Genomic DNA, 72,089 nt, shown 5'->3' with positions numbered 1-72,089 from the left:
CCTAACGTGCTGGGTTGCAATTTCTCGTTTGCTCAAAATAATCGAATGTCCCTTTGGAATTTCATTCATGTTTTCTAAAAACTCTTTAAAACGAAGGTAATACTCGATGTTTGGCAATTCGGGGAATCGTGCCCTATCATGCTGGGTTGCGATTTCCTGTTGGTTTAAAATAATCGAATATCCCCTTTAGAATTTCACTCATGTTTCTTAAAAATTCTAAAAATAAGGCAATGCTCACTATTTAGAAATTCGAGAAATCGTGCCCTACTGTGCTGGGTTTCGGTTTTACGTTGTACTAAATAATCGGGCATCCTTTTGTAATTTCCAACTTATAAACTTTTGGAAGTCAAAATTTATCGTGTTTCCGAGGGTATAAAGGATCGTGTCCTATCATGCTGGATATGATGCTATATTCCTCCGAAACGAGAAGACTTTGACGACCAACTCGGGTTATTCAAGTGTTATTAAAAAGAACCACATTTCAAAGATATTTTTAATTTTAGACATAAGGACAGTATTTAATCGATTTGGTACCAATTTTGGGCGTAGTGAGGGTGCTAATCCTTCCTCATGCGTAACCGACTCCCGAACCCGTTTTCTCAAAAGTTTGTAGACCAAAATCGTTGTTTTAGTAAACCAAAAATGTTTTATTAAAATAATCAAATTCTTAGGTGATCTGATCACACCAAAACAAAAAGATCGGTGGCGACTCCATGCTTTATTTTCAAAAAGTCGATTCCCCTTTTTTTCATTAAATTTAAAATTTTAAAAAGACGGTTTCGACAAAACTCAAATACATTATTTCCATACTAATCATATTCGGCTAACTCTACTATATTTCTATGAAATACAAATCAGCATATTAAACTAATTTACATTCAAAATTTATGATGTTTAATTGCTTAAAGACTTACCTCGGATATCGACAAACAATGTAAATCGACTATTTGACTATTTGTGCTTTTCCCCAATCCAAGTCCGATTTCTTTTGTTCTTGATCTATACAATTTCAAATTAATCTCATTCAAACACAATTTCATTCAATTTAATCCAACAACACATAAATGGGCAAATTATCATTTTACCCCTGATATTTCATACTTTTACAAATTAGTCCTAACTGCATAAAACACAAAATACACAAAATCTCACAGTAACATAGTTAGGCCGAATCTTCCTTATATTCATACTAGTCCATATATTTTATTTATTTCACATTTTAGTCCCTCAATTTATTATTTTTACAATTTAGTCCTAATTACTCAAAATCATCAAAAACTCCAATACAAAACATGTTAATCTAAAACATATCTTTCATATTTCATCATCAAACAACAAAAATCTCAAAACCTCATCAATGGCATAACTCAAAATATTCATCAAAATCAGAAATTCAAGCATGAGTCGGATAGTATTCGAAGCAACGATCTCAAAAACGTAAAAATTATCAAAAACCGAAACCAAACTAACCTTGAATCAAGCTTGAGAATGGCCGAATATTACAAAGCTTTTGTTTCTTTTTCTTTTGTTTAGTTTCAGCGATGAGAGAATGAAATGAAAAATAAATTTATTTTTATGTTTTATTATAATATATGTTAACTTTTAACTTAATTACTTATTTATCCTTTATATTAAAATAGAAAACAATTATAAATATGGGCACAACCGTCCATCACAATTGTTTATGGTTTATTTTCAACATAAATACTCCAATTTAAAAAGCCACTAACAATTCAGCCCTTATGTTTTAAACTATCAAATTTTTAATTTACGTGATTAAGTCCTTTTATTAAATTAAGCACACAAACAATCAATTTTTCATACGAAACTTACACACATGCAAATTCACATATAATAAACACGGAAAATAATATTTAAATATTTTTTTGACTCGGATTCGTGGTCTCAAAACCACCGTTCTGACTAGGGTCTAAATCGGGCTGTTACAATTTGGACATTTTTGGCTTTTGCACTTTAATTTTGTTTTTCATAAAATACTACTTAAATGTTTTATCGACAAAATTTATTTTTCTGCGAAAGTAACAGAATTCAAACAATAGAATATTTTTTTTAAATCAATATTATAAAGATTCCACTGCAAAATTGCAAGTTTTATTTAGAAACTGTAAACAAACAACGTTTTTAATTAAATAGTTAAGAGAAATACGTTTTTGATAAACAAGTTTTTGGAGTAATAAGAGTTTATGACGTTTTCTTTCTAAACATCCAAATTCTAGATTTTTAGACGATCTATGGTAACACCTCCAAATTTGGCTATAACATTTAGGCCAGGTTTGGGGTGTTACAGCCTTGATTTTGGTAGCATCAATGAAGCGAGACAAGAGATGTTGCTATTGTAAAAAGTTAGTTCATGTCAAGGCAGATTGTTACAAACTGTAAAAAAAAAGGCTGCTAAAAGCAACGAGGAAGATTTAGCTATTGCTAATTTGGCCAATGACAAGGGTGATGATTTCTTATTCGTTTCAACAAATGAAAGCTCCGAGCTTACATCTGAGTGGATTCTAGATTTAGGGTGTTCTTTCCACATGTGTCCTAATAGGGACTGGTTCTCCACATACAGTTCAGTTAAAGGTGGAGTTATGCGTATGGTGGATGGTTTACCCAGTAAGGTAACTAGTATTGGAATTGTTCAAATCAGGATGCACGACGGGACAATTAAGACACTGTCAGATGTCAAGCATGTGCCTGACTTAAAGAAAAATCTCATCTCCTTAGGAATTTTGGACTTGAATGGTTGTAGAATTAACATCGAGTCAAATGACATTAAGGTATAGCTCTCATTTTGATAAAAGGTAAAAAGGTTGACAGTTTTTATGTACTGGAAGGATCAACAGTGACTGGTGAAACAAGACGTCCCTCGTCTGTTAAAGAGTCGAAGTCAACTCGATTGAAGTGAAAACAACCTCATTATAAGAGGGAAATAAGTATGATTGTTTCAGATAAGAAAGGTTCTCTTTTGGATGTAGGTTTTGAAAAGCTAAGGCATTGTGTTCGTGGAATTAGACCCAGGCCAATTTTGATTTGGCAATGCACAAGTCGAAGACTAGAGGACTTTCAACTTCTAAACACAACTTCGACTCAGTAAATATCCTGCATAGTTCGAGATAAACCTGTGGTAGGCCTTAACAAAGAAGGCAGTGTGAAAATACAAGTCAAAGTGGAGATTTGTAGAGTTATGCCTCGTATTTTTTGGGTTTTCTTCTCTTAGTTAAACTTTGTTTTTAATTTCCCACTTAAGCTCTGATTAGTGTAGATTATTTTAATATTAGTTTCCCACTTAAACTCTGATTAGTGTAGGTTACTTTAATATTATTTGACCTACAAATTTAGCCTATAAATAAGTCCTTTTTTCAACAAAGAAAAATAACCCATTACACATTTAGGTATTAGCTTTTACAAGCTTTCAGAGAATTTTGTGTTTATGTTTTTCGGGTTTTAAGGTTTAGTTTTATCCCCATCTTTTGTACTCTTCATTTTTACATTTTAGTGAAATTATATTTATTCGTGATTTTTTATTCTCTTCGACAGGTTTTTCCACGTAAAATATTTGTGTTCGACTTTTTCAATTTCTTCGTTATTTTACTTGTTCGTTGTTTAAATTGGGTTTCTGCCCAAAAGCCTTGAATTTTGTACTTAATTTTTTTATTTGTTTTTATGAGGGAAATGTGGTCTTTCTACATTGACTCGTGATTTTTCCCTAGAAAACATTGTATAAAATCTTCCTTTAGTTCTTAGAGAGGGAGGTAATCTTAGTTTTAGTTTAGTTCTCCTTCATTCGTTTTTCTTTTCATAGTTTGTAGGAAGAAACTATTAAACTCTCAATTTGTTTGTGGATTGCAATAACTCGATTTAGTGTTACTTAATATTAAGTTACACTTAGTTTTATTTATTTCTCTCTTGTTATGCATTATTTCTAAGAGTGTAAATCGGATCAAATCGACTAGTCGGACTGCGAATCCACCAGGGCACCAGTTTGAAGAGAGGAGTTAGACTGTTTAACCTGCGAATCACTTGAAATCTGTTGGATCAGACTAAAAAACCTATTGAACCAAGAGTTAATTCTATTTTTGATCATTTTTATTTTTTAAAATTTTTAGTGATTTTTAATAATTTATTTAATAAAACTGAATTAACTATTCAAACCGAAAACCGACAATCTAACTAGTTTGATCACCAATTTGATTCTATAAATCTTACTTATATACCTTCCTTTATATAATATCTATATTATTTTAATAAAAAATTAGGGTAACTTGCACCCAAGATCACTAAACTATTAGTAAGTTTACATTTTAGTCACTAAAGTTAGAAAAGTTATAAAAGGCTGACCAAACTATTCAAAAAATTTATTTAAGTCACTAGGTTGTTAGTTTTTTTTTTAAAAAGAATCCCACTAGTGAGCTCCAAGCGACAATCTGATAATCAGTACAGTGGATCATACCTTAAATCCAAGTTGATTGAATGATCAATGTTGGAGATTGGAGAAGAAATATACTTGGATTTTTGTTCGTAGATTCGTGATGTTCAAAGATGTTTCATGAAAAAAACTAAATTGTAGAAGAGAATGGGAAGGAGAGCTTTTAGTTGGTGCAAATGGTGTGAACAGAGAAAGCTATGCAAGACCGATTTTAACAGCTCGGTGACTTAAAAGAAAACTTTCGAATAGTTCAGTGACCATTTTGTAATCTATTGAAGTTTTTTTGCTATAAAGAAAAAAAAGGTTAAGGCCATGAAAAGCAGTAAAAGTTTTCAAAGCACATATTGCTAATTGTTTAGCTTCCCCGGATAACTGGCTATTGTCCATTTTGTACGACGACAAATTGGAGAAGCTGTCTAATATCATTAAATGTTGGTTGTAGTTTCCGTCCTACCTTAGAGTGTCCAAGTATGATGTTCTTCTTCTTTTTTTCATTCACAAGAAGGTTACAAGAAGCAATATTTTGAGTTTTCAAAGTCAAAATATTAGACCGAAGATTGAAAAGTCTAGCCTAGAATTTGCTTGCAAATTTGAAGTTTCGAATGGACAAAAATTAAAAGCCTTTGGGTTCTTGAGTAATTGTAGCTCCGCCAGCCATATCATTTCAGCCATTATGGACAATGCAAAGTGAAAGAGTTCACCAGGAGAGTTTTCATTGAAGAATCGTAGGTGCTTGGATTCTTAGTTGATGAGTGATACAAGTCTCAATGCTCAATTTTAGGCCCATGGATGTGATGGGTTTACACTACCTTAAGGCCCAACAACAAGGTCAAAGGTCAAGTAAATCAAATCAAATCAAATCAAGTCAAGATTCAACCAAATCCAGTATGTAAGGATGAATCTTTTCGAGGAAACCAGGAAATATACATGCATAGAATTGATGAAATGTATTAAAGTCAATTCAACTAAGCTGTCAATTTTCAAGCCGAAAAGATTAGTCAACTTGCGACAAATTTTTGGATGATCCAGGTATTTTTGGATTAAAATGTCTTCATAACGTTCGAATATCTATCTCTTATCTTCGAAACGCGCTTTGATTCACACGATTTCGAGTTCGGGAACTCAAGTTATGACCATTTTTAGTGAAGACTTCGTGAGCAGAATTTTTGGAAGGGATTATTACGAAAATTACGAGTTTCAAGTTTTAATTTGAGTTTAAATCATATTGGGTTCGGGTTTTAGGCTTAATTTTTAATATATATATAAGCCCAATATTGTATTTATCAGCTCTTATTATTTTATTTTTTTATTCTGAATTTTAGATAATTATTAAGTATTTTAAGTTATTGAGGAGTTTTATATCGATAAGAAAGATTAGTTTAAAACTACTTGTTGTTTAGATTAATTAAAGTTCTAGTATATTTAAGAGTTTTATTTAAATTTATTTAGTTAGCTTATATAAAAGCCTTTGCATTGTACAACAATCAATTGATTATTACTAAACAACTTCTTTTTTAATTTAATAAATTCCCTTTTAGTTTTTCTTTTCAATAATTTTTCTTGAGTTTTCTTTGAAGATTTTTAATGATATATTCAGATTTTCGGGATCATCTTCAATTTTTTTTGCCAAATTTTCTTTCTTGGAGGAAAGATTAGAATCGTTTGAAGGGGGTTGTGGATTCTTCTTGTTTCTAAAGCTCTTTAGAACTTCTACACGCCACATTCCATCTTTTTCATCTATCTTCTTTATAATCTTTTTTATTGTCTAATCTTTGATTTATTGTTCTATTTTATTTATCTTAATTATTTATTTTAATTACTTCCTTTAAATTTTTTTATCTGACTTGGATTTGTTTGCGTTTCAAATTGTGTCAAAATCCAAGTTTCTTTCTAAAAGTCTAGAACCTTATGTCAAATCTGTGACTTGGACAAACTTATGATCCTCTTCCACACTCATTCGTATCAATCGATATATGTTATCAAATGCATATCTAAACATACAATGATATATGAATTACTATTTCTTGAAAGAAATGATGGTATTTAACATTTATATGACCTTATTTAGGCAAGCATGAAATTGGTTAGAAAATGACTTTGAATACATGATTTTATTATTGTTTATGATGGTGCCCTATGGTATATTGGTTAGAATTAGATAAATGACATGTTTTGGTATGTTTTTGGTGTGATTTGAATAGGGTGAATGATTGACAAATGGTATACTTGTGATCTAGGTAAGCATGAAATGATTTAACTTGTTTTTGAAGGTACATTTCATGTCACTCGGGCTGATACACGGCCTAACACGCGGCCATGTGCCATACACGGGTTTTTGACATGGTCGTGTGGTCTGTGTAATTTAGTTTTCATTTTGTACACATGACCACAGTGAGTACATAGTCTAGAGACACGACCGTATGCCTCCTTCCACACAGTTTTAGTTTTCACACATGGTTGAACAACATGACCATGTCCCTTAATACACTGTAACGCCCCGAATTTTGGGCCCAGAAGTTTTGGGTTTTGAGTGCAGAAATGGTGGGGAGGCTGCACACATAAGCTAAGTTGCGTAGTTTAGTGACAAGAATGGGCTTGCTGGTCTAGTGGTTAAGGTGTGTGTCAGTGTGTTGGAGGTATGGAGTTTGAGTTACTGTGTGGGCGTTTTAGAAAATGTTTTAGTTATTTCTATTTTAAGTTTAAGTTTAAGTAATTGTTTTATTAATTGTGATTAGGGATATTATCATTTATTTTGGGTTATTATTCTATTTTATATTATTTTATTCTCTTTGATTATCTTGTACTTTGTACGTTAGTTTCTATTCTTTTCTTTTTGGTATTGGCTTTTGTTTTCTTCTCTATGTTTTTGGATCAGTAGTGTTGTGGGGTTAAAGGGCTTCGATTTTTCTGCTCCTCTGTCGTGTCTTATTCATCGTCAAACCGGTGTGGGATTCGAACTATGACTACTTTCCCATTTATTTTATGTAGTTGTTTCGGCTTTTCTTGTCGGTATGTTAAACCATTGTTTTGGATGTTAGTCGATAGAAGTAGTGAGAAAATGCCACTTTCTGAGGTAATGTTCATAGGGAAAGGCTTAGGGATCATTTTGGTAGCTTAAGTGGTGGTTTCGGGGCTATTTTGGGGTGGTTCTGTGACTGCCCCGACGGCCACATAGACGTGTGGCCGATTTGGGGATTTTTGTCGAAAACCAAACGAGCATGTCCCCTAGTGCACACGAGCGTATAAGTTTGGGAATTAGGGATTTGAGATTTGGGGTCACACGGCCTGGCCGTATGGCCGTGTGAGTGATTTGGGAATTTTTAGGGTTCTTACACGGGAGTGTGTTTCGAGAAACACGGCCGTGTAGCCAATTTGGGGCCTAAGGATTCCACATGGGCGTGTGTTGTGGGACACACGGCCATGTCTGATTGCCACACGAGCGTGTGACACCATCACACAGCCGTGTCTACTCTGCACTCGAATTTAGCTAAATTGGAAAGTGTCTTACACGGCCTGATCACACGATCATACCTCTGTACCACATGGGCGTGTGCCTTTGCCACACGTCCGTGTGTTACTCCTTACACGGGCATATGGCTCCCCACACGGCCCGAATTGCTCCACACGGCCGGAGCACACAGGCATGTGGCCTTATCTCGCCAAGTTTGATTTTAGGTTGATTTAAGTGTATTCGTGATCTCTGTATGTTCCAACTTTTCGACTAGGATTTCTGAGGGTGATTATGACTATGTTCTCACCTCGATTTATGTGTTGTTTTTTATTAAAGTGTGTCAGGTTAGGTATCGAATCTGAGTGCACAAGTGTGCATGTTTCTGTAATTGATTGACTGATTGCAAGTGAATGTTTCTGAATGTCTGTCTAAGATTGTGTTGTAAATTGATGCATCATCATTCATACTATCGCATACACTCATCTGCATAAACTTTTTTTTAGGTGGGATGTTGAAGAGAAGGGAGATTTACGATCTGGTAGTTGATCTACATTCTGAATGCCTTGATAATACCCAGAGGGTCATAGGCAGTCCCAATACCTTGAGGGTCGTGGACATTTCCATTAACGGTATAACAGTTTACTACCTTACACTGTACTGCATGTACATTAGCTACGCTACGTACTAGTATCTGATCTGGCAGATTATATTGCACATCTGTACTGTGGTTCACCGTATAGCACAATACAGTATACGCTAGCTTTGCTGCATAATGTATTTGATCTGGCAGTTATACTAAATATGTCTATACCGCGGTCTTCCGCATGGCACTGTACAGCTTTCTGATAGTCCCAATTCCCTGAGGGTCTTGGACAATGTATAGGGGATATAAGGTTGGATGGGATTTTTGAGGTCCTATTTAGAGTAATTGGTTGGATGAGCTTACAGCTCTATTGAGGTTTGATGGGGGACGAAGATGGTGTGTTGGTTGGATGGGTGGGTAGGTTATTTTATAACTCATTCTCAGTCATATGCATTTGTTTGATTTTGTGACTGCTATATCTGTTTGACTGAAACATTTATGTATGATTGTCTGGGAAATCTGACTGCAATATTTGACTGGAAGGCACTCGTGCCTAAAGGAACTTTGTGTAATGGGCTAAGGCCCAATCGATTCGAATTCTGAAAAAGAGCTTAGGCCCAATTTGTGACTTCTGATAATTTTAGGTATTGTATTTAACAGAGCCGTATGACTGTAAAGTTACATATGGTCTGTTTTGTTATAGTCGCTCTGTAACTATGTTCCGCTGCTGAACTATTTTCAGGTTTATTGTATTTATTTCCGTTTTGGTAGCTAGTTAGTTTGATCCCACACTAAGCTCGTATAGCTTACCTCCTCTTTTCTTTCCTCTTTCAGGTACATTTTGGGATTTTGGATGCTAGACTCAGTATGCAGAGGACTCAGACAGTTTGAGACTAGTAAATTATTAGTTATGGTTTCTGGTTTCTATTTGTTATTCAGTTTTGAAAGTGATTGGAATAAAGAATAATAAGGGAAAATGATTGGAACAGCAAGAACGCAACAAATAGAGAGAACGAAAAGTAAAAGAGAAACAAAAAAATAGAGAAACAAAAGGAAAAGAAAAAGAAAAAAAACGGATAACTGAACATGCAACAAAAAGTGGGAAACAGATTTTTATTGGAGTTATTTTTTTAAAATAATAATAATAAAAGAATAGGATAAAAATAAAATCCCTTTCAAATCTCATCTAACCACTTGATAACCAACCATCTTCTAAGATTTTAAAACCCACACCGACACCACCAATTTGACAGCTAACCTAAGACAAACAAAATAAAATCACCTACACCCTTATAAAGATTTGAACCAAAGACCTCCACCAACACTGAAGTAAGTACCAACCAATGGCTAAATTCATCAAAACAAAAATTCAATATTCTGGGGCATTTCAACTCTCTCCCTAAAATAAATTTCATCCTCGAAATTTACCTGATTCAAATAAATGCGGATACTATTGTCGAATCAAGTCCTTAGGTTCTCACGTGGCTTTCTCATTGCCATGATTCTGCCACAAAACCTTTACCAAATGAATGGACTTCCTTCTCAAGACCTTAACATATTGATCCTCATCAAATGTAAGATCCGATCTAATCTCAATCTCTTCAACAGAAATAATATGAGATGGGTCAGATTGATATCGTCTCAACATAGAAATATGGAATACATCATGAATACGATCCATCTTCGGAGGTAACTCTAACTGATAAGAACCCGGTCCCATACGTTTCAGAATCTGATAGGACCCAATAAACCTAGGGCTCAACTTGCCATTACGTTTAAGCCGCAAGATTTTCTTCTACGGAGACAGCTTAAGAAATACATAATCACCCACCGAATACTCAATGTCCCTTCTTTTCAGATCTAAGTAAGACTTCTATTTGTCAGAAGCTTACTTAAGATGATTTTGAATCAGTCTAACTTTATCCTCAGTCTTGAAAATCAACTCATGACCCAAAACTCGTCATTCATCCAACTCAGTCTAACACAACGGAGTACGACACTTATGATCATACAGATCCTCGTAAGGTGTCATCTGAATACTAGACTAGAAATTGTTATTGTAGGCGAACTCGGCTAACGACAAAAACTCATTCCAACTACCTCAGAAATCAATCACACAACTCTAAAGCATGCCTTCCAGTATCTGAATCACCCTCTCAGATTGACCATCTATCTGAGGATGAAACACAATACTATAGTCTAACATTGAACCTAGAGTCTCGTGAAGCTTCATCGAAATTAAAAAAGTGAAACGATGATCCCTATCATAAATAATCGAGACTTGAACTCCATTCAGTTTCACGATCTCAGAAACATATAACTTGGCCAACTTTTGAAAACAGTAATATGTCCTAATAGGAATAAAATAAGCAGACTTGGTCAATCGATCCACGATGACCCACACAAAATCCTTCTTAGTAGGTGTTAAGGGCAATCCACTAACAAAGTCCATAGTCATATGCTCTCATTTTCATAAGGGAATCTTAACGGATTGAAGCAATCCTGAAGGCAACTAGTCCTCAGCCTTAACCTGCTAACACGTCATACAACGAGAGAAGAAATTCGTCGTTTCCCATTTTAAACTAGGTACATCTTATTTCTGTCATGATACATAACATAGGGGCTACTACGCGTTTCCCTTAAAATAGATTGCCTCAAATCAGATTCATTAGTCATACAGACCCTTCCTCGAAAATATAGAACCCTATCACTGTTTAGCCCAAACTCAGTAGTACTTCCTTCCTCAACCTGATGAATATGCAGAACCAAAGAATCATCCCGCAACTGTTTAACTCAAATCTGCTCAATCTAAGTTGGCTTAACTTACAACTCAACTGACAGACCCCCATAATCAAACAAACTTAGGGGAGCAAACATCGTCCTCAAATTAGACATTACTCTACGACTAAGAGCACCGGCAACCACATTGGCCTTACCAATATGATACTCAATAGTACAGCTGTAATCCTTAAACAATTCAAGCTATCTACATTGCCTAAGGTTTAACTCCTTCTGAGTAAGGAGATACCTGAGGCTTTTGTAATCAGTGTAAATGATACACCTCTCACCATACAGATAGTGCCTCTAGATTTTTAAGGCAAAGAAAATCGTAGCCAACTCAAGGCCATGCGTAGGATAGTTGCCTTCATGTGACTTAAGCTGTTGGGATGCATAAGCCACTACTTTACCATATTGCACCAAAATACAACCCAAACCAACGTATGACGCATTACTGTAAATCACAAATTTCTTATTAGATTCAACCCATATCGAAACAGAAGCCTGAGTCAAAATAGATTTGAGCTTCTGTAATGCCCCAAAATTTAAATATCTATTTACGTATGTTGTGTTACACACAATTGTATGTCTGCCTCAGTGGTTATGTGTCTTGGAAAGTGTTGTTAGTCTTTAGTTGGTAGATTTTTAAATAAATGTGAGTAAAGAATGACATAAAATGCCTGCTAGACTAGGGGATGAGGTGTGTGAAGTGTTCCATTGGGTCTGAGGTTCGAGACCTGCCACGTTCCAAGTGCGTTTATTTTACTTGTTGTCGTGTGAATGGAGTGTGTTTGATGGAAGTAGGAGTGTGTAGTCGAAATTCTCAGAGGAAATTTGGGATGAGAATAGAGGAGTAATCGGTTGAGAGATTTGTGGAGGGTTTTGGAGAGGTGATCATAGGGAGTTGAGGAGAGAAAGAGTGTTGTGCCGAATGGGAATTCTAGGCACTCATGGAATTCAATTTTGGTAAGTTTGGCATTTGGTTTAGTTGCTTTTTTTTTGTGGAAACCGATTGGGGCCTAGGGAGTTTTGTGGTGTCTTTCATTTGTGCTTTCAGGGTTTGCATTTTGGGTCTTTTTCCCTTCACTCCTTGGCCAATTTCTCTCTTCTCCCCTCTTAAGGTTGTTCGACTTTTTGCTCCTAGGTCTATCCGATTCTCTTCTACTTCCCTAAGCCTTGGCCGAATATTGTAGGAGTTATTGTGTGTTGCACTTTTCTTCAAATGTTGCTCTTCTCCCTATCCCTTTTTGGTCTATTGTTTAACCGAGTATTGTTCTCTCTCTTTCTCACTCAAATCGTTTCTCTTACCCTCTCTTTTTATTTGGTACCCAAGTTGAATACTTCATCCCTTACTCTCTTCATATTTGTTTGGTTTGATAGCTATTCTCTAACAAATCAGTGAGTTCACAATTGACTCTTGTTTCTCTCTTCTCTTTCAACATTTATCAAGCCTCCCCTCTATCACACTGTTGGAGCTTAATATTCTTCTATTATTTTTGAATCTCACGTTCTCTCTCTTATGGTGGTGGTTCTTTTGGTTTCTAGAGTTTCTTGAGGAGTGAAGGAGTTTACAAGCAATAACTGAAGCGTTCAAAACCTTTCGCTTATCATTCGGTCGGAGGTAACTCTGTTTGTAGTTACTGTGTTTAATTAAGGTATGTTGGCTTGCATTCCTGGGTGTTGGCCGAATGCTTATTTCCCTATTTTTAGGTTTTGTGGTGTCTTTAAGGTAGTACATGATGTTTCAAACCATGTGTTTATGTAACGCCCCAATTTTCGAGATTTTCGGAAATTCTGTGAATTTTGGCAAAATTTAGAATTTCTGTGTTTTGACTGCTTAGCATAGGTCTAATTATGTTAGTGGGTCTCTAGAAGGCCCAAGTTTAAGTTAAAATCTGGTAATTTTAATTAATTTTAATTCCACAAGAAAAAGGGGTTCTAGTAAACTAGGCTTTTAATTATTTATTGGGTAAAATAAATCACAAGGAAGCATGTGGCAAAGTGGCATGTGACGCCACTAGGAAGGTTATAAAAGTGGCGTGTGGATGGCTGAGGAGAACTGAGGTTCAAGTCACAATGAGAGCATATTAAGGGAATTATTTTTATGACTAGGAATGGTAAGTAATGGAACTCAAGTAAAAGTCTTTCAGGAGAAGTTTGAATTGTTCAGGAGATTGAATAAAGAGGGGATAAGGGAGAGGATTTAGGAGCTGATTAGGGAGAGCAGTATTGGCCGAATGGTGGACTCTTGAGGAGCAAGAGTTAGCCGGCCAAGGGTTTCTTTAGGGGGCAAATTTTGGCTAGGTCAAATGCCAAGTATAAATTCGGCATTTGGGGTAAGTTATGTCATTTTCTGACTATCATTCCTCCTCTTCTCTTCTTTTCTTTTTCTCTCCATCTATTTTCCCCTCTTCTTTTCCTTCATAGCCGAATCCTTCTACCATTCTACTTTACGCCACTTTCTTACCATTCTTTTTTAAGCCTTATAGCCAAATATCACAAACGCTGAAATCTCGAAAGCCTATATTTCTTCTGTGCCGATTTCTCCTAGCCAAACCCTCTTATTTTTCTCCATCTTTTTGACCAATTCTCTAATCCTCTGAACCCCAAGTTATGTCGACAAGACTACAGCAAAACTACCATATTCCATCTTCCTCTACACAGTACAAGAAGCCGAAAACTCCAAGGTTGGTGTATGCAGCTCGTCATTGAGAGGAGGGTGATGCACCTGACGTCATAACTGGTACGTTTTTTATTTATAGCATGTCATACACTACTTTGATAGATATTGGGTCTACTCATTCGTATATTGCATGTGCCATATCTGGGTCGTTGGGTGTGCACTCTGAGGAGACTGTGAGTGGGGTATTGGTACTAAGTCCTTTGGGTCACTCGGTTAGGGTAGACAAACTGTATAGAGACGTGCCTTTAGAAACTCAAGGGAAGGATTTCTCTGGAGACTTGATGGAGTTACCGTTCAGAGAATTCAACCTCATTCTGGGAATGGACTGGCTAGTTAAGCATGAGGCGACTCTGGATTGTGCTGCTAAGCGAATGGTGTTAAGGACTGCGGAAGGTGAGAAGGTTATTGTGATAAGTGAAAGAAGGGATTATTTGTCCAATATGGTGTCGGTATTGAGAGCCGAAAAGTGGATTCGTAAGGGTTGTGAGGCTTATTTGGCATTTGTAAGTCAGTCGGAGGCTGAGGGACTGGCGGTGGATAAAGTTAGAACTGTTAAGGAATTCCAAGATGTTTTTCCAGAAGAGATTCTGGGATTGCCTCTGAACCGAGAAGTCGAGTTTGGAATCGACTTGCTTCCTGGAACAGCACCAGTGTCCGTCGCACCATATAGGATGGCACCGAAGGAGTTGATGGAGCTAAAAGCTCAGATTCAAGAGTTGTTGGATAGATGCTTTATTAAGCCAAGTGTGTCTCTATGGGGAGCACCAGTGCTATTCGTGAAAAAGAAGGATGGGACGATGCGCATGTGTATTGATTATCGCCAGTTGAACAAACTGACGATTAAGAATAAGTACCCTCTGCCAAGAATTGACGATCTGTTTGACCAACTTAGAGGAGCTTCTGTATTTTCCAAGATCGATCTTCGATCTAGATATCATCAGTTGAGGGTCAAGGAGGCGGATATTCACAAGACGGTATTCAGGACTCGGTATGGTCATTACGAGTTCCTGGTTATGCCATTTGGGCTGACAAACGCTCCTGCAACTTTCATGGATCTGATGAATCGTGTATTCCAACCCTTTTTGGATCGATTCGTAGTCGTCTTTATTGACGATATTCGGGTATATTCTGAAACTGAAGCGAGACATGATTAGCATCTCCGCATTGTGCTGCAGGTGTTGAAGGAGAATGAGCTTTACGCGAAATTCAGCAAGTGTGAATTCTGGTTGAGAGAGGTAACCTTCTTAGGACATGTTGTCTCTGCCGAGGGGATTAAGGTGGACCTTCAAAAGATTGAAGCAATTTTGGAATGGAAACCACCTGGGTCAGTCTCGAAAATTCAGAGTTTCCTAGGGTTGGCAGGATACTACAGAAGGTTTGTGGAAGGTTTTTCTATGATGGCAGCACCTTTGACAAAACTCATAAGGAAAGGAGTACCATTTGTTTGGACCAAGAAGCAGCAGGAAGCTTTTGAGAAGTTGAAGAAAATTCTGACTGAAGCACATGTATTAATTCAGCCAGACTCTGGAAAGGATTTTACGGTGTACAGTGATGCATCACACGTAGGTTTGGATTGTGTGTTGATGCAAGAAGGTAAGGTGGTTGCTTACGCATCACGAAAGCTTAAGCCTCATGAAGTAAACTATCCTACGCACGATTTGGATTTGGCAGCAGTGATCATTGCACTTAAGATTTGGAGACATTACTTGTACGGAGGAAGGTGTATTATATACACAGACCATAAGAGTCTTAAATATTTGCCGACTCAGAAGGAGTTGAACCTTAGGCAAAGGAAATGGATTAAGTTGCTTAAGGATTAAGACTGTTTGATCGAGTATCACCTAGGCAAGGCTAATGTGGTAGCCGATGCTCTAAGTCGTAGAGCTGTATCTGATCTGAGAGCAATGTTTCCTCGTCTGAGTCTGTATGATGATGGAAGTCTGTTGGCTGAGTTGCAAGTAAGGCCAACCTGGGTGGATCAGATTAAGGAAAAATAGTTAAGAGATGAGTCTTTGGTTACTCGTTTCCAACAAGTTAAGGAAGGGGAAACTTCTGAGTTTGGGTTGAATAGTGAAGGAGTTCTGTGTTTCCGAGGAAGAATTTGTGTGCCGAAGGACTCTGACTTGAGGCAGTCAAATTGAAGGAAGCTCATGGGGGACTTTGTGCTATGCATCCTGGAGGGAATAAGTTGTATCACGATTTGCGAGAACTGTATTGGTGGCCTAGGTTGAAACGAGAAGTGACGGACTTTGTGGGGAAATGTTTGACATGCCAGCAAGTGAAAGCTGAGCATCAACTACCTTCTGGACTTTTGCAGCCAGTAAAGATACCACTTTGGAAGTGGAAGAAGGTAACCATAGACTTCGTGAGTGGGTTACCTTTGACACCAACAAAGAAAGACTCGGTTTGGGTGATTATCGATAGACTGACCAAATCGGCTCATTTCATACCTATTCGCATTGACTATTCACTTTAAAAGTTGGCCAAGTTGTATGTGTCGGAGATTGTGCGACTCCATGGTATCCCAGTTTCAATTATTTCTAACCAGATCCTAGATTCACATCTCAATTTTGGCAGAAGTTGAATGAGGCGTTGGGGACGCGGTTGAACTTTAGTACGGCTTTTCATCCCCAGACGGATGGTCAGTCAGAAAGGGTTATTCAGATTCTGGAGGACATGTTAAGGGGATGCGTTATTGATTTTCGAGGAAGTTGGGAGGATTACTTGCCATTGACAGAGTTTGCGTATAACAACAGCTATCAGGCGAGTATTCGAATGGCACCGTATGAAGCGTTGTATGGATGTAGGTGTCGTACTCCTAGTTGTTAGACCGAATTAGGAGAATGGCAGGTTCTTGGACCAGAGTTGGTAGCTGATACTGAAGATAAGGTTAAAGTAATTAGAGATCGGCTGAAGGAAGCATCTGATAGGCAAAAGTCATATGCGGATTTGAAGTGTAAGGAGATTGAGTACTCAGTAGGTGATATGGTCTTCTTAAAGGTTTCTCCTTGGAAGAAGATTTTAAGGTTTGGTAAGAAGGGCAAGTTGAGTCCGCGGTTCATTGGGCCTTATCGGGTTTTGAAGCCAGTAGGCCCAGTGGCTTATCAATTGGAATTGCCTCCAGAGTTAGACAGAATCCATGATGTTTTCCACGTCTCTATGTTAAGGCATTATCGTTCTGACCCTACTCATGTCGTGCCGGTTGCAGAGATTGAGGTGCAGCCTGATTTGACTTTCGAGGACGAGCCTGTACAGATATTGGATCGAGATGTTAAGGTTCTAAGAAAAAAATCTGTCCCATTAGTGAAGGTGCTTTGGCGTAATCATGGTATAGAGGAAGCTACTTGAGAGTCAGAAAAGGCGATGCGTCAACAATACCCTCATCTGTTCAGACCAGGTAAAATTTCGAGGACGAAATTTCTTTAAGGAGGGTAGAGTTGTAACGCCCCAATTTTCGGGATTTTCAGAAATTCTGTGAATTTTGGAAAAATTTAGAATTTTTTAGAATTTCTGTGTTTTGACTGCTTGGCATAGGTCTAATTATGTTAGTGGGTCTCTAGAAGGCCCAAGTTTAAGTTAAAATCTGGTAATTTTAATTAATTTTAATTCTACAAGAAAAAGGGGTTCTAGTAAACTGGGCTTTTAATTATTTATTGGGTAAAATAAATCACAAGGAAGCATGTGGCAAAGTGGCATGTGACGCCACTGTGAATGTTATAAAAGTGGCGTGTGGATGGCTAGGGAGAACTGAGGTTCAAGTCACAATGAGAGCATATTAAGGGAATTATTTTTATGATTAGGAATGGTAAGTAATGGAACTCAAGTAAAAGTCTGTTAGGAGAAGTTTGAGTTGTTCAGGAGATTGAGTAAGGAGGGGATAAGGGAGAGGATTTAGGAGCTGATTAGGAAGAGTAGTATTGGCCGAATGGTGGACTCTTGAGGAGCAAGAGTTGGCCGGCCAAGGGTTTCTTTAGGGGGAAAATTTCGGCTAGGTCAAATGCCAAGTATAAATTTGGCATTTGGGGTAAGTTGTGCCGTTTTCTGACCATCCTTCCTCCTCTTCTCTTCTTTTCTTTTTCTCTCCATCTATTTTCCCATCTTCTTTTCCTTCATAGCTGAATCCTTCTACCATTCTACTCTACACCACTTTCTTACCATTCATTTTTAAGCCTTATAGCCGAATATCACAAAAGCCGAAATCCCGAAAGCCTATATTTCTTCTGTGCCGATTTCTCCTAGCCAAACCCTCTTACTTTTCTCTATCTTTTTAACCGATTCTCTAATCCTCTAAACGCCAAGTTTCTGTCGACAAGACCATAGCAAAACTCTCATATTCCATCTTCCTCTACACAGTACAAAAAGCCAAAAACTCCATACTTTTAGGGACATAGCCGAATCTGTAGACCATAAAGGTTTGATTTCTACTAAGGTTTTGGGATTAGATCTACATCAGAATCGAATAGGAACTAAGGTGGAATCGTCGACTGAAGGAACCGGTGGTAATTTTTCGAACCTATTTCCTTATTTCGGAAATTAAGAAAAGCCGAAACCCCTAAGAGTGGCTAGCGTTTTGGGCTAAGGGTTTAGTGCCTCTTTTTTTTTGGTTGTGTAAGAGTTAGCATAGACAAGAAGACAAGAGGGCATACAGCAAAAAGGTCTTGAAGACTGTTTCGGTTGAATCTTTGGATCTAACCCATATTTCGGCAAAAAGGTAAAGAACTCTGGGATCTAAGGCTGTGTTGGCCGAATATAGTAAGGGGTTAAATACGTAGTTTGATTTTGATATTTAGATTAACGTGTTAGTAATCCAATTGTAGGCAGTTCGTGTGTGGATCTCGCCAACGTACCGTCATAAATCAGGTGTGTAACTGACACCCTCTTATAGACTAGATCGGCAAAAGTCGAAATGCCGAAAAGCCGGTATTTTGTGAACTTGTGAGTGTACGAGTGCTCGTAAGATAGATGGATTAGCATATTCGGTAATCTAAAGTGATAAAACTGCAGCACGCACGATTTCGTGCGTTTCGATATTTTTGGGCTTAATGGGCCAAAATTGAGATAATGGGCCAACGGGGCCAATTCGGTAAGAACACTCGGTAAGTGTTTCTGTTAGTTCATAAATGGATATGATATGCAAGAAAACCCTAAAATAGTTAAATTACTAGAATACCATCATGTATGGAAAATTACCATAATACCCTTATGTGTAAAATGACTATTATACCCCTAGGGTTAATTGTGACTGAAATGTATGATATTCTGATTCTGCGTGATGTATGCCATGACATGTATATATGTTGTATGGGATATGGGTTATATTGATGAAGAGAGTATACTGGTGGCTCTGCCACAAATATCTGTTCTGGTGGCTCTGCCACAATATCTGTATCTGGTGACTCTGTCACAATATCTGTTCTGGCAGCCATGCTGCAAATTCTGTGGTGTGTAGCGGATGGGTGGGTCGAGTAGTCTCCCCACATGGCGTAAGGTTGGATATGGGTTGGGTTCTGCATATATCAAATATCTGTTCTGTATCTGTTATGGGCCTATGGGCTTCATTCTGAATTCTGCATAGGGCTAAGGCCATGTTTAATTTGTTTCTGTGGTTTCAGTTGATTTGGGCTATGGTTGGGTTATTTTACACACCGAGTTCCCAAACTCACCCCTTATTTCCATCCATGCAGGTAATCCCCAACCATAGTGGTTGGAGCTGTGAGGGATTCAGAGTGGCCACACGTTCTGCAAATTTCGATTTCCTTCTGGAAATCGGACATCTTTTCATTTACTTTTATGATTTGGGTTTTTAAGTTGTAATAAGGCTGCTCTAATTATTTAAATTGTTTAATATGTTTATTTTTAGAACAGATATATTAATCACTGAAACTGATTAGCTTTAGGGCGCGTTTTCAAAACGGTAATTGATTTCAAAATATCACGGCAACAAGCAAGACTTCCGCAACAGAAACGTTTTCCAAACTTAATCACTTTTCTAAAAATGGACTTAATCGAATTGGTTTCCTAAGAATATACATGAAGTTAAGGTGTGGCAATGGTGGTGTGCATGTCTAGGATTAGAGCCTAAGGGAGCTTGGTACTTAAGCAGTCCGCTGGACTCACCTCCTCTTCTCCGGTTTCCTACCTGGTGCTCGACTTCCATTCACTTTAACCTACGATGAAATTACCTTTTAAACACTAAGTAAGTTCTCTAGATTAAAAATATAAAATGTTTTCTTTTAATGCTTCGATGTGGCACGTCGGATTTGGTCATAACGTCTAGGCCGGGTTTGGGGTGTTACAGTTTAAGCAACCACACTAATGGATTTCACTGGTAACGCAGGTATTCGACAGGGAGCGTGTGATCAATCTTAGTTAAACGGTCTAAGAGGACTAAGCCGCATTTGTTCAATTAAGGCAAGCATTATGTTTAGTTGGGATTGTATTAAGGGAGGTTGTTAACCCTATTATCAAATGACTAATGGAATACCTTGGTTGAATGTAGGTTTTGGGTGCTCGTGGGCTATTCACACGTTTCGCAATAAGGTGTGTAATCATACCACTATAATCATAAATCGGTAAAAGCCGAAAAATATGACTAGTGTCGCTACACGAGTGCGCGCTCGCTCGTGTGGTGAATTAAAAGTTCAAAATGTGGGCGTTCGATCGTAAATGCCACCATGAACGATTTTATGGGCTTAGGCCGTTTTGGGCCATGTTAGGCAGAAATGAGCCGTGTGGGCCTCACAAGCTAGTAAGCCCCACACGAGTAAACTACACGGACGTGTGGAGATTAATGGGCCAGGCTGTGTAGTTCGTACGACCAAGGCTATTTTTGGGCTTATTGGGCCACACGGGTGGTGGACCCACATGGGTCATATTATGGGCTTTGGGCCCATTTTCATTGATTGACTATTAAGGTTACACGGGTCGCCCGAGACGAATGTGGACCTCCTGTTGGGTCGATAAATACACTTAGACCCCATATTGATGAAATGACTGTTATACCTTATGAGGTAAAATGACTGATATACCCTTATGTTATGAAAAACTGTATTTGAGCATGACATTTTTGTATACACGTATGATATTATAAGATAACATGTTGTATGGGAGTGGGTTTGATATATTTGGAGGAAGTGTACTGTACTTGCAACTCTGCTGCATATACTGTTTAGTGCAGCAACCGATACTATATTTTGGAGTGTAGGGCTGGATGGAGTGGAGTGTAGAGGATGGATAGGTAGGACTTTTGATTGCAATTCTGTTACTGTTACTGTAATGGGCTAAAGCCCATACTGCTACTGATACTGTACTTGGCTAAGGTCCTAACTATTATTGAACGGTTACTGAAACAGGGTTAAACCCAGACTGTATTTGTCTATGGTATGACTGATTGTTTGTTTAACAAGGGATTACATACGGAGTTTTCATAAACTCACCCTTCTGCTTACCTGTGCAGGTAATTCTTAGGCGGTCGGTGCTGCAAGGGACTCGATGGATGCCACACAACTGCTATTGTTGCTGTTTTAAACTTTTAATCTTTAAGCTATTTAATTTTAGTATTGTTATGTAATAAGGCCTCTTTAAAATTTTACTTTTGTTTGGGGTTTTCTTATTTTGATTTATATCTGCTAGTAGTAGGTCGCGGATTTTTTAAAAAGATAAATGTTTTCAAAACACCACGCTATTACAACATATTTTTCCACAACAAACATAGTTTCTAAAGTGTTTTTACAACGAGCAAGATATTTAAAAGTTTTGTAAAAGATCACTACAAGGGTTTTAATATAGTACGGACTTTCAAACAGAATGATGGGTTTCAAAACACACTTCAATCTGACATAACAGATTTGACCATAATGTCTAAGCTCGATTGCTGCTTATTAGTCCAGACAAATGGGGCGTTCTTTTACAACAAATTAGTCAAAGGAGTTGCGATAAGTGAGAACTCATTGACAAATCTTTGATAGTAACTAGCTAGCCCAAAGAAACTGTAGATCTCAGAAATATTTCTGGCTATTTTCACTCAAACACAACCTCAATTTTTTTAGGATCAACTCAAATACCCTCAGTAGAAACCACATTACCTAGAAAAGTGACTTCCCTAAGTCAAAACTCACACTTATTTAATTTAGTGTAAAGTTGTTTCTCACGGAGTATCTGAAGAACTACTCTAAGATGGTCATAATGATTATCCTCAGTCTTAGAGTATACCAGAATATCGTCGTTGAAGACCACGACAAACTGATCTAAATATGGCTAGAAAACCTAGATTATAAGGTCTATAAATGTAACCGAAGCATTCGTCAAACCAAAAGGCATGACTAAGAACTCGTAGTGGCCATAACGAGTCCTAAAAGTAGTGTTATGAACATCAACCTCCCTAACTTTAAGCTGATGATACCTAGAACCGAGTTCTATCTTAGAAAATATAGAAGCCCCACGAAACTGGTCAAATAAGTCGTCGGTCCTTGGAAGTGGGTACTTACTCTTTACCGTTAACTTATTCAACTGACTGTAATCGATACACATTCTAATAGTACCATCATTTTTCTTCATGAACAGAACTGGTGCCCCCCACAAAAACACACTAGGAGAGATGGAATCCTCGATCAATGAGTTCTTGGAGTTGCATCTTTAATTCCATAAACTCTTTTGGTGCCATATGATAAAGAGCAATGATACTGGAGTTGTACCTGGTAGAAGTTCGATACCAAACTTGACTTCCTAATCTGGAGGCAAACTTGGTAACTCTTTAGGAAAAACATCCGAAAATTCTTTAATTGTCTGAATATTTTCAACAGACGAACCCATAGAAATAGAATCACAAACGTAGGCTAGAAATGCCTTACACCCCTTATGAACCAACTTTTCGACCACAAGAGCGAAGATCACATTGGATAAGTAATCTTGACGCTCACCGATCATAATTACTTCCATATCATTCTTGGATTTCAGAACTACCCTTTTAGCTGTACAATCCAAATTGACCTAATGTTCCATGAGCCAGTCCATTCCCAATATCAGATCGAATTCTCCAAATGGAAGCTCCATCAGATTAATCAGAAACACAACCCCTTGTGTCTCCAACGGTACATTCCTATACAGTCTATTAACCTGAACTGATTGACCCAACGAACTAAGTACAATAAATTTTCCAAAATTTCTCTCAATAGGAATCCCTAAATTTACATAAACGGAACTATCTATATAAGAGTGTGTTGGTATTATATCTATCAATGCAAAATACGGAGTAATATGAATAAAAAATGTACCATTGATAGCGGTGTCTCTGTCCTCACGACGTCTAGCAACATATACTAGTGCAAGCTGCTTCACCTCAGTCTAATTAGTACATCTGCCTAGTGCTCTCTGATCCCTCATTAAACCATTATTACCCCTAGCCAGACCGCAACCCTAGGCGGCTGCTGAACTCCCCACTGAAGCTAAACAAATTCCAGAGTTGGAGCTTGCATCTGATCAAAACACTATAGACAATCTCTAATGCAGTGCTTCATAGACCCACTTGCAAATAAGCTTCTATCCTCTTCCAACATTCGCCTGTAGGAGCAACTGGGAGGCCTATCGAATCTGAACCGTTTCTTAGGCTTCTAAACAGAACTAGAGGGCTCCAAATCCCTCTTATTCTTACCCCCTATCACATTCCCTATTTTCACGCTCAATGCGCTTAACCTCCTCAGCAATTTTCGCATTGTCCACAAAGACGGCAAATACCTGCTCCTTCTACGAAGCTATCAAAACCCTCAGATTATCCCTCAATCCATCCTCGAAGTGAATGCACTTTTTGTATTTAGTTGATACCTACCCACGAGCATATCCGCTCAACCTTAGAAATTTGACTTCATATTCAGCCACAGTCCTATTTCCCTTGGTAAGACTCATAAACTCGCATCTACGAGCATCCATATAACTCACCTCCGCATATTTACTCTAGAAGGCTCTCTTAAAATGATCCCAAGTAATCTGATCAACCTGAGTACTCTCTTCAAACGTTAACCACAATCGATATTCTTCATCGTGAAGTAGAGATACTGTACCCTTCAATTTCTACTCAGGGGTGCAGTTGATGTCATTCATAATACTCTGTATGGCCTCCAACCAATATTCGGCCACAGTAGGGGCAACTCTAGTGATGCCCCTAAACAATTCAGTGCTGTTAAACTGAAGTCATTTAGTTACTGACCCACGGCTCCCAGAACCAGAATGGGACCCAACGATCCTTTCCAAAACTCTCAATATGGCTTAAGACAGTGTGTCGTCCCTAGCTGAGTAACTTTGAGACCTGGTCTCAGCAGTGGGTGTAGCCGGTATCTCACTCATATCTAAATTGGACATACTTCTCATCGAGGACGACTCAGCATGAGCCTTTCTACTACGCCTATCGCACCCACGAGTACCACGACCATGAGTTTCGCATGCACTCATAGTTTGTTTATCTACATTACAGAGTTTTATGTATCAGTTTTGGTGTTTTATTAACGGACATTTTATGCTCAAAATATTATCAGAAGAGTTTACAGTGTTTCTTTTCAGTCTAACTATTTCAGAGTAGTTATAATGGTTTTATAGTTTCTTAACTAAGAGTTTAACTAAGTCAAAAGTACTTACAGGACCAGCGCCGGAGACTCGGTATTTTACAGATTTATTTTTTTCAAATTAATGCAGAAATATACTTTACTCAGAAAATAATATTCACAAAAAATTTGAACCATAAATTTCACAGCACGAGTTTTGCAGCCTAGCTCTAATACCACTATATGTAACACCCTAAACTCGGCCTAGACGTTATGGCCAAGTCTGAAGTTGTTACTTAATATTATTGAAAATTTGGTTTTGTTGAGTAAATGGAAGATCGTCATAAACTTTCAAAATCCTGGTTTTTATTCAAAATCATTTCTTATCATTTTATTTACTAAAAAAATTGTTTTGTTTATATTTTCTAGAACTTATAATTTTTGCAGTGGAAGACTAATTAAAAAGAAATATTTTAAAAACATAGATCGTTGTTTGAAAGCCTTTAATTTTGTAGTGATGCGGATTTTGTCGACTAAAACATTTGAGCAGTATTAAGCAAAATACGGGAATAAAGTTTAAAAACTAAACAATTCAAAAAGTCCAGAGAGTCCAAAAATTTATAGACCAAAATACCATAATTTAATTAAATCAATTTAAATAGATTATGATATTAACCGAGCTCCCGTTTGCACCGACCCGCTTAAGTTTGAAGATTACCTTAAAATATCAATAAAACAGAGAGTGAGTTTTTGAAACCTAGTGCATAACGAATAACTTAAAATAGTTAAATGCATATTAGACAGATTTATCTGAAGCAGATTTATAACGGAGCAGATATAGACATATAATCCTACCCCTAATCATTACATACCAGTTTCGTCCATCCCAACACACCATATGGGTGTAACACCCATCTAACTCTACACACCACTCAGTGTTATTAAGACACTTAACAAAATAATTGCAGCTGAGCTGCCAGATCATTAGGCGAACTATCGCCATTTTACAGAAACATTTCCTCTACATATTACTATACCCTATCCTAGATGCAAATACATAATACAACATATATCAAACATGCTTACAGTATAAACACATAGCATAACAAATACAAGGTTTAACCAACATGTGACATTTTAGTTATACAAAAAAATATCATAATTCATGCAACCAGTTGACCATTTTTTATATTTTACAGCACATTTAATCACATACCGACCATGCGAAAAGCCCATGATCGATTGGAACAACATATATAGCTCTAGGAAAAATTTCAGATTTTTGGGCCCACATGCACATGTGGCCCACACGGCTTCATACACGCCCGTGTGGTCCACATGGCCCAAATAGCGACACACGGTTTTTCACACGATCGTGTCTCACACACGGCCGTGTAACGTCGACAGTGAACTTTTTTAGCTTTCGTTGACTACTATTTTTTTTGTGTTTTCGGTATACACCTTAACCTATTTTGAGACGAAAGCAACTATGAAGTAATTAGAACCTAAAATCAATATTCAAAATGACTTAATTAGCAAAAAACTCCTAATTAAAACAATCGTTAAAACAACCAAAGTAATACTTGGCAAAACCTTAACATTCCCTGACACCATTCCACAACTTACCCAATATGAATAGTCCTTTCCCACACGAATCAATTCGCCGGAGGATAGTTAAACTCGAGATTCCCACCTAAAACAATAGATTCCATAATCAATAATTCTTGCCACCGAGTAAAATCAAAACATTCATAAATCCCTCATCAAACTTAATATGAACACTTACCCCCTTAAACGAAATCAATAGTACGAAGAACTTTGATTCAAAAAGGAGTAAATAGAATAGTGAAATTGATCACATAATAAAGAATAATGAAGGCAAAGGATTGGAATAGCAAGAACGTAACAACTAGAGAGAACAAAAAGCAAAAGGGAAAAAAAAGAGAGTAAAAAAAGGAAAAAATAGAAAAACAACGGATAACTGAACCTGCAACAAAAAGTGGGAAACAAATTTTTGTTTGGGCTATTTTTTTAAAAAAAATAAAAGAATAGGATAAAAATGAAATCCCCTAATAACCAACCATCTTTTAAGAGTTTAAAACCTACACCAACACCACCAACTTAAGCGCGGACCTAAGACAAACAAAATGAAATCACCCCACACCCCTGGAAAGCCTTTACCCACACTGACGCCATTTAACCACTAAAGCAAATACCAACCAATGACAAAATTCATCAAAACAAAAATTTAATATTTCGGGGCGTTACAATCGTCATTGGATGAGGACTCCAAAGTAGAACTCTCTGACCAACTATAGTCACGAATGGGGCTCTTGCCCATTTTGGGGGTAGTGGGGGTGGAAAAAATATTTTTGGTGGAAAAGTGTTAGCAACGGTGAAAATTGGGGAGGAAGAGAGTGTGTGAGAGAAAATGAGTGATTTTGCTAAAAGATGACCATGCTTGCCAATTTTCTGGCGTTTAAAATGATTCTAAGTCCTAAAAAATTAATGGAGAGGGAATGATAACATTAACCCAAGATCAAAGGGGGAAAGGATCTCGGGAATCTAGAATGACAATTAGTAAATATGAGGTAATAGTGATGAGAGGGAAAGAAGATGCAAGGTTGAGTGAAAGGGGTGAGGAGATGAAATAAAGAAAAAGGGATATGAAACGATAAAGATAGGATGAGTTATTGCAAAAGAAGGGGAGGTGTCTTTAAAAGGGAAGAAATCAAAAGAGTAAATACAATAATGGCGTGACAATGATCGAGAAGGCCTTGATGGTTGGAGGGTTTCAGAAACTCCAACCATCGCCGATGTAGCTTAAGGTTAGCTCTTTGGAATGTGGCTCTAAAAGGTTCTCTTAGAGAATATTCTTTTTTCTTTTTTTTTTATATAATCTTTAAAATTAAGTGATTAAAATATAAATTTATTAATAGTTTATTATCGTTTAAGAGTAATTTACTCAAAATATTATAAGTGAGAAGACTTAAATTAAAAATTAATTTATCGGAAGACTGACCGCGATAAAACCGAGCTGTCACTACAACTCCCCTTCCTCCGACAGGCTTTTTTCCGGTCACTCGCTCTTTTTTGTTTTTTTTTTCTGTAATAATCGCTTTATAATATACTAATTATGTCAATGCCCTTTCGTTAAATTTATCCTATCTTTATATTCCATTCATTCTAGGGTTTTTCAATTCCTCCCCAATTTCACTTCCAAGTTTTTTCTTATGATAATTTGTTAGGGTTTCTCTACATTCTTCTTGATTTCGCCCTAAAAGATTCCTACTTACCCGTTCTGAATCTGTCTTAAATCTTTTGAAAACTATAATCGTTCGGATTTTATTTTTATTTTTTTGTTAATGTATCTGGAGTTGGTTTTTGGATTCAAGTATTTTACAGGTTAGATTCGAGTTCTCACTTTCTATCTATTTCTTAGGGTTTCTGGGAGTGGGAACTTGAATCCTTGCTCTATTTAGCTTCTTCAACGGTTTGTTTCTTTGCTTTCTTCTGTTTGTCCGGTAAAATTCAAAATTTTGGCGGTTGATTTTGCTAGGGTTTACCTACTTCAGCTGAATTTTAGAAATTGGGATCAGGTCTTACAAGTAGAAAAATTGAAATTAGAATGATATCTAGTGTTGAAAGGTTGCCTATTGAAATCGGCTTTAAGGAAAACTCAGAGAAATTGGAACCCGGAATTTGAAATCTCAACCTTTTTTCTTTTGTTTTATCTCCGTTTTTGGACAATTTGGCTCAGTTTCTGTTGGAAAACTTGGAAAAGAAGAACACAGAAGTCAAAATTTGAACCCTTTTTTTGTTCATTCTGTTTTATCTCTGTTTTTGATACTGTGATCGAAAAAATAAGTAAAAGAGCAAGAAGATGGCTTCGTATAGGCCATTTCCTCCTCCACAATCATTCCCTCCACCACCGCAGAATCAAAACCCTCTTCCACCCCAACAACAACAGCAACAGCAGTATGGTCAAAATTACAATCACATGAATCCAAATTCGAATTACGGTTACCCTCCTAGACCACCCCAACAACCACCACCACCTCCGCCTCCACAACAGCAATATTCTTATCCTCCTCCACCTCCGCCTCCAGATTCTTCCTATCCACCTCCCCCACCTCCTCCTTTGCCTTCAATGCCACAAAATACGATCAATTCACAGCCACCAATGTACTATCCGCCTTCACAGTATTCATCACAGTATGGTAGTCAAGCAATGCAGCCACCTCCCCCACCGCCTCCTCCGGCTTCTCCGGGTTCTTCAATCCCTCCACCACCACCTCCTCCGAGTTCTCCTCCTCCACCTCCTCCTCCAAAGGAGAATGTTGGGAAAACGGGGTTGAATGAGCGCAATAAAGGAGGGAATAGGGACTATTCAGGTTCTGGAAGGCGTGAACATGGGCATTCCAATCATGGGGTTGGAGGTAGAGAGCAGAAGCCGATGGTGCCTCCTGTGAAGAAGCCAAATGGACCTCCAGGAAGGGTGGAGACCGAGGAAGAGAGAAGGTTGAGGAAGAAGAGGGAGTTTGAGAAGCACAGGCAAGAGGAGAAGCAAAGGCAGCAAATTAAGGAGTCCCAGAAGACCCAGATGATGACTTCTGGGAAAGCGCATGGTTCAATTGTAGGGTCACGGATGGGAGATAAGAGAGCTACACTATTTCTGAGTGGCGAGAGGATTGAGAACAGGCTAAAGAAGCCGACTACTTTCTTGTGCAAGTTGAAGTGAGTATATGGAAATGCTAGTTTTTTTCTGTTTTGCAATTTCCTTTTGGTTCTTACGTTACATCATGTTTAGATATTAAAATTATTGAGATTTCATATTTACTATATTGTCTTAACGATTTTTACCTGATTAAGGTGAATGGTGTTGTCAGCTTCGCCCAAAGGAACTTTTTTTCCCATTTTTTTTGTGGTTCTGATTTGGGGATGAAAATCATTTATGATGACAGACTAGGGCGATGCTGGAACAAGTAGGTTGATGGACCTTAAGTTGAAAATTATCAATTCTTGCTCCTTCACGTCATATAACCCATGCATATTGTTGCTAAATTTCTGATTTGGTTTTGTGAACATTGAGAAGCGAGTTTCCTTCAAATGTGTCTCTCCAATGTTCCTTGCTTTTAGATGTGTAGTAATACTTTTTGCCTGAGAACTGTACTTTATCGTTATTTGCTGCAATTTTGCTATATTTATTTCTTTTTCATGTAGGGAAGTGTTCCTTTTGATTATTTAAGTATGGAAACTATCTATATTGTTTACTTCCAACAATAATAAATACTTATATTCTGTAGATTCCGGAATGAACTTCCAGATCCTAGTGCACAGCCCAAACTCATGTCTTTGAAGAAAGATAAAGATCGGTAAGAACTTGCAGTTTTGCTTTTAAGAAAGATGAGTATGCATCTTATCTTTCTAAAAACCAAGGTCCAATATATTTGTTGGTTGTCTGATTGAATGCATTTACCTTTTTCTTTTCTTTCTCCCATTAGTGATGTTAGTTTTACATCTGTGGTTATTCTTACTTTGTTTATAGATAAAAAAATATTAGACCTTTGAAATTTTAAACTTAAAAGCTGCTTTTAGTTTTTGGGCTAGATGTCATAGTTAATCCCTGGTTAATATATTCTTCTTCCTCACAGATTTACAAAATATACCATCACTTCTCTGGAGAAAATGTACAAGCCTAAGCTTTTTGTTGAGCCAGATCTTGGGATACCACTGGACCTGCTTGACCTCAGTGTATACAAGTATCACATTTCAGCTGCTTGAACTTTGTTCTTAATACTTTGCTCTTTTATGCCACTTTTTTTATTCTCTCTCTATTGTTTGTTTATCTAGTCCTCCTAGTATTAGACTGCCTCTCGCCCCAGAGGATGAAGAGCTCTTGCGTGATGATGCTGCTATAACCCCTGTAAAAAGAGATGGTATAAGACGAAAAGAAAGACCCACTGACAAAGGTGTTTCTTGGCTGGTTAAAACACAGTACATATCTCCACTTAGTATGGAATCAACAAAGCAGGTAATTGCTAACTAACTTTTTCGTATTTGGTGTTCTTGACAATCATTGTTGGAATCTTTTCGAAACTAAATACATTTTTGCTTGCAGTCTTTGACTGAAAAGCAAGCAAAAGAACTGCGAGAACTTAAGGGAGGCCGCAATCTTTTGGTGAACCTTAACAACAGGTTTGTTATACCTCCGTTTTTGGAATTTTTATTAGAAGCAGACTTATGAGACTTCTCTACTTCCATTTACTAAGTCATGTTGACAACAAAACATTGACATTTTTATTAGGGAAAGGCAAATCAAAGAAATTGAGGCATCATTTGAGGCATCCAAATTACGTCCTGTCCATGCAACCAATAAAAACTTGGAGCCTGTTGACGTTATGCCCCTCTTACCTGATTTTGATCGGTATGGAATTAGTTAGTGCTCTTACATTTTTATGTTTACTTTCTTTCCAGGTTCTCATGCATGAAGAAAATCTTGATTGTGTATATTCCACTTAATTAATTCATTGTTACTATGTCTCAGTTGATAAATAGAATGAAGGTTGCTCCGTCAAGGAATTGTTGTCGGTTGTTATGTTATGATTTGTTGATATATCTGTTCTTGTGTAGTCTCATTTTGTTTCTAGCGGAAGAATCAACATAATGTGACAAGAGATATACTTTACAAGGTTCCCTTCTTTAAAGAAAATTAATTAGTAATCTAAACACAAACAAGAATATCGATGGCAAGCCTGTATTAGGTAGGTGAATCTAACGTCTTTTAGCTGTGTGATCCTTCACATCTATCATATTAGGTAGGCTTAGGATTTGGGATAGGCTTTGCATACTGCTTTGGATTGTCCTTTAATTGTGAAAACAAGATGAAAATTTGAGATAAAGACCAAAGAAAAGCCTCTAGTGTTGAAGTTGCCTGTTATCATCCTCACGTCCATTCTCAAACCTCTTTTCCAACTTGAACCTAACATTTGTTTTTAGGCATACATATTGACTAGTTTGTCTTCTCTATAAACTTGTATATTATTGTTTCTCGCTTTGCCTTTCAAAATGCAACAAAACGGCACAGTAAATACTATGCAAATGTGTGTTTGAATATGCATTTGTAAAGTGGGATTCTGGAGTGGGAAATTGATGATCTATGGTCTCTACTTGAATTGTGAAATAGGAGTTTTTAAAGATTTGATGGTTTGATTTAAATTATAGAACTTTTAGAATCCAATAATTAGTTATCATGCTATATTGCAGCATACTCATATTTTTTGCCTGTGACGTGGTTGTACCAGGTACGATGACCAGTTCGTTATGGTGGCATTTGATAATGCTCCTACAGCTGACTCAGAAATCTTCAGCAAGCTGCATGGCTCTGTACGTGATGAACATGAATCGAGGGTGAGTTAAGAAGTGGTTTTATGGCATGCATGCTGGCACATTGATTGTGTATTCTGCTTATAAAATTAGTTAATATCCTGATATTAACATTGCACTAGGATTATTATAGTTGATTGGTATCTTGGCTTCCTGGTAAGTAGAAATCTTGTGATCAGGGCTTTTAGCTTGCCCGAGGATTTCTTTAATACATGTTAATCACCCTTTTTTGTGCTTTTTGTTGATGTTAATAGTGCACTTTCGACTCACAGCACCCTAATGTCATCAATGAGAATATCACAAATAGTTGATAGCACCACTGGAACTTTTATTCAGAGGATGATCATAGTTTACTCTTCAATTTTATTTTTGGCAATAGCTTTTAATATATATTAGTTCATTTGATATTGGTTTTGGTTCTCTTTTTCAATAATTGCAGGCCATTATGAAAAGTTATCAGGCACCGAGCTCAGATCCTGTTAATCCTGAGAAATTTTTAGCATACATGGTGCCGTCTCTTGGTGAGGTAGATATGCCTGACATTCCACATATTATATATAAAACTGCATGCTGGCTCAACTTTCAATATGTTGATTTTAAGTGAATTGTTTTGTCATTTCAATTGTCGTTTTGAATGGTGGCAGCTATCGAAGGATATGTATGACGAACACGAAGACATCACATATTCTTGGGTTCGAGAATACCATTGGGATGTACGTAACCTGAAATTTGTTATGTTACATTGCACAAGCTGGAGCTAGCACTTTTACATGCTCAAAAAGAATCTTTCTGGTCCCTTTACAGGTACGTGGCGACAATGCAAATGACCCAACAACATACCTTGTTTCGTTCGATGAAGGAGAAGCTCGCTATGTGGTACATACTTGAACAAAATTTACCTCTTTGTCAATCCACTTTTTGGCGGAAATTCTTCCAATTACGCCGACATTAACACACTTCTCTTGCAGCCTCTTCCCACGAAGCTTAATTTAAGAAAGAAGAGGGCCAGAGAGGGAAGATCAGGTGATGAGATTGAACATTTTCCTGTACCTGCTAGAATTACTGTGAGGAGAAGACCAACAGTTGCAGCAATAGAACTCCACGAGCCAGAGGTACGTTCATAGAAAACCGATGTCAGAGTTTGCACCATGATTATACTGATCTTTAAATTCTTGTACATACATACACATATTTTTTCTGTTATGCAATCAGGTTTATTCCAACTCAAGGGGTGGTATTTCAAGCTCAAAGATGGCAAGGCTAGATGCAGAAGATGGCCTTGGAAGACCGCACAAGCTTTCACGACACCAAGATATTGACCAATATAGTGGAGCTGAAGATGATTTGTCTGATTGATGTATGCATCTGTAAATGACGGTAAGCTTTGTTTAGAAGTTTTTGAGCTGGCTTGTGCACTAAACTGACCTTGAGTTATTATCTTAAAAGCCACAACCAAATAAATCAAATACAATGAGATATCCCCATATTTGTGTTCTCAGAACATGTTTTTATTTTTGGGTCTTTTAGTTAAATTCCAGGTGAAATTTAGGGTTTTTTTTTTCTTTGATGCAATAGTCGAATGAGTAATTTGTTGTATAAAGATACTTTGATAAATGTAAGTTAAAAATGTGCTGTTTTGAATGTATTTTCCCAAAAATCTTGCGTTTTGCCGCCTTGCCATTTTTGGTGGTATTAATTGTGTTTAAAGGTGGTGTTTGGAGGGATGACAATTGTGTTTAAAGGTGTTTGAACTTTGTTTTAATAATTGGACTAGTAGTTAAATTGGTTAGGCACAGTTTTCAGTTATAAATAGTTATAAAAATTATAATTTTTAAAATTTTTTTTATCTGGTTGATTTAGCGGCCAGTTTCATCTCGATTCCCTGCACCGATCATTTCGTTTCAAATAACGCCGGTTCTAGCACTTGAATTTTGCGTTTAAAATATCAGCTGGGTCTAGAGACGTCTTAATGTTACCAACTAATATGTTAGGTCTTTGTATTTTGAAATTTAGTTTTTGTGTTTTTATTTTAAAAAAATTTATTTTTTTTATTTTAAATTGTTAACACTGTTAAATGATTAAAATTTAAGCGTATTTAAACTTTTAGTAAAATAATACAGTTGGGCTGAAACTTGAATTCTATATTCATCCCAATTTTTTTCTTTTAAATATATAAAATTCTCGAAAAACAAATTGAAATATAAACATACTCATGTTCCAACTCATATCTTTGTCCCAGAGTAATTTTCGGTTAAAATCAACCCAACTGATTTATTGGGTTTCAGTCTGTGCAGTTTTTTCATTTATGGGTTCACTACTTGTCAGTTACTGGGTTTTGAAATTTTAAACCAACCCAACCGTAAAAACAAATATAATTTTTTAATTACATCCAAGATTTGATCAAATTATAGGAATGTGGGTTAGCAATCTTATTTTCATGGCTAAGCAGTGAACATTGGCAATCACCACAAAGATTGAAAAAAAATATTAATGAACAAAGTCCCAGGCTTCCATCTCCCGCTTTTATACATTTAATCCAACCTATTTTTCAATTATTTAAGAATTTTATTAGAATTTCCCGGAAAATATGAAGAAAAAAAATGCTAACCCCCCAGGTTAAAAATAAATAAATTTTGTTGATAAAAAACTGGCATTCATTTTCTCACATATAACTCTTTCAGGACTCGTCTTCGAGATACTGTGAATGCGAAGCAGAAAGAAGTGCAGCTCCGATTCCAGAACCATCATTCGAATGCTCGATTTTGATGGTTTTGCATACTTCTTCTCCAAGCAATTCCTTTAGGCAGTTCTCTAAGCTGTTACGGTATTCCTCGTAATGTTCGTATAGTCCACCATCCATAGCTATTACCGTCTTTTGTTTCTCCCCTTCCTTGATCGTGTCTCTTCCCATTTTCTTCAGAATGCCGAGTAGCCCGGCAGCCGAAAGACGAGCACCGCGTGTTGCGACAATGTCACAAAGCTGAACAATTACTTTTCTCATCTTCAGAGAGGTATTTGATATCTGAAATAGAAAACAAGGACTCAGTTCCCATTCCAAAGATTCAAATGTGTCGGATACAAATATGTTTATAACCCAGATAAACTCAATTTTTTCCCAGGGTCGTACTCTTAAACCTATATCTAAATGTCAATTCCGGGTACTAGAAATGAATATTTTGGAGAGAATTAAAAGAGTCGGAGTAACATAAGTTGCAAAGAAGCTTTCGGGCCATTGATTTTTGTAGGAAATGAAAGGTCCTGTTGTAAAATCAACTTCAAAGTGATTTCGGTTTAACCAAAAACATGAAACAACTATGTTAATTCGATTCTTCATCTTTCTTTGTCCGAGACCAGTATACGGACATGATCCTCCAAGGACTCCAAATATACGAAATGAATGGGAAGTTTTAAAAATACCCATACCGAAATTTAAATGCAATTCCAAATAACATAGACAAAAATCCACGAAGAGAATATGAAGGAAAAACAAGAAATTCGGGCAAGAAAATAATAATGACGGAAAAAGAACTAAGATTTACAAGATCAAAAAGTATACCTCGAGAATGTCTTTCAAGTTATTCGCTACCACTTTGAGATCAGGGGAAGTGTCATGATGCATTGCAGACATAACAGGCGTCCTGGATTGTGAACAAAGCTCAAAATTTTACTTTTCTGCAGGGCTCGAAGAAAACAATAGAAAGGTGCAGGCAAAAAATAACCGAGAAGATTTAAAAATATAATGAGAAGAACCGAATGTTCACTGTTCCACGGACAAGAAATATAAGGCTAGTGAATTTACAAAAGAAAAAAAAGAAAAGGAAATCCCCTGAGCTTAGAAAATTTATTACCCCAATATGAATGGCTCTTTGAGTTTTGGTGGAACGACGTCACCGAAAAATGCTTCCTCAGCCATCCTACACAGAACTCTGCGAAAAATTTCTCCCAAATACATACCAGATATTACCTTCTCATAAATCTGTGACAAAACAAAAGAATATAAGCTAAATATATGTTAAAGAGACAATAAGGCAAAGCTAAAGGTACCGCACGGTACAACACTGTGCACTTACTTGTTCACCAGGGTTTAAACTCTCTGCATCGAGTGCTTGGTCATACTCCGTTAATGGAAGATGTGATGACCTAAAGTTACCCCACTCCATATTGATAACCTACAGCAAAATATTAAATAGTTCTATTTTAAACATACACGGATATCTTTATCGAGTCCGACACCCATATCCGACACATGATTGGACACGAGTATAGAATACGATCCTCTAAGGATTCTCCAAATGCAAGAAAACTTAAAAGAAGATGAATAAACCATGTTGGACACATAGTAGTGTCCGACACTCACAGCTGACTCCAAGTAACATGGTTTACTAATAGCAATTAAAAGAGAGCTAACCATCTCTCCTGACTTGGGAAGTAGACCATGCCATTTCGGAATTGCTTGTGCACGTTCCACGTATGCCGCATTTGATCCGGTACCAAGTATCACAGAAACAACAACATCATTGTTGGCATACTTGCCTCCAGCTAGCGTTCCGACTGTGTCATTGACCTGGTTTCAAAATCGGTTCAATAAGAATGACAATATAATGAAAAGCAAGATAATTATCATGTATCAAGTTTGAAGGTCAATTGAAGTATATCGAGGTCATAAACTGTTGACAAAAGAAGTCCATAACATAAGCTTACCAAAGCCGAGACCCGCATTTCAAGGCCTTGTCTTTCCAAGGCTTTAGTCAATTCTGCTACCACATCTTGGCCAACCTGTTAATTTGGTACCGAGAACAGTAAGGAGATAAACGTTGCGGACAAAAGAGCAAATGATATGACAAGTTGCATTAATAATAACAAAGAAACCCAAAGAGCAGCAATGCATTCTGGCACATATATATATATTTCTTCAAAAATAAAATATATGAAAACTTCTTTTAAATAAATTATTGCCTTAGTTAAATCAACTTCAAGGGGAACTAATGCATATAGGTGTTCATGAGCCACCCTTAAGTTTGATATTAACACACTTTATGTTTGTCCAAGCACAACCTAACCTGATATATGGGTTAATATTTTGCTCAAACCTACCTTTATTTGTAAATAACTAACCCAAGCCCAATTTAAGCCCATCCATATTTTTTTTCAATTTTAAAAAAAATTATTTATATTATTTTTAATTTAATATTTTCTTTTCTTTTCATTTATTAAATTTATATATATATAGGCATTTTAACATTTATTTAATGTTTACACTAGAATAATATATATTACTACAGATTTAGTTTTTATGTGCTATAAATTATCCCATATATATAAAAATAACATAACAAAGTATATTATAAACATAGAAAACCGGCCGGGCTAGAATTGGGAAATGAGTGTTCGAGCTCGAGCTTGATCCATATTTTAAACGGGACCTAATTTTTTTGCCTAAGCTTGTTTTTCGGGCCTAATATTTTTGTCAAAACCCTTCAAAATTTCGGGCAAGCCTTCAGGCTTGAGCAGATAACCCGACCTATGAACAAGTCTACAGAATGCATAATAAGCATGAAAACAAAGGGTGAGCCGTTATCACTGACTGTTTCATCTATGGAGAAGCCTTTCGTCCACCTAAGTAGGGTTCCCGAAGCAATAGATGTTTGCATCACGGGGAATGAGAAGGTAAAACCAAGCTCCCTCGGCCTACCAGAAGTTGGTTTAAAATCATCTTCTTCTTGAGCTACAAATTTAGCGAGTTCTGCAGCAATATAGTCGAATAGTTCCTGAAATAAAAATCACCTGTTAGACATTAGAGATCTTATGGCTTGCCCTTTTTCCAGTCATTTCTTGAGAAGCAAAAGCACTTACAGCTGAACTCCCTGTCATCTTATTCGGAGGAATTGAGACCTCCTTGAATTGTTGTTTGAGGATACCACCATCTTTCCCCCCCAGTAGCACTCGTAATACACGGAAGTTAGTGCCACCAAGGTCTAACGCATAAAATAATCCCTTCTCATTCCTAAAACCAGAAAAGAGAAAAAAGGATTAAATCGTAATAAACTAGAATCTCTAATGGACAACCTATAGATATATGAACCAATAAGCAAAAACTAGTCGATGTGGAGACCATTGTTAGCCATTCCAAAGATATGTTAAACCAAAAATTCACCTATGTTGTCGCCAATCCAAAAGGCGTACATACATCAACGAAAGGCATTCAAGACAAAACACATATGAATGAACATTGATCTTTGAATGAATGTTAGACATAAATGAGAAAAACATCAACATAAAATCCAAACACATTGAGATTATTACATGGTGGTCGGGTTTTTACATTACGAAAACGCAATATTAGCAAATATGAATGAGCATTGATCTCTTTTAATGAATGTTAGACATAACTGACAAAACTATCAACATAAAAATCGAAACAAACATATTGAGATAAATACATGATGGCTTGGTTTTTTACACTGCACAGACACTTATACTAGAAATATATGAACAAAAATTGATCTTTTAGTGAATCTTAGACATAATTAATAAAACATCAACATAAAATCAAAACAAATATATTGAGATTAATGCAAGGTGGTTTGGTTTTTACACTGCAAGGACGCTTACATTAGCAATGTATGAATAAACATTGATCTTGTAATGAATCACAGACATAAGTGACAAAAAAACCAACATAAAATCCAAACAAATAGGTTGAGATGGTTGATTGGTTTTTATACTGCACAGACACTTATATTAGCAATACATGAATGGACATTGATCTTTTAATGAATCTTAGACATAAGTGACGAAACATTAACATAGAATCCAAACAAATATTGAGATTAATACATGGTGATCTGGTGTTTACATTGCAAAAACGCAGTATTAGCAAATATGAGTAAGCATTGATCTTTTAAAGAAAACATCAACATACAAATCCAAACAAATATAATGGTTTGGTTTTTACACTGCACAAACACTTACATTAGCAATACATGAATGAGCATTGATCTTTTAATTAATCTTAGACATAAGCGACAAAACATCAAATCAAAAGCCAAACCTTTCGGATCAAGTAAATTGTAAATACATAATATATATATATGCTTTAAAACAAAGGGAATAACATTGAAATACCCAGTAGGCAAACTGTCGACATAGGTGATGAGCATCTTGAGTTTACTGCCACCTTCAGAGGCAAGGCCAGCATGCATCTCAACAGTCATGGCATCAGCCACTTGTTTCAGCTTAGAAATCGGAGTCCTACAGCTTTCTTCAAACTCTTTCACTATCTCCATTGCTTTGACCCACTTCCCTGACTTCTTCATTTTCCGATGAATCACCACCGCTGCTGCCGCTGCCACCGCCACCCCACATACCACCGCCACACAAACTGTCAACTTCCCCATTTTCTCACCCCAAAAATAGAAAAGGGATTTTTTTCCTGCGGTCCCCTACAAAAAGAAAAGATCTTGCAAAAAAAAAAAGGAACCCTTTTTTGTGTGTGATCTAATCACAAATGGTAGTTTGGAGTTATGAGATTTGAATAATGAATGGTGGTTGAATCTTAAGATTAGAGCTTTGTGAGAAGAAGAAAAAAAAAGTTAAAAATAAACAAATCAAAAGTAAACAGAAAGCAAGGATCTTGCTTTGTTTTGGAGAATGGAGAGATGAAAGAGAGAGAGAGAGCACAATATAAGGGAATTGGTGTCAAGCTCTTGGTAAGTGTTTTTTTGGGTTAGTTTTTGTTTGCAGAGGTTTTTATAGTCTTTCTATATGGTCCACTTAGCTCACTTTAAAGTTTGAAGGTTAAATTACTATTAGGTGTCCAAATTTGGCAATAATTCTAAGTTGGAAGGTTAAATCACTATTAGTTGCCTAAATTTGGCAATAACTCTCATATCAAAATTTGAATTTTTTTCTAAATTAATTTTTAAAATTGATAATTGTTTTAAGTAATTATTTTCGTATTGGGATTTGAATTTTTTTTATTTAAGTTAGTCATTGAACTTGACAATTATTCTCATATCAGGCCTAAATTTGATAATTGTTCTTATATTGAGACTTAAACTTAGTAATTTTTTTCATATTGGGACTTGAACTTGGTAGTTATTTATACATTGGAGTTTAAACTTTTTTTTATCTAAATTAGTCATTGAACTTGACAATTGTTCTAATTTGTTTAAGGAAATATCAAGGACTAACTCAAACAAAAAGATTTCAAGCCCAAATGTGAGAATAATTTCAAGTTTAAAGACTAATTTGGATAAAAAAAGTCCAGGCCATAATGTAAGAAATTTTTTAAGTTTAGGGCCTAACTTTGATAAAAAGAAAAGTTTAGGCCCTAAAAGTGATTTAACCCAAAATTTAACTTCACCAATGAAATTCATACATTTGTGTGCGTGTAGATATATAGAGAGGAAAGACAATAATAGAAATTCAATGATTTAGATTCTATTGAAATCAACAGAACAATTCTTTTTATAGATTAGATTTTCTAAGAATAAAATTTGGATTTATTCGGGTATGACTAGTGGGGTTTTTTTTCTCATTTTTTGTCGTGGATTTTATCCCAATTTTTTTAGATTATTTTAGCTTTTGTTAGGATTGTAATTAATCAAATTTGTCATTTCTGCTTGTAATTATATTGTTTTTGTAGAAGTGATTGTGGTAGTCGATATTGTTCCAATACTGCTTGTACCAACCGGAACATTCCATTTCGGTAATAAATCGAAATAACAAACTTTAAATTCTGTTATGGTGCAAATTTCGATTGGTTTCGATTGTATCGATACGTACTGGTTAATTTCGCCCGTATCAATCGAAATATAGTGTACCAATTAATACAAAAAAAGATAGTTTTAAAACATATTTTATATTTAGATTTATTTTATATTATTTATTTGTACCAAAAATATTTTTTATTTATTTTAGTTTTGTTGAAATGTAAATTGTTATATGCATAGTAGACCTGTTCATAGATCGGGTTACTCGCCCAAGCCAGAAGGTCTACTCCGAAATAAGCTTGGATAAAATTTAAGGCTAGTTTTTATATGGGTTGGGTCTTGGGCTAGATTTTTTACCAAAGTCCGGCCCTGCCAGACCCGTATATATATTATGTTATAAAAATATTATATTAATTACATATGTTAAAAAATAATTACATATATTTATATTTATAATCACTTACCCAAAAAAAATTAAATTTATTACCCAAAATATAAAATTTTAAAATTATATTTAAAAAATAAAATATTTATTATCTTCATGGTAGTGTTTTCTAATATAAATGATTTTTAATTGTTATAAATCTATTGATAAATGGATGCTCATATTGTTGAGCATGTCTTATATTTCAGTCAAATTTGAGAGATAATCTCCCAGTTAAACTTTGTTTATTTATTTCAATCGAACTCTGATTAATCTAGATTATTTTATTGTTATTTGACCTATCAATTTAGGCTATAAATAGGCTTTTTTTACAACCTTAGGAAATACACCCATTAGATATTAGAACTCATAACACTTTTAAAGAATTTTGTGTTTACGTTTTAAGGGTTATTTATTTTTAGGTTTTGGAGTTTAGTTTTTATCTCCATCTTTTTTACTCTTCGTTCTTTTGGTTTTATAGTAAAATTATCTTTATCCGTGATTTTTTATCCTCTTTGAAAAAGTTTTTCCACGTTAAATTTATGTGTTCAATTTCTCAATTTCTTCCGCTATTTTTTAAACTTGTTTTTGTTTAATCAGGTCGATTCCCAACAAGTGATATCAAAGTTAGTTCAATTTTTGTAAATCAACCCGTTTAGAGATGACAGCAACAAAGTTTGACATTGAGAAGTTCGATGGTGTCACAAATTTCGATCTGTGACAAGTTCGAATGATGGTAATTCTAGTTCAAACCGGCTTGAAAAAAGTTGTTACCGTGAAAAAATCTGAAAATATAGATAAGATAGAATGGGAAGAACTTGATGAAAAGGCCTTGTCTATAATCCAGTTGTGCCTCGGGAATAGGGTATTGCAGGAGGTATTGATGGAGAAAACTTCATCTGCCTTGTAGAAAAAGTTAGAAACTCTTTATGCGACTAAGTCTCCAGTTAACTGTTTAGTGTTGAAACAACATCTATTTATGTTTCGCATGAATAAATGTGAGTTTCTTAGAGATCACATTAGTCAATCTATTTCTCTTTTGAATGATTTAAAGAATGTTGAGATTAAGATTGATGATAAAGATCAGGTTATACTATTATTGTGCACTTTACCCTCTTCATACAAGTCTTTTAGAGAGACTCTGATTTATGGCTCAGACAAACTCTCATTCGAGGATGTGAATGGTCATTTGTTGAGTAAAGACAAACTCGACAATGAGTTTGGTTCGGATAGTAAGGTAGATAGACAAGCTTCTGTTTTGGTAGCATCAAAGAAGTGAGACAAAATGTGTCGTTATTGTAAGAAGTCAGGTTACGTCAAAGCAGCTGTTATAAGCTGCGAAATAAAAGGACTGTTGAAAGTAACGAGGAAGATGTAGCTGGTGCTAATTTGGCCGATGAAAGCAGTGATGATTTCCTGTTAGTGTCAACAAGTGATAGCTCCAAGCTTACATCCGAGTGGATCCTAGATTCGAGATGTTCTTTCCACATGTATCTCAACAAAGAATTGTTCTCCACATACAGTTCGGTTGAAGGTGGAGGTGTGCACAGAGGAAGAGATTCATCCAGTAAGGTAATCGGTATTGGTACTATTAAAATTAAGATACACGATGGGACAATTAGGACACTCTCAGATGATTGGTATGTACTTGATTTACTAAATAATCTCATATTCTTAAGTATTTTAGACTTGAAAGGTTGTAGAATCAACATCGAGTCGAGCGGCATTAAGATGTCTAGTGGGGTTTTTGTTTTGTTAAAAGGTAAAAGGACTAATAGTCTTTCTATTCTAGAAAGTTATACAGTGACTGGTAAAATCGAACGTCTCTCATCCACTACAGAGTTGAAGTTAACTCGTATGGAGCGAAAGTAACTTAGTCATAAGAGTGGAACATGTATGACCATTTCGTTGAAGAAATGTTCTCTTTTGGGTATAGGTTTTGAAAAGTTAGAGCACAGTGTTCGTGAAAATCAAACCTGGATTAGTTTTGATTTGACAATGCACAAGTCGAAGGCTAGAAGTCTTCCAACCTCTAAGCACAAATTCGACTCAATTAATTCCCTGCATAGTTCAAGATAGACCCGTAGCGGGCTTTGGCAAAGATGGCGTTGTGAAAATACGAGTCAATGTGAAGGATTGTTGAGTATGCCTCATATTTCAATCAAATTTGAGATATAATCTCCTAATTAAACTTTGTTTATTTGTTTCAATCGAACTCTGATTAGTCTAAATTATTTTATTATTTGACCTAAGAATTTAGCTTATAAATAGGCTTTTTTACAACCTTAGAAAATACACCCATTAAATATTAGAACTCATAACACTTTTGGAGAATTTGTGTAAAGGTTATTTATTTTCGGGTATCGAAGTTTAGTTTTATCTCTATCTTTTGTACTATTCATTCTTTTGCCATTATAGTAAAATTATCTTTGCCATAGGGTTTTTTAATCCTTTTTGAAGGATTTTTTTCACGTTAAATTTGTGTGTTCAATTTCTCAATTTTTTCTGCTATTTTTTAAACTTATTTGTTGCTTAATTGGGTCGAGTCCCAACACATATAACTCTTCAAACCTCCAAATTCATTCTTTTAAATATCAAATTGACTTGATATATGATTTAAATATTTGAGATGGTATTCCTTTTTAAGTTTTGATTCTATGGACGGCTTATTTTTTAAACATATTAACTTTTCATAAAAATGAATATTGATTGACTTATTTACGTCACTATAATAGGTCTTATAATTAAATAATATATTTTGACTAAAATATATTTAGTAGGCAAATTTGTATTGATAAACTAATGAATTTTATTATTGTTCATATTTGATTTAGTTCAAATATAGATTATGTTCCTCTAATATCTCTTCTTAATACATGCATGATCTAAAGACAATTTTGAGGGATGTCTAAATTGATTTTTGAGTTGATTCTATTATAAAATTTCAAGTTTAATCACTTTCATTTTTAATTCTTGAATTATTTTGGTTGGAAATATTTTCATAAATTTAAAAATTGAAATTGTTATATTAATTTGGCCATTGGCATTTCTATTGACCTTGTTTATATTAATCAATTGTTGTTTGATAAGAAGCATAAAAAAAACTTGTGTGGTTTAATTTTGTAAATGACTTATATCAACCCTAATAAACTTGTTACTTTTGTAGAGGTGTTAAAGTTAATTCATACGCTTTATATTATTTTCATAAATTATCTTCTAACCATTTCATTTCTATTCAGCTACCATAAAACTTGTCTAACACATTGCCTAATAGTTCATGTTAAATTGCATTCCAATCTCCAACGCACACTACCCTCGTAACAACTGACACATCAACAGGTAAATTGAGTTTTAATACTATATCCTCAAGTGTAATTGTACACTCACTACATGGAAGATAAAATATGTATGTCTTGGGCCTCTATCTTTCCAACAAAGCGCTAATAAGTGTAGGCTTCAATTTAGTCTCTCCGAGCATACGAGACACGTGCAAGAATCATGCCTCTTTCAAGTGTTGTTCAATAACACACGGTGCCTTTGCACTTAAATTGTGTATATATGCCTCGATAATCCGATCTTTGGTCTACTTATATAAACATAAAAAATTTAAACATATTAATAATATTAATAACTTAATAATTATATTAATTAAAAGAAAGAATGTAACAATATTTTCTTACCATTTGTAATTGGACATAAAAAATGTCTTTGTGATCAAAATGAATTAGAGGCATCGACATTTTTAAAATTATGAAAATAAAATAAAATCAAAGAAATTACAAAATAAAAAATTGAGACAAGAAGAATTTGGGAGAAATCAAATGAAAAATTTGAGAATAAAATAGTTGAGAGAATTGTGATAATAGGATTGAATGAAAAAGAGAGAGAGAGAGAGAGAAAAAGAGAAAATACGTAGGGTATATATAGAGAAAAAGTAGTCGATTAAAAAAAATAGCCATTGGAAACTTACCATTGGGACAAAAACGCCTCTTGCAGGAGGCATTTTTAGTTGGTGGCAACATGGAGGTTAAAAGTGCGTATTAAAAAATGGCTTATTTCCTTAAATTTCGAGAAAAACGGCTTAAAATCTTAATTTTTGTTTTAAATGACATACTTGCCTAATTCTCCCTATTTAGGCTATTTTACCAAACTGACCTAAAAAATTTGACATTTACAAAAATGACCTAGGTTTAAAAACAATCACAAAAATGACCTGAAATGAACAGTAGATTGGGGTTTTGGCCTATCAATGGCCGGCACCAACTCTTATTTTGCACATATGATTGCCTGATGATTGTGTCAAGTTTTAAAAAAAAAATTTTTTTGGTTTTGGCCTGTCAATGGCCAGCACTATAGTATTTTTTTTTCAAACCGTATCATACTGGTATAGAAAATACGAGTTTTCAAAAAAAAGAATTTTTTTTGGTGCTGGCCTGTCAATGGCCGGCACCAGTAATTTGGTGCTGGCCTGTCAAAGGCCGGCACAAGAATATGAGTTTTTAAAAAAAAAATTTTGGGTGCTGGCCTGTCAATGGCCGGCACCAATAATTTAAAAAAAAATTCAAATTTTTTTGGTGCTGGCCTTTTAATGGCTGGCACCAGAATACGAGTTTTCAAAAAAAAAATTTGGTGCTGGCCTATCAATGGCCGGCACCAGTAATTAAAAAAATTAATTTTTTTGGTGCTGGCCTTTGAAAGGCCGGCACCAGAATACGAGTTTTTTTAAAAAAAATTTGGTGCTGGCCTGTCAATACAGATCCTACTTTTATAGTAAATATATAATGTTATATTTCTCGTTTAAAAAAGAATATTTAAAATTAAATCAGACATTTTATTTCTCGTTTACCTGATACACCCTAACTGCAATGTGATTGTTGTCATGTAAAAAAACATTAAGATTAGGATCCATGGAGTGATCAGCGGTCTAAGCGATGAACAACAAATGTCGGAGGTATCTGAAGGTGCTCGGTGGTCGTCGGAGTAGACTATTTATAGTGGGGGACCATTTGGCTTCAAGAGCAAAATTGAAAAAAAAAATATGAAATGAAAAAAAAAAGTAAAAAAGGTATGAAATGATTGGCCAATTCACAGGCCTAACACTGTTGTCACAGATGGGTCTTGTCAACCCTTTTATTTTTTATTTTAATTTTATTTTATTTCATTTCAATTATTTTTTTTCAATTTATTTTATATTATTTATTTCATATTATTATTTTCTTTTCATATTATTTTTTTCAATTCATTTTATATTATTTTTTTCATATTAATATTTTTTCTAATTAATTAAAAGTGGTCTTAATATCAGAGTCATTTAAATTTTTTTCATCTATTTTTTAAATTTTTTTATATTTTATTTTTGTCAATTTAAATTTAAAATTTGTTAAAAAAATTTCATATTTTCATATTTTCTCCTATTATTATTTTTGAGGTTTTTTAGGCTTGACATCACATTTATCAGGCCTGAAAAAGGCATTTCGACTTTTAAAAAGCAAGCTGAAGCTAGCCATTGCAAGGCCATTGTCAGGCTTATACTTAGGTGATGCAGGTCAGGCCTGCATATTAGTCATGTCAAATTCTTTTTTTTTTTTTTCATTTCATCTTCATTTTATTTCATTCTAATTTCATTTCATTTAAATTATTTTTTTTCAATTTAAATTTATTTTTTTTCAATTCATTTATACTATTTTAATTTTAATTTTAATTTTTTCCTCATTTCATTTAAATTTTCTATTTTTCAATGCAAATTTAAATTTTTTTGTCATTTCTTTTAAATTATCTATCTTTCCATTTAATTTTTTTCTCATCTTATTTAAATTAAAAGTTTCTCCCATTTCATTTAAATTTATCTTTCTTTCAAATTTAATTTCATTTTTTTATCATTTCATTTCAATTAAATTTTTTCCTCATTTCTTTTAAATTTATCTTTTTTTCAATTTTCATTTAAATTTTGTATCGTTTCATACCAATTTATTTTTTTCTCATTTCATTTAAATTATCAATTTTTCCATGTAATTTTCAATTTTTTCTCATACAATTTATCTAATTTTATTTCATTTACAATGTTTTTACAAGAACATGTGCTCAATAATATATCACTCGTCATCTTGGAGTCCAGCATTACGAGATGATTGACCAGAAACATATACACGATGTGGGCTTGTTGATCGGTTGTGTCCGGATGTTCGACACACAGCGCACAGTTTGGGTTCACCCGTCTCCTTGGCATCCATGTCATTTCGAATTCTCGTCGATTGTGGTCGACCTTTAGAATGTCTACGGAGACTTCGGTCAGGCACCATCTCGAAAGCAGGCGGTGGAACTTCCCAGTTTGAGACATCGGCCATTATAGGATATTCGTTCCCCAATATACGTAATGTGCGTTCCAACGTGTAGATCTCGTCTATGAATTGTTCAACATTTAAGTTTGCTCTCGCACACGCTGCATGAACATACGCACACGGATATCGAAGAGTCTGAAATATCCCGCACTCGCATCGTCTGTTTCGCAGATCAACTGTTTACGACATAGGTGGAAGACCCGAACGACGGCCGATGTACTCTTGAACTCGAAAAGTCTCCAAGTTGCGCGAATACAATTCAGCGTTCATTGTTTGTGCCCTTCGACTATTTACCGCCATGGCCTTTCGGACGGCCTCTACATACACGTGCTCGGCCTCAATCTGCTTAGCTTGTCTCAACCCCATCTTAGGCATTAATGTTGCCAACCTATAAAATGTTGCCGAGAACACAACAGAAATTGGGAGATGGCGTGTGTGCCTCAATACAGAGTTGACCGCCTCTACCAGGTTGGTCGTCATCTGCCCATACCGAAACCCCTAATTGTAACTTTGAGTCCATTGTCAATTCTCCATACTACCTAACCATGTCCGGAGATCTGTTGGTAAAGATGAAATTTGAGATTCAAGCCTCGCGAACCTCTACCTAAATCTTCGCGGTTCTAACTCATGAGCTGCATATTTAATTTGAAATCATCATTTTAAAAACAAGAAAAAATTTGAAAAGTAATTTTTTAAATAAATACAAACAAATTTTTTTACCCCTGTTCACAAGTTCTTTTTTCCAATCTTTATTCTTATAATCTCTATGAAAGTTTGCCGCGATGTGCCGAATGCAATAAACAGACCTCCACAGAACCCCCGATCACCTTATCGCAGCAAGTAATCCTTTTGATCTATCTGATATAATGCAAATATTGTCTTCTCCGAATCCGACGTCTCACATTGGAACGTTACTAGTGAAGTCAGGTTTTATTTAAAATCTTTTCTTAGTGTTTAAGAATAAATTCGTTTTAAGTTAAAGTGAATGGAAGCTGTGCACTAGGTAATATGCTGGCAAAGAGGAGGTAAGTTTATTAGACTGCTTAAGTACCAAGCTCTCCACGGATCCACTCCTAGACATATACACAACCATTGCCACACGTTAACTGAATGTTTGCTTAGGATAACTGATTCGTTTAAAACCATTCGAGTAAGATTATTAAATTTGAAAATGTTTCCGTTGCAGAAGCTTTGTCTTGTTTCACGATATTTTGAAATCAGGTAATTATTTTTCCTTCTTTTGAAAATGCGCCCTAGAGCTATTCAATTTCAAACATTTAAAACAATATCATAACTAAGATAACAAAACATATTAAAAGCAATTAAAAATAATTAAAGCTGCCTTATTACAACTTAAAACCCAAAGCAATTAAAGTAAATAAAACTAATTAAGTCATAAGGAGAAAATGTAGCTTGCAAAACATGTGGCCACTCCGAATCCCTCACAGCTACAAGTCCACTATGGTTGAGAGTTACCTGCATGGATAAAATCTAGGGGTGAGTTTGGAAAACTCAGTGTGTAAAGTATCCCAACCAGAGTCCAAATCAGTTCAAGCTTTACTGGGCCTAAGCCCTATTCAGAAATCAGAGTTAATTGGGCCTTAGCCCATATCAATGTTAATCTGGGCCGTAGCCCTATTACAAGTCGAGATATATTGGGCCTTGCCCATATTAACACAGTTGGGCCCATTTCAATATAGTTGGCCCATAACAAAACAGTCTCATATGATTAATGCATGATAACCCCATCCAACTTTGCACTTGCCTCCGTCCATCCCTACACTTCTTGTGGGGAATAAATCACCCACGCCATCCCTACACTTACAGTGTTAGCACCGGTTGCGGCACTAACTATAATCCGCAGCAAAGCTGCTTATATAAGAATATGTGGCACAGCCACCAGAACAGGTTCTTCCTCCATAACATAACCCAGATCCCATGCAACAAATATACATGTCATGGCATACAACAAACAGAATCAGAATATCATGCATTTCAGTTAAAATTAACCCTAGGGGTATAACGGTCATTTTGCACCTAGGGGTAAAATGGTAATTTTCATACTTAGGGGTATTTTAGTAAAATTTACTATTCTAGAGTTTGCACACATATTATAACCATTAACGCATTAACAGAAACACTTACCGAGCGTTTTTACCGAATTGGGCCCGTTGACTCACTATCCCATTTTCGGCCCATTAGCCCAAATATACCGAAGTGCACGAAATTGCTCACTCTGCACTCTTACCGCTTATGATTACCAAAATTAACAAACAAACCACCTCACGAGCGCTCGCACGTTCGCAAGTTCACAAATACCGACTTTTCGGCATTTTGACTTTTTGGCTTTTGCCGATCTAGTCTATGAGTGGGTATCGTTTACACACCTGATCTGTAACGATACGCTGGCGAGATCCACACACGCGTTGCCTACAATCGAGTTACTAAACGTCAGTCTACATATCAAAAACAACTACGTACTAGTCCCCTTACCATATTCGGCCAACATTGCCTTAGACCCTAAAGTTCTTACCTTTCTACCGAAATATGGACTAGATCTAGAGATCCAATCCGAATCAGTCTTCAAACCCTCCACAGCACGCCCCCTTGTCCACGTTAATGCTTACATAATGAAAAAGAAAGAGGCGCCAACACCCTTAGTCCAAACGTTAGCCACCCTTAAGGGGTTTTTGCTTTTATCTTAAATCATAAATAATTAACGGAAGTTATTCGACAAACCTACCAATCATTGTTCGGCCCAAAAAAGTGCTCCTATCTATGATCTTAACTCCAGTCCACCGTTGTTACGAGAAGAAGTAGATTTAAGTAGCCAAAAGTTCGGCTTCCTATACTACAGGTATAAAGGTTTTCGGCTTTTTAAGGAAGAAAATAGTAGAGATTCGGCTATGATAAAATTTGACTATTTGAGAAATAATGAAGAAAGAAAAATACGAGAAGAGACAGAGAGAGTAGCGTATGGGTTTAGCTATGATGGAAAAAGAAAAGATGAAAGAAAATAAAAGAAAATATGAATGAAAGAGAGGGGAGAAGGGAAATAATATTCGACAAGGGTAAAAATTAAAAAAAACACCTAGACCTAGCCGAATTGCTTATACTAAAGACCCTTGGCCGGCCAACTCTTGCCCCTCAAGAGTCTAACATTCGGCCAACACCAAGTCCTTGATCAGGCTCCTAAATTTCCTCCCTTATCTCATCCTTACCTAATCCCCTGATCAGCTCAAACTCCCCCACCGATTAGCAGCATCCTTATCCACCCCTTGCACCGTTTCAGCATGCTGCCAGGAGAGTCCGGATCAGACTCCAACTTCTTCCCCACGTGAGCAGCAAAAACCCAAGCCTTCTGTGCTCGAGGTGAAACTCAAACCCCAGACCTCTGTCCTTGATCAGGCTCCTAAATTTCCTCCCTTATCTCATCCTTACCTAATCCCCTGATCAGCTCAAACTCCCCCACCGATTAGCAGCATCCTTATCCACCCCTTGCACCGTTTCAGCATGCTGCCAGGAGAGTCCGGATCAGACTCCAACTTCTTCCCCACGTGAGCAGCAAAAACCCAAGCCTTCTGTGCTCGAGGTGAAACTCAAACCCCAGACCTCTGTCCGCACTTTCGCCTTTTCCGGTACTGCTAGCCACTGCACCACGCTTCTTTCTTCACTTATATCACAATTAATTTTAAACCTTACCTGTTGAAGCTCCGGTCCGCTTAAAAGGGGAATTTCGCCTTCCACACCACTCGAACCTGCGACCTCCAAAACACTCATCCACACTGCTTGCCCCTGTGACACAACCTCGCTTTTGTTATAATACGACTGCATTTACTTATAAGCCTTATTCGCTTCAGTCACGGGCTACTTAAAAAATAAAACAAGTTTCGCTGTCCCCTACATTCGAACTCGCGACCACTGGGTCTCCTTAGCGCGCTGCTGCCACTGGGCTAAGGGCGCTCTTTGTGTTAAACTTTACTCGCAACTTCCTTTAAGGCTTATCTTTACGCCACCTGATTACTAAAAAACCAAACGTTGCGGGCGACGTGCCTCTCCTGCTGCCTAGCGCCCCTAGCTACTGGGCCAGGCACTTCATTTGTGTCCAATTCCAGCCCAAACCACTTATAAGGCCTACTGCCCAGATTCCTTTAAGAATAAAAAAAAAATGCTCAAATTTTTGCCAGAGCCCTGGGTTGAGCCCAGGACTTTTCCCACACTATAAATCCCTCATAATTTATTTAATTACTAATTAAACATACCAAATAATAATAATAATAATAATAATTAAATCATCCCATTTATTCGAGCCGTCTCCTACCCGAACCCAGACCCAAGGCCCAGTACTTCCAGGCCCAAAAAATCGGGGCGTTACAGTATCTCCCCGTCCGGGCCTTTATACGGCAGTGTTTGCAAATCAGTTGTTGTCCCGGGTACATACTCCTACATCCCGGCTATCCACCCTTGAAGCTCATTGTATGACGCATCTCATTCACCATACATCTCTCTCATCGCCATTTGCTTTGCCGACCATGCCTTTCGGTACAACACTTTATACTTGAATCGAGCTTGCATGTCCGTAATAAGGACCGACACCTGAATGGTCGACTCTTTCACCAAAAGATGATGCAGTTACTTTCTATGGTCTTGTGACATATGAGCAGACGTGCATGTGTGTGGACCTTCTAGTTTCCTTATCATCCACATCTGCGTCCGCTATATTAACGCGGCTCGGACACGCCATTTACAACCACTTGACGCTTTCCAACATTCTCCTACGCACAAAGACTGCGTCGACTTCGTTACTTTGTAATCCACACCTAACTTCAAGCTAAGTTGTTTTATAGCATGTAAACAGTCTTTTTTGTTATCGAATTGTTGTCCTACAAACAACTCTTCATCGCCGAATTCTTCGTCAAGTAGGTGAGCCGGCACAATATTTGTATATTCCAGGAACTCACGTGCTAGCGCTGCATCAAGATCCAAATCGGTCATGAAAGACCCCGGATTATTTCTTATAACTATACCAGGGCTCGTGTTCCCAGCCGAATGGGGGTTTACATTTTCACCCTCCACCGGCCCTTCCTCGTCTATGTCTTCAAGGATGTCATCCAAATCGGGGTCACTGAAATCATCGTTTGGATCACGGTGGGACTGATCATCATTATCGAACCCTTCATCACCATCTTATATGGTGGCCAACACCTCTGGATGGATCTCTAGACGAGGACACAGGTTTGGGATGTTATACAAACATCCGCCGATGTTTGGATTTTCAGGAGTTGGCATTGACCATCCAAAACCCAACTGATCTTCCCAGGAGACGTTAAGATCAAAATCAATTCCAGAGCGCTGGCTTGCTGGAATTACAACTTGAATCGGATCTGGGTCAGCTATCTCCGCGAACAACTCAATCGGGTTAGGATTTTCTATCTCAAGAGGGCAATAAATTGCTATCATTGTCCCTAGATCATCATCATCTTCAAGCTCCATTTCTGAGAACTTTAGCGGATCAGTTGAAACCGAAAATTTGTAAAACAGTCTCAACATTTGCTTTCCGCAATGGCTTGCTATCTTTGTACTGATTTTCCGTTTTAAATCTGACAACTAAGCACGTCTATTGAATCTCATTCCTATTTTTTTCCGACTTCGAAATATACAGCCTTCCTCAGTTGTATTTATCATTTCTCCATCGAAATGAACATAAACAAACAAAATTTGGGAATTTATCTTAAAAAAAAATTGCTTTCTTCTCAACAAAGAAAAAACTAAAATTTTTCTGAAAAAACTAAAATCTTAAAAAGCAAACAAAAACTAAAATAGAAGATAAAATACATATATATATCTAATAAATTTAGCGTCGGCCATTGACAGGCCAGCAACAAAAAAATTTGAATTTTTTTTTAATACTGGTGCCGGCCATTGACAGGCCAAAATCAAAAAATTAATTTTTTAAAGCCTGACACAATCATCAGGCAATCATGTGTGCAAAATACGAGTTAGTGTCGGTTATTGACAGGCCAAAACCCTAATCTACTATTCATTTCAGGTCATTTTGGTGATTGTTTTTGAACCTGGGTCATTTTTGTAAATATTATTTTTTTGGGTCAGTTTGGTAAAATAGCCCCTATTTAAAATCTTTTATTTACAACTTCAACTAAAGTTTTATTATTGATGAATATTTATATTTCAAATTTATTTAATCTCGTCATTTAATTTTTGTAAATAATTTCTATATACATATATCAAATGTTTTTCTAAATAAAAATAAATATGAAACGGTATATTGAAACAGATTGGTATTAATACATACAAATATCAATAGAAGATCGATATGTCCATTGATATAATACTAACTACCTTGAATGAGGGCATGGTGCTCAAAAAAAAAAAGATGTGCTTTTAATTAAAAATTTTGAGATTGAGTTTAGATAAAACTTGTACTGCTTCGCCTGAAAAATTATCAATGTACTCATCTTTTAATTTTACAACTAATTTTATATTTTTAATTGAAAGTTTAAAATTTTATATGATTTTACAACATTTTAACTATTTTTTTATTTTGTAATTATATTTTTTATAATATGTATTTTATTAAAAAAATATGTAATATTTCAAGATAAATGAGGATTAAGTAATATTTTTTGAGTGGTTAAATTTTGAATAAATTTAGGTTGGAAACAAAGGTTAGAGGTAGAGTGAGAGATATAAAATCAAATCAAGTTTTGCCTCCTTGCCATCCTTAGAAGGAAAAAAATCCACTTAAAAAACTCATGTTTATTTTTTATACAACTAGTTTCTTATATCACATATGCTACATATGCATTTGTTACGTTTTTAATTAATTTAATTTAATTTCATTAATGTAAGTAATTATTATTTAAATATACATAATTAATTATATATAAAATATTTTCTTAGTTTATAAATAAACAATTTGTTGTAATTTATGGAGTGTGCCTTGTATTTTGGATGAAATAGGGTTGATGTTAGGACGAGGAAGAGTCGATGTCCCGACAAGAAGATTAGCCACATCTCGACGACGCAACATGCTACCCACTAAATTGGGTTTCTTCTCATAGTTAAACTCTATTATCTTTTTCTAGTTAAACTCTAATCGCTCTAGGATATTCTAATAAGATTAGTCACGAATTTTAACTTATGAATAAGGCTTTTAGCATTCTTAGAGAGTTAGAATAACAAAAGAAAAACTAAGAGAGAGTTTGTTGAAATTTTGAGAAAATTTTTGTATTTCAAGTTTGAGGTTTCTTTATTTCTCCATCTTGTGCTTCCCCTTTTGGTTTTTATTGTTTTTAGTAAAGTTTTCTTTGTCTATGATTTTTTTATCTTCTTCAAGGAGATTTTTTTACGTAAATATTTGTGTCTAATTTTTTCAATTCTCGTTTGTGTTCATTGCAAAACTCGAATTCAACCCTATAAAATGTAATTAATATTTATCAAACTTTATCTATTAAAATTGTTAGGTTTAATATGATAATAATTTCATATGTTTAAGTAAGAAAAGATTTACCTAAAACTAGTGAGAAATAATTTAAGATAATATGATATTATTTATTTATAGATTTGAAGTGTAAATTATAATAAAATGTGAAATCAATATTTTATGGAAGATTGTCTATTCAATGTATTGATATTTTTAATATATTAATACGTAAGGTAAGAAATAATTTAAATAATAGGACATTGCTTGGAATAATATTATTATTAATTTCAGATTTTATATTTTTCCCAAACCCATTTTCAATCGTACAAGTAGTTTTCTTACGGAAGATGAGAGGTTGAAATTGATTTTCCTAAAATTTAAGATACAAATACGATAAGATCACCTTATCATGAGAAGCAGTTTGAAGTGTAGAGAAAATAGGCTACTTCGTTAGCACTAACATCTTCATTTCATCTGCAACAATATAAAATTAACAATCAAAATCACTATTATTAAAAATACTAAGAAATGATTTTTAGTGACTTCTTTCATATTCTACTTCAATGGAAATACATTTATTAAGAGTAATATTATTTTAACAACCAAGTTCAAATATTTCTGCATTAATTACATTATTTTTTAATCAATATACTAAAATATCTTTGATCCATCCAAAATTTCTAATAAATAAGCCAACCACGAGAGTTAGTAAATTATTAAGTTCAAATATTTCATAATTCAAAATTTTAAAATTTGATTCATGTCTTGTGATAACCAGTGTTGACCATTTCTAAATGAAACATATAATTAAACGTCCAAATTGGATTAGTTTTGCCATTTATCCATGATGGAATTTCGTATTCACATTATGTACAAATGTAAATAATAATATTAAAAAAAGAAAAAAAACCATCCATACAATCCAAAATCCGATCTAACAATGTTATAATGTTATATTAAAAAAAATGAGGTTTATTACAATACATGGCAGCAAGAACAATTACCCCTCTACCCAAACTAAAAACTTAGACCTTCACCCTTCAACCTCACCTATACCTTTTTTTATACAATTTACACATCTCAACCTTTCCTCTAAAACCCTGCAACCTTTTCTTCCATAAAACTAAAGTAAAAATCTAGATCAAAACCCTTTTTTTTCTTTTTTAATAATGATCTTTGATTTTTTTCCCTTTTTTCCCCTTTTTTTTTTTTTTTGAAAACAAATGTCTAGCGAAAGAAGCTGTGCAGAGAAAGAAAAAAAAAGGTCCCCACATCCCAAAAGATCTTCAGGTTCTGCCAAGGGACATGAGCCTAAAGGTAAGAAACAAACGCCGGTACCTAAAATACTACTTACCAAACTGCTGGCTTTCTCTGTCGGGTTTTTTTTCTTGTCGGATCAACAATGGTTGCATAGATGATACACCGATCTAAACTTGAGATCCTTGCGTCACGCTGTTGATGCCAAACTCAACCTGTTATACAAAGCAACAACAAAAGAAACACCAAAAGAAAGCAGTATAAAGAAAAACATTGCACATGGAACACAAAAAAAGAAGTCAATTAAGATTTCGAATACAAACCGTATCACAGGATTCTGCACAGATTCTGAATCGACAACTCCGTTCATGGACTTAAGAACCACGCCAACCACAGTTTTTGGCTTCACAACAGAAAAACAACAAACAAAAACATATAGCTTAGGTAAAGAAGTTGAATCAACGGATCAAAATATAGCACAAGGGGGGAGACAATAGGTTATTTGAAGCTTGAACTAGTAAGAGTCGTTCATCTCGAGGATCACGCACTGCCCAACTTGAAGTTTATATACTACTATGGCAACAAACATATAAATTATGGAGCAGAAAAAACATAATTTTCATTAACGAAATTTATGGAACTTCAATCCAAAACCTCTAAATCTTTCAGCAATCCATCTTGGAACACTTTGTTCTGATCAGCATGGTCATCCTCCACAGAAGATTTTAGATCGTCACTTGAATCACTCTGAGAAGACGATGGGTTATCATCACCTACATTGCTCCCTTCACTACCACCTGCTGTAGATTCATTCCCAATATCCTCATGTGAGCAGGAGCTGATACCACTGGAATTCGATGATGTATTGACTTCAGCAAATCTATTCATTTCATCTAGATCTGATGTAGAACAACCTGTGCAAGTGCTGCCAAGCTTGCAACTTATAATCTCGGGAGAAACTGATTGATTCCTGTCAGGACTCCTCCGTTTATCCAGCCTACTTTGCTCACTATCTTCTCCATCGGGATCCTTCTTCCTTTTAAGGCATTTCTCACCAGATTCAGCTTGATATGCAACACCATTGTTGCGAGACATATTGTAAGACGGCTGCTCGGGAGTAAGGTGTAAATTCCGAGAACGTTTACAGCCATCTGGGTAAACATAAGCCGGAAGCTGCTTTCTACGGACATGTGATACATAGATTTCCATCCCAGGCTTCCAAAACATGTACATATTTATTGAATGGCGGAACTCATCAATTGACCCGCGAATATCAAACTGTTGACCTTCTTGAACAATTTCTCCATGTTTTCTTTGTAAACCCATAAAAAATGCACAATGGGCACATGGCTTGGAGGCATCTACATAATCCTGAGGATAAGGATGGCACTGCAACTTTCCATAAGTGTCTCGCTCAATCTGTGAACAATACACATAAAATACAGATGAGATAAAAACAGAAACATCAACAATGATGTCTCTGTTTCATGAAGGATCACAAAATTTAAAAACCATGCTATAAAGGCACAAAAATTACCATCAAAGTCAGCTGCCTCAGACGGGATTCCACCCAGCCTTTCCAAGAACGTAAGTCATCAGCATCAGCTGCAAGAATGTCCACCTGCAGATAGTTGGTGTAGCTTTGGAAGAACAAGTAAGGATCGAACAGAGCACTCCACTTTGCTTTATTCAGCTCAATTTTCTGGATTTGAATTTGAAAGGACAAGGATCAGTATAATTGTTTAGCCAAAATTATCAGTAAAGAGGGAATTCGTTCTCCATTATCTCACCTCACACACGTTGTTACCATATTGGAACTGCTCCATCATGACTCGAAGCGTACTTGTAGACACATTATAGCTAGAATTCATGCATGGATAGGCAGGTGTGATAATTGGCATATGATGAGTCCTATCACGAGGGTTTTTACGAGGATCCCAAACAGAAAATCCGAGTCTATCTTCATCAATTGCACAAAGCATAACTGGGTTTGGCCAACGCCACTGGGTAAAGACCCTAAAAAATCGTGAAACAAGCATACTTGGAGCTGCATTAGGATAAAGTTGGCAAATTCGAGCTACAAGAAGTGCCCAATTAACACCCCCGAGAAATCCAGTCACCTGAAAATGGAGATTTATGTTAAAATAAATAGAGACTACAGACTGAAAAAAATTAGAAGAGTAGGAAGGAGAAGAAGACTTACATTGGAATAAACACCACGCCTTTTAGCCCAAAACTTCAGACATCGGAGTGTTGTGCGAAAATGCTACAACATTAAAAGAACATGCAGCTTAGTAGATGATACAGACCATCAACAATTATAATATAAGACAGGAAAATAAATTAAATTTTGAAGATCAAGTATTTGATTAGCAGCACTTCACCTCAACATTTGGCACCAGTTTCAGAATTTGATCTGCAACCCTGCAGCCATTAAGACTTCGAACAGTAGGCTCATCTACACTGTACAGTACTGAAATGTCTGAGATGTCCAGATCCTGTCCCCAAGCAAGCATTTATCAAATATATGCAAACCACATAAAAATCAAGATAGTCTTCACCTACTTGTTCATCACAAAGCATAGAAGCTCAAACAACTAGACGGGAGTAAGAAGCAACAGAACTACATAGAACACATTTTGACTACATAATTCTTAGAAAGGAAAAACAATCAAACAAATAAGAGTGGGAAAAAATGGTATATTCTAACAAATGAAACATATTAAGTCATATTAGCACACTTCTTAAAAGAAGCAATGTGAAGGACTAAAGGGAGGTGAACATAGGCAGATACGAACACCAACAAAGAGAGAAAGGGCACAACTTTAGATGCTTTAAGACAAAATAAAGATTGGCTATGGAGAGAAGTGAAACACTTTCATAACCTTCAATACAATTCTTAAAATTGAGCAAGCACTGATCAGCAATATCCAACAACAAGACACCAGAAATTAATGTACAGGTGCTTATTTGAAATAGAATTTTTAAAATAAAAGGTGGTTCAGACTCACATGAGGGACAACCAAATGAGAGATGCTTGCATAAAGAAGATCAATTGGTATTCCATTAAACTTGAATCTCATTACAGGGACATGAGCATCCGGAACTGGTTGTAACTCTGTAACTTCTTCCCTTTCTGCCAGGATGTTGTGCAGTACAAAGAAGAAATCTTCCTGGTTAAGACACCAATCAAGGAGAGAATAAATTATTCCAGTGTCTGTAAATCATTCAAAGAGTCACTAATGGATTAAGTATTTACCTCTCGGCTCACATAAGATGGTCCCACACATAGGGTGTCTATGTCAGATCCAGGTCCATGAACCTACACAAAATAAAACTTAACCAATATATCTTCACACAGAACATAATTACAGCGTAACATATCATAAATGTGTAACAAAAAACAATAAAAAAAGGTTCATAGTAACATCAGCAAGCTTTCAACTCCATCAGTCAACATTGAAGTTATGTTATAGCCAGCATAGTTATTCAAGTGTGAATACCATAAGCGCCATACAACAAGAAAGAAAAACATAAGACACTCACCCCAAGTCGATAAGAACCAAAAGTAAAAATGAGTGCCTTTGCATCCTCAACCATCTGATCAGTATAACCCCTCAAACGAGTAAGTTGCTTAACCCAATTTGTCACAATCTGAACACAATGAAGAGAGATATCACCAAAACTAGGCTACATTGAACAAAAAGTTCAACATATTTCAAACCAAAGTAACATTAATAGCTTCCCATTACTTAAACAATCTAATTGTAGGTAACATGGCACTAACACTATCTCTAGAGGGAGAAAAAATATTGCAGGCAATTACCTCTTGAATTTGACCAAGAACTTCTTCTCTCTTTGATGCTTCCTCTTTACTCTCATATAGCCCAGCTTGCACCAAAAACTGTAAACAGATTTCCACACAAAACAAACAAAAGAACATGAATAGATAGATAAATAAGATCAACTATACCCCCACCCCCAACCCCCCCAAAAAAAATCAGATATTTCCCTACATATACCTTTTCCAAATCACGACTTCTTTGTATGTCGGCTGCGGTGGGGCCCGCCATGGAAATCGGCTTTGTCACACCATACTGCGTCACTGGCGCAGCTATCGGCGGCTGCGAACCACATAATCCCTCTGAACTCACCATCTCTAATCAATAGATAACCGTTTACCGCCAAAAATGAAAACCCTAGAATTTCCGACTCAAAGCAGAAACCAATCGTTGCCCAAAAAGAAAATTTCTTCGATCGAGTAAATCAAAAAAGACGCAAAAACCACAAGGAAATTATGGGAAAGAAAGGGAAATTTTTGAAGAAAAAAAAAGGAAAGTTTCTCAAAAGGAAAAATTGAAACCAAGAAAAAAAAACAAAAGAGGAATGAAAAAAAAAAGGAGAAAATTGAGAGAGGTCGGCAACGATGGAAGGGATGATTTTTCGGGGAGAATTTTTAAACCTAAGTAGAAATAATAAAAATGGGTAGATTAATAGGTCTAAATATCTTTTATCTTATATATAGTATAATATATAATATATTTCTAATTCGTAAAGGAGTCTATACCATACTCCATTTCTACTTACTTGTTCTATTCTGGATAAGTTGTATATTTATTTTTATATTTTATAATACATTTTTATATCTTCTATAGTTTTCAAATTTGAATCGTCTTCAAATTATTTTTTTAAATTTTAACTTTTTTTATATATTTTTTAGAATTTTAGAATTTTTCTTAAAAATATAAATTTTGAAATTTTTATAAATATTTTAAATTTTAAAAATTATTTTGAATTTATAAATTTTATTTTATTTTATTTTTGTAATTTTTGTTGAGAGAAAGATTAATTTGCTTATTTTCAAAGTTGTCAGGGATCCAAAGAGTATTTACACCAATATGTTATTCAAATTATTCGAATTATGAAATTCAACTCGACTCGAACTTGAAACTCGAATTGAGTTATTCGAGTTTACTCGAATAATTCAAATAACTTAAAATTCAATTTTTCTTCAAATCGAATAAAATTTTGCTCACCCTAATTCCTAAATATTGTAACAGCGCTAACATAAAAGTAGAATTCTAAAATTTAATTAGTATATCATGTTTCAACTTAAATCATTTTATAATTTTTTTTATATTTTTTATAATACTACATTTATATATAATTTATATATTTTTATTTTAATATCATTTAATAATATTTTAACCTTATTTATAATTTTATTTTACATGCAAAAGCTCACTTTATAATTTAATCATCTTTTTAAATAGTTTTACAATTATTTCTTTAATGTTTCAATCATTTTAATTAATTTTAAGCACAAATAAGTAATATAGATTTTATTTTAAAACATTTTATAATTTTAAGCACAATTAATTAAATACCATATCTCAATCCATATTTTTTAATTGAAAATTAATTTTTGTAATTTAATTTTTTTTAAAAGTCTAAATTTAAATTTTCTAATTCAATTATTAATAAAAAATATAACCAATTATTGAAGAAAAAGGATATATATTGATAAAAAAAGGATATATATTGATAAAAATGAATATGCATTACATTTAATTAAGGCATAATTGTAAAAAAAACCTTCAACGTTTGGAGGCTTTTGATTTTATGCCCTTAACCTTTTTATTTTTTGATTAACACTATCAACGTTACGATTTTTTTAGAAATCAGTTCACTTTTAACGGTCAACGTGAGTTGATTGTTAATCAAATTATAGGTCAACATAGTGGCCTATGTGGTATGCCACAAAAGCATACGATGTCATATATGACGTCATCTATTTAACTTTTTTTTTCATTTTGTTTCCATTTTCTTTCTTTTTCCCTCTTTCTCTCTTCCCCTACAAATCACACCATTGAAGAGCTGAATGTTTGTTATTAGGACCAGATTTTTTATTCAATGTTTAAGCAAAAGCACAAGTAACAGTCCCATCACTTTCAGGGCCAAATTCATTAGCAATCCCAGTAGCATAAAGAACAATGAAATCAAAACAATCAGTACCGTGTGAGTGATTACCATCGATAGCCATTAATCGTGAATGAACCTCGTTACCAGTATGGAGACAAGTATCACATGCCATTAAATCACCGAGATCAGCTTTGCAACATTGGTCTAACACCGTGGATTGACCTAATTTAGCGACCCAATCTTTAGTCGTTTGTATCTCACCGGAAAGATCAGGCGTAATCACGAACTGGGTCAGCTCGAAACAAAGGGAAACAACATCGTTAAGGAGAGAAAGAAAATGGAGCTTGGACTGGAAATCATGGAGGCATGAAACGGAAGTGGGCAAATTAGGGAGCTGAAAAAGAGTGGTTTTTTTAAGGTGTTCGGCTAATCCAATGCCAAAAATCGATAACAGCGAAACACAACAGTTTTGTTTTGAGATTTTAGCTTTGCGTGTTGAATTTGAAAGGTGAAAATCATGGAAAAGAGTTGAGTTGCATGGGATTCTCGTTACATAGTTGAGATCCGTTGGATAAGAAGCAGCTATGGTTAATGAAAGGGTTGATAGGAAAATAATGGACTAGATTGAAAACTTTAAACTATTGATGATCTTCATTCCTTGGTTTTTTTTTTACTTTTTTTTGGTGATATCAATATGAGGAAGAAATTTTTCATTTCTTTAAAATTTGCCATTGTAGTGGTGGTGATAAAGAGCAAATTTAAATCTTTAGGTTTTAGAAGAACTCTTCAATATATGGTGTGATTTGCAGGGGAAGAGAGAAAGAGGAAGAAGAAAGAAAATGGAAAGAAAATGAAAAAAAAAAGTTAAATAGATGATGTCATATATGACGTCGTGTGCTTATGTGGCATGCCATATGGGCCACTATGTTGACCTACAGTTTAATTAACGGTCAACTCACATTGACAGTTAAACGTGGACTGATTTCTGAAAAAATCATAATGTTGAGGGTGTTAATCAAAAAATAAAATGGTTAAGGGCACAAAACCAAAAGCCCCCAAACGTTGAGGGTTTTTTTTACAATTATGCCATTAAGTAATTTGTATTATAGAAGTTAATGCATTTATAAATAAAATTGTTATTGTATTATATGGTGTATATGTGAATTGTTATTGGATTATTGAATTGAATTGTTACGGTTTAGATTGAATGTCGAGACAGGAACTAAATTGAATAGAATAGCAAGTTGTATGAATTAATTGATATGTGATTATTAGTATGAACTTGAGTTGAAATATGTTGTTTTCATGATGATTTGATGATTTTATGGATTATTTGAACATGATTAAATATGATTTGAACTTTATATAATAAATCAAAAATTTGGTTGCCCTATTAGCTGTTCGGATCGAGTTGGATATAGTTGGGATGCCATAGGGTTAGATTATTGATTGAAAATCATCATTGTCGGAAAACCTAAGGTGGTATGTAATGACCCAAATTTTAAGGTCATTGGAAAAATTGAAATTTTCGAGTCATTATTTTTGCAAAATGAATTCGTAAATATTTATTAGAAATATTTACGAAGCTAGTAGTGTAGTTGATTAGACTTTGATTAAGTGAATTAGCTTGAATTAAGGCTAATTTAATGAAAGGACTAGATTGAATAAAGTGTGAAGTTTTAATTATAAACTGTAGGAAAGCCAAGAGACTAAATTAGCAATTAGGCCATAAGGTGACAAATGTATGGTAAAAATAAATAAAATGTGTAAAAATATAAATGGTACACATGTAATAAACATGTGTATTTACTTATTTTATAAGAAAATAATAATAATGATTAAAGTATATTATAATAATATAATATAATTAAATAATTAAATAAAACAAATAAAATAAAAGAAAGAATGAAAACTAAATAGAGCAGGGAAAGAAAGAAAGAAAAAGGGAAAGAAAAAGAAAAGGAAAATTTAGGGTTTTGGAGTTCCAAGCTTGATTGGTAAGTCAATTTAATCCTTTTTCTTGTGATTTTGATGTCTATGGAATCCTAGGAAGAAATACTTTTTGGGTTATGTTGAAATTTAGAAAGTTATTGAATTTTTAGATGTTGATTAAGTTGAATAAATGGAAGAATTAAGTGTTAATTTGATGGAAACTCAAGTTAGAAGTGGGAGAATGAATAAATTGTAAAAGAAAATATAGGTCTTGCAATAATAGGGATTGAATTGAGAATATGTTATAATTAATGTTTTATGCTGTAAATTTAAGAGTTGGAATAGTTTAAAATGATAATTGAATGAAAATATAGGATTTATTTTGAAGAAAAAGAATGGTTATGGTGGAAGGACTAAATTGGAATTTAAGTAAAAGATACTTGGAAATACAAGAGTGTGTTATTAAATAATATATATTGATCATTTTAAATGTTAAATTTTATATAGCCAACATAGCACCGGAAACATCATCGAAAAAGGGAAATGAGAAAGTGAACGAGGATATCGAGTAAACTGGAGAAATTCAGTTTGTATTTCTATAAACTATGCTTAATGATTTAATACAATGTAATTGCTATTCTTAGTAGTTAGAATGTATAATGAATGATATGATAGAAATTATTACTGCTTTTGTATTGAAATGTAAAGATTTGTACACCCTATTAACAAGTGTCGGACTAGTCGGATATAATTGGCATGCCATAGGATTGGAAGTGTTTAGGGATATTCCAACTGTGTGTCGATGAGACACTATATGTGTCGACTACTGTGACTGTTCCGGATTTGTTCCAAAGAGGTACTCTGTACCTGACTATGACTATTACTACTACTGTTACTGTTACCCTACGGTGTATTCCGGTTTCGACCGATGAAACACTGTACATTATCCTCGGTGTGTGGGTTGGATCCGTGTATCCGTCCAGGTCCGAGTTATGTTAATAGGGGTAATTGAAAGTACTAAAGACAAAGACTGACTGCTATTGATTATGTGACTGTGATTGTTATACAAGTATTGAAAGATATTGAATGATATGAAAAGTATAAAAAGAATTGTTTAAATACATTTAAGAGCTATAAGTTAAAGGTAAGTGATGAAGCTAATAAGATTATGAAATAAAAAGTTATCTTACAATGTATATACATAACTTATTATTGTTTTAAGTATTAGTTTATAGAAATACCACTGAGTGTATACTTAGCGTACGGTATGTTTCCGTACGCAGGTCTAGGTACAAAAGAAAGTTAAGGACTCAGCATCCAAGCCAATCCCGGACTCAAAGTGGTGAATACTTTTCTTTTGGCAAAATGGCATGTACCTAGGTTGTTAAGGTGTTATTTTGTATATGATAGTGTATAAACATGAAAGTTGTTGAAGCATGGTATGAAATATGCATATTTTGAAAGTAAAACTTACATGAGTTTGACTAGTATGATAATGTTGTATAATTTTGATATGAATTGTGGTACATAATTCTTAAGAGGTATTGAATGAATGAATGGATATTTGCTAAGTTTGAATGGCATAATGAATGATATTTAATGTAAGAACTATTAGTAAATGTTTGGGCATGAAATAGATGTGTTTAGCATGTGAAAATAGCTTTAAAATGGTCAAAAATCATGTTTTCACACGGCCAAGTCACATGGGCGTGTGCCCAGACCGAGTGAATAAGTTAGAATCTGCCCATGGCCTGGCCCCACGACCATGTCCCAGGCCATACAGGCGTGTGCCCCTATCTTCAAGGAAAAATTTCCAAAGTTGCCAGTTTAGTCCCAAATCACTTCTAAAACATATATTGTGCCCCGTAGGCCCATATTAGGGACTTTATGATGAAGTTTGATGAATATTGATCTGAAATGTAAAGTTTATGACTCGATTTTGTATAAATGTTAGTGTATAATTCCGGTAATACCTCGTAGCCCTATTCCGGTGACAGCTTGCGGTTAAGGGGTGTTTCATGGTAGATTGTACACAATGAGTCATTGTTTCCTGGCAACCCGTGGTGGCAAATTAATCAGATCGAGAAAACTATTATTGTCAAGCAATCTAGGGTGGTAATATGTATATGTATAGTGTCATCGCTGTCGAGCAACTCGGGGTGATAGATTCACATATTCGTTTCAAGTTCATGTTTGGTTAATAGGGTAATAAAGATATGAAGTGATTAAATGATAAATGAAATGTTAAATGAAATTAAGATACAATATGTGATCATATGTGAAATGAATCGAAAACAAGCCCTAGGGGCCAAATATGAACGAGAGAGCCAATAGGCTCAGAAATAGTTAAAGAGCTTGTATGAATTTTAATATATATATATATATAAATGTTGATGTTGTAATATTAATTGGTATGTTATAAAAGAGAGAAATCGTACCTTAATTGATGAATAACATATATGGTATATTTTGGACGCTTGTGTGATGTTATGAAGCATGAAATGAATTTTGGGCATATGATGAGATAATGGTAGCTATGATATGAATAGATGCAAATTTTGTCTAATGCAAATATATATGGAAATGATATCACTTAACTTGAATCATATGGGAATAGTTTTAAATGAAATGTGTGTATATGTTTAAGCTTTCATTATTTGTCTTCATTGAATTATCACTAAGCGTATTTGCTCAGCGTGTGGTTTGTTTTCTCGATGCATAAGTATAGCAAATTCCTGGTAGTTTGAGCATGATCCAGCATTTCAGAAGCAATCCCTAAATCAACAAAGTTTGTATAATTTTTGTTTTGGTGTTAAGTATTGCATATACCTAGGTTGAGTCAAATTTGGTACAAAACTATGTTTATATACACTTTTTTTGGTTTAAAAAGTTGATGTATGAACTTGGTTAATAGATTAAAAAAATGGATTCAAATATGGTTTGAAATGGTATGAAATGTTATTATTGCCAATGACGTTGGTAAATAAGTATGTATGTTGATGGTTTGGAATGAATTATACTAGTTAGTTAGCTTGTAACATGGTATTGGTACACCATTGTCAAAGATGTTTTGCAATGTTGGAGGCTTAGAGATTATAGGTTTTGACTGAATTTGTGGTTTGGTTTTGCATATGTAATTATTTTGAAAGTGCTTGCTGAAGTTTCATTTGAAAATTGCAGAAATAGGATGTCATGTCACGACGTCGAGTGTATGTTGTCGCGAAGAGATTAGGCCACCATGCTATGATGCGACATCGAGCATGGGTCATTGGGACAAGGCTAGTTAGTATGTCAGGTTCCAACAAGGAACCCCCAAACGTCACAACATCAATCTAAAATTTTGAAAACATTATAATATAGTCCTAATTTGATCTCGGGTTAGCACTAAAGCTTTCGTAAGCTTGTATAAGACCCGAAAATGAATACAAATCATTTTATATACCTACTTAACTTATATTGGGATGTTTGTGATCAAAATTGAACTATGATTTGATCAAAGTTGCTCTAACAATGAATGTGACACTTTGTAACTCAAATTCGGCAACCAAGTCGAGTTTGGGGTGTTACATTTTGATACAGGGACTAAATCGATAAAACTGGACTAAATCGAATAAAGTTCAAAACTTAGAATTTACGCCTCTAAGAGAAAATATAGATAGGTGAGATTGAGAGGAGATGCTATTGAGCATCAATTTGGTTGTCTTGAGTTAGTTTTGTGAGGTCGACAGATAAATTGAAGTAAATCTTTTAATTTGGTAAAATGGTAACCAAGAGGTAACATTGAGCCAATTAGAAGTTTAAGCTTTTTAGATCCTTAATTGAAAGACTAATCAGCAATATGGAAGTCAACCAACCGTTTTTGTTTATTGAATTGTTAATCGTTTAATTTTATCTGTTTTATAATTTGGTCTTTTTTAGTGTTAGGTAATCAATTAGTGTAATTAACCTCGATTATTGTTTTATTTAAATAAAACATTCACATAATAAAAATTGTAATCACCAACTAAACAAAAAATAATTAAAATAAATTATTGTAACCCATATTTTTTTCAACTAAAATTTAAGAATCTTTATTAAAAAAAATATATCAATATAAGCACAAACCAACTTTTTCTTCTCCCCAAAACTTAAACACAAAGAATTTTTTTTACCAACTAAAATATAATTTTAAACATTAAATCTAAATATTATAAGTAAATTATTATAATACACAAATTACTATTACAAACTAAAAAAAACATACATTAAAACTATCATAATGTATTCATACAACTTAAACATAAAAATAATCTTTACAAACAAAATATAATCTTAAATATTAAATCTAAAAATTAACAACAATTTAAAATATAAGGGCAAATATGCCATTATCCTTTAAAATAAATATCATAATGTGCACTTATATTTTAAGATTTACATTCGTATGCATTGGTATTTAGAGTGGGTTTGGATGGGCAATGCGTTTACCTGTGATCAGTATAAAAATAGCTGTGACGATAAGATTAAATACTATAACGATACTAGAGCATGAGATAAAAAGTAAGGCAAACGCTCTGCACTGCACTTTATTGCTCATCCAAACCCACCCTTAGTAAGAGTAATCTAATCATCTCTATCATCATCGTTCTCTTTTCTTAACATGATGACATTAAGTGTGAGTTCTAATACGAATAGGAGTTCTGATCATAATAACCATAACTAATGTGTAAAAAATTTTGAGGGGCTAGATTTTAAAAATAAATTATTAGAGAGGTTCAAAGATAATTTTATCATTATACTAATTTATAAATTTATAATTTTAAGGAACTTAAAAATAATTTTACAAATTTAAGAACCAAGCCCATGCCTGCGTTAGATTCGTTTCCAATTATTTGTAAAATATTTAAAAAGCACAGCACAACAAAGGGATTTTGGAGTAAATGTTTATATCAAAAAAATATAAGAAATATACTTATTTGGCTTATTTTAATAATATTATTATAGGTTTTGATTATATATGTTCTTTTTGATACAATATTTAAAATTATCTGTAGTCACTCCTCAACTAATAAATAAGAGGACAATGCGCTTCAGTGTACTTAAACTCATGTCCTCTTCCATTGACACCAAAATAAGACTTAATCAACAGTTTTTTTAATTTTCAAATGTGTATTATTGAAATGATTTGATTTAATTAAATTGAACTTAATGCAATTTGAAAAATGAGAGTTTATGGCTACATCTTTTAAATATTAAAAGTTAATTTTAAAAATTAAAAAAAGGATTCCCGACATTTTAAAAATAATGAAAAGATTAAAACAATTAATTTTTTTAATCTAATCGTTATAATTAATATAAGAGATAATTATATAATCAAAATATTTGATTTGATAATTGCTTTAGTTTATGTAATTATAATCAATAACTAATTACTTTTTTATTTAAAATTAATTTAAAAATAAATAGCATATTTAAGGTTTCATTTAAAAATTTGTGGGGAAATGTGAAAATTTTAAATATATTTCATTCAGCCTATGAAAAAGATTCCATTTATAATTGTTTTCTATATTTGATTTACTTTAAATTAATGAAAATTACTTGGTTTAATTCCATTTATAAAATATTAAGTTTTAGGTCCAATGAGGCATCTAGCTTCAAATTAGAAGAAATAAGTTTTATGATACACGTGGTAAAAATTGAAAAGGACATTAGTCCAGCTGTCCAAGAACCAAGAAGTTTGCAATGCTTAAAAAGCTCATACCTTTGGAATTAAATGTATCAAAATGATGATGAAAAAGAATTAAATAGAAAAAGGAAATTATAATATGTAATAAAGCATAAAGGCTTCCACGTAAAAAAAAAGAGAGAGAGAGAGAGAAATAGGGTAGATTAAGAAATAAAGGACGGATGAAAATGAAATAAAATTGTTGAACAAGGGAAGAAGTAATAACAGATAAGTTGGGGATAAGGAGAGATGGACAAGATGTTGAAGGGTGAGTTCACCTAGAGACACAAAGAGTTGAGATAGGCTGATTGTTGAAGGGGAGGATTAGGAGCTTAAAGGGACAATTCCTTTTCTATTTTTGAAAATGTATTTATAGAGAGGCCCTTTTGCTCTGTAGTGTGATGTGGTAGGCTCTTATTGTAGACATACAAACATAGTGTACATGAGGTGTTGATAAAAAATACTGAATTAAGATCATATTCAAATTATTCGACTCGAGAAATAAAAATTTGAATTTGACTTGAAAAGAAAACACTAAATAAGTTTAGGAAAACAACGAAAATATAAATAACTAAAATAAGAAATTTAAGAAATATTCAAAATAATAAATAAATAAACAAAAAATAAAATAAAAGTAGAAGATGGATAGAATAAACCGATTGATAGATGGATAAGTGTCAAATTGAACCCTTTGAAATATCATTCCTAGCAAACTCAATTAACGACTCTAATCAAATCTCCAAGAAATAATCATTAGCGAATTGAAGGAGAAGAATGAATTCCCACAACTCCTTAAAGAAAATCGAGAAGAAAACTACTTCTAATAAACAGATAAAACCCTCAAGTATACTAGAACTCTAATTAATCTAAACAAGTAGTTTTAAACCAAACTTTCTTGTTGATTAAGAAACATAAAACTTCTAAATAATTTGAAATACTTAAAAAAATGTCCAAAATTCGGAATAAATAACTAATAAAATAATAAAACCTAATAAATACAATATTAGGCTTATATGTAATAAAAATAAAGCCTAAAAATCGAACCCAATATGATTTAAACTTGAATTAAAAGCCTAAAACTCATAATTTTCATAATAATCATGTCTAGAAATTCTTACTCGCACAGTTTTCACTAAAACGATCATAACTTGAATTCCAAAACTCAAAATCAAGTGATTTAAAGTGCAACTCGAAGATAAGAGGTAGATCTTAGAACACCATGAGACATCCCAACCCAAAAATGCCTAGATTCTATCCAAAAATTCGTCACAAGTTGACTAGTTTTCCAGACTTGAAAATTGGCACCTTTAATGAATGAAATTTAATAAATTTCACCTCATCCTTGCATGTATCAAGTGTGGATATAGTGGTCTAAGAAGTACAAGGTTGTTGTTATTCTCTAGTGGGGACCACTCATCATTGGAGGTTTGTTCACACTTTAGGAGTATCTATGTAACACCCCTAACCCATATCCGTTGTCGAAACAGGGTTACAAAGCATTATCAGAGTTTACAAATCAAGTATAGATATTTTATATTGTTTCTCATTCTTATCAGAAACTAATCAAAACCATACATGTTGTCTCTTATATGAGCCCTCAAGTTTCAATACATATATTAGAAACGAGTCAGGACTAAACCGGGTACTCAGAGAATTTTTTGCAAAATGTCAAAAAAATTTTAAAGTGCAGGGGACACACGCCCATGTGGTCAGGACGTGTGTCTTACACGGTCATGTCCCAGCCTGTGTCCAAATTAAGGTGCTTACTGACTTGGGTCACACGGTCAAGCCACACGCCCGTGTGCTAGGCCGTGTTGAGCATACTGACTTGTAATAATTAGGTGCAGGGTTCACATGGCCAAGCCACATGCTCGTGTGCTAGGCTGTGTAGATAATTTTGAGATTCTATTTCTCAATTTTTAAGATGCAGGGGACACACGGCCAAGTCACACGCCCATGTGCTAGGCCGTGTGTCACACACAGTTGAGACACACATGTTTGTGTTTTTGCCTGTGTGGACGAAAATAGGCTATTTTCAAGCCACATTTCTCACCTAAATTTGCCTTACACCTACATTAACATTTTAACACATTCACAAGCCAATGTAAGATATTTAAATCAAGCCAAAACCAAGTTTTACGCATGACATTTCATCATATATGACCAAGTATCTAACTTACCAAATTGATCAATTACATATTTAAACATATGTATACTAAATACACAAGTTAACTTATACTCAATATATCTATTAGTTAACCATCATTCAATCATACTAAAACACACAAATCAATCATAATAAGGTCATATACTTTCATATCCAAAAATACCAACCATAAGTCATACCAATGGCTAGTTATAACCAAAATATTTACAAGCCATCATTGACTAATTAACCTATACATGCCATTATATCCAAAATTAGTTTTGTATTTGTACCAAAGTGGGTCGATGGATAGTGTGATGTGTCTCCGACCAACTGTAACACCCCTAACCCATATTC

The 72,089-nt window shown here is 34.9% G+C and overlaps 4 protein-coding genes across 6 annotated transcripts; 2 read left to right on the top strand and 2 right to left on the bottom strand.

Annotated features, from left to right (window-relative positions):
* The first annotated feature begins 13,863 nt into the window (after window positions 1–13,863).
* On the top strand, window positions 13,864–15,125 carry LOC121206021 (uncharacterized). Its single transcript, XM_041076182.1, has 4 exons — window positions 13,864–13,937; window positions 14,151–14,334; window positions 14,446–14,677; window positions 15,109–15,125. The coding sequence occupies exons 1-4, from the start codon at window positions 13,864–13,866 to the stop codon at window positions 15,123–15,125; spliced, it is 507 nt and encodes a 168-aa protein (XP_040932116.1).
* Window positions 15,126–27,162: 12,037 nt separating this feature from the next.
* LOC107889105 (protein PAF1 homolog) lies at window positions 27,163–33,496 on the top strand. Its single transcript, XM_041076344.1, has 12 exons — window positions 27,163–29,202; window positions 29,772–29,840; window positions 30,120–30,227; window positions 30,319–30,499; window positions 30,587–30,663; window positions 30,773–30,892; window positions 31,770–31,875; window positions 32,291–32,377; window positions 32,496–32,564; window positions 32,656–32,727; window positions 32,820–32,963; window positions 33,064–33,496. Exons 1-12 carry the CDS (start codon window positions 28,349–28,351, stop codon window positions 33,205–33,207), a joined length of 2,031 nt encoding a protein of 676 aa, XP_040932278.1. The 5' UTR covers window positions 27,163–28,348; the 3' UTR covers window positions 33,208–33,496.
* An 842-nt stretch (window positions 33,497–34,338) lies between these two features.
* On the bottom strand, window positions 34,339–39,574 carry LOC107889104 (hexokinase-1). The gene is made up of 9 exons (XM_016813431.2): window positions 38,977–39,574; window positions 37,705–37,855; window positions 37,437–37,619; window positions 36,553–36,627; window positions 36,260–36,415; window positions 35,922–36,020; window positions 35,700–35,827; window positions 35,408–35,489; window positions 34,339–34,873 (listed from the first exon to the last, which is right to left on the bottom strand). Exons 1-9 carry the CDS (start codon window positions 39,246–39,248, stop codon window positions 34,529–34,531), a joined length of 1,491 nt encoding a protein of 496 aa, XP_016668920.1. The 5' UTR covers window positions 39,249–39,574; the 3' UTR covers window positions 34,339–34,528.
* A 16,125-nt stretch (window positions 39,575–55,699) lies between these two features.
* LOC107889103 (nuclear poly(A) polymerase 4) lies at window positions 55,700–60,608 on the bottom strand. 3 transcript variants are annotated; one of them, XM_016813429.2, is made up of 12 exons: window positions 60,051–60,608; window positions 59,855–59,932; window positions 59,575–59,682; window positions 59,288–59,350; window positions 59,040–59,201; window positions 58,413–58,526; window positions 58,232–58,294; window positions 57,819–58,148; window positions 57,566–57,730; window positions 56,683–57,447; window positions 56,352–56,431; window positions 55,700–56,243 (listed from the first exon to the last, which is right to left on the bottom strand). In XM_016813429.2, the coding sequence occupies exons 1-12, from the start codon at window positions 60,183–60,185 to the stop codon at window positions 56,219–56,221; spliced, it is 2,088 nt and encodes a 695-aa protein (XP_016668918.2). In that variant the 5' UTR covers window positions 60,186–60,608; the 3' UTR covers window positions 55,700–56,218. The 3 variants fall into 3 exon arrangements, with proteins under 3 accessions (XP_016668918.2, XP_016668919.2, XP_016668917.2); XM_016813430.2 differs by having other exon boundaries at window positions 55,700–56,223; XM_016813428.2 differs by having other exon boundaries at window positions 55,700–56,431.
* Window positions 60,609–72,089: the final 11,481 nt, after the last annotated feature.

This window comes from Gossypium hirsutum, chromosome A09, assembly GCF_007990345.1.
Source record: "Gossypium hirsutum isolate 1008001.06 chromosome A09, Gossypium_hirsutum_v2.1, whole genome shotgun sequence".
NCBI lineage: Eukaryota > Viridiplantae > Streptophyta > Magnoliopsida > Malvales > Malvaceae > Gossypium > Gossypium hirsutum.
The sequence above is the reverse complement of the archived record's forward strand: the minus strand, read 5'-3'. Positions and strand labels throughout refer to the sequence as shown.

Bases quoted from the DNA above. Each gene is read 5' to 3' on its own strand.
- LOC121206021 (XM_041076182.1), top strand. From the start codon at position 13,864: ATGTCGACAAGACTACAGCAAAACTACCATATTCCATCTTCCTCTACA. The intron at 13,938-14,150 runs GTTGGTGTATGC...TCACTCGGTTAG, and splicing joins AAGAAGCCGAAAACTCCAAG to GGTAGACAAACTGTATAGAG. The intron at 14,335-14,445 runs GTTATTGTGATA...TTTGTAAGTCAG, and splicing joins GGACTGCGGAAGGTGAGAAG to TCGGAGGCTGAGGGACTGGC.
- LOC107889105 (XM_041076344.1), top strand. From the start codon at position 28,349: ATGGCTTCGTATAGGCCATTTCCTCCTCCACAATCATTCCCTCCACCA. The intron at 30,664-30,772 runs GTTTGTTATACC...CATTTTTATTAG, and splicing joins TTGGTGAACCTTAACAACAG to GGAAAGGCAAATCAAAGAAA. The intron at 32,378-32,495 runs GTAGATATGCCT...GAATGGTGGCAG, and splicing joins TGGTGCCGTCTCTTGGTGAG to CTATCGAAGGATATGTATGA.
- LOC107889104 (XM_016813431.2), bottom strand. From the start codon at position 39,248: ATGGGGAAGTTGACAGTTTGTGTGGCGGTGGTATGTGGGGTGGCGGTG. The intron at 37,620-37,704 runs GTAAGTGCTTTT...TTTTTATTTCAG, and splicing joins AGATGACAGGGAGTTCAGCT to GAACTATTCGACTATATTGC. The intron at 35,490-35,699 runs GTAATAAATTTT...TTCACAATCCAG, and splicing joins AAAGAGCCATTCATATTGGG to GACGCCTGTTATGTCTGCAA.
- LOC107889103 (XM_016813428.2), bottom strand. From the start codon at position 60,185: ATGGTGAGTTCAGAGGGATTATGTGGTTCGCAGCCGCCGATAGCTGCG. The intron at 58,295-58,412 runs GTGAAGTGCTGC...TTAATGTTGTAG, and splicing joins AACTGGTGCCAAATGTTGAG to CATTTTCGCACAACACTCCG. The intron at 56,432-56,682 runs GTTTTGGATTGA...TCTGTTGTGAAG, and splicing joins GATTGCTGAAAGATTTAGAG to CCAAAAACTGTGGTTGGCGT.